This window comes from Hyalella azteca, unplaced genomic scaffold, assembly GCF_000764305.2.
Source record: "Hyalella azteca isolate HAZT.00-mixed unplaced genomic scaffold, Hazt_2.0.2 contig2148, whole genome shotgun sequence".
NCBI lineage: Eukaryota > Metazoa > Arthropoda > Malacostraca > Amphipoda > Hyalellidae > Hyalella > Hyalella azteca.
In genome coordinates this window covers 1-59,177 of record NW_025932433.1, presented here as the reverse complement: position 1 = coordinate 59,177, position 59,177 = coordinate 1, and the positions used below count along the sequence as shown (strand labels likewise).

General features: G+C 39.0%; 1 protein-coding gene across 1 annotated transcript; it reads right to left on the bottom strand.

Moving 5' to 3' along the window:
• Positions 1–15,059: 15,059 nt before the first annotated feature.
• LOC108666505 (homeobox protein homothorax) lies at positions 15,060–58,188 on the bottom strand (the record flags this gene model as incomplete). Its single annotated transcript, XM_047885402.1, is given in 4 exon segments — positions 15,060–17,328; positions 17,791–17,971; positions 21,731–21,789; positions 58,112–58,188. Coding segments are annotated over 3 exon segments (312 nt in total), but the record flags the coding sequence as incomplete, so codon positions are not given.
• Positions 58,189–59,177: the final 989 nt, after the last annotated feature.

Genomic DNA, 59,177 nt, shown 5'->3' with positions numbered 1-59,177 from the left:
CCAAGTCCCACCTTAATGGAAGACGCTGCTTGAGCACATTGTATGAGACATCGTGGGATGTAAGATGGTTTAGTTTATTGTAGTTTATTGATATTGATATTAAAATGTAGGGGGCACTGGGATATTCTGGTTTTGTGTTCTTTTCTTTATGTTTCAACGCCATCACCATTAATGTCTATTATTGCGTTCTTCACGTTCGGTCATTTGGTCTTTGATTCAACAGATTTTGTAGCGGTATGTAGTTCTGATAATCACCTATTTTTTGGCATTACCACTACATTTATCAATTATCTGTCAATATTGTGATTTCACACCGCAGACTTTCCGATTTTGGCAATTGGGCTTTTCGTTTGATTCATGTGCCACACGACGACTGATCATTTTAGCTACATTATTTCTACAAACGTCAATATTAATTAGGTCACTATGATCTGGCACATAACACTAACAGGTACAGCCCCGCGGCGCATTACGCTGCCACTGCCCGCTGCACTTCCAGAATTTGCCTTAGAATTTTGTACGGTCACGACTCAACTTAGTTTCACGACGTTTTTTGCACCATATGATGCTTAGTTCATTTGCATTCTTTAGTTTAACGCACAACACATTTAAATAAGTAGCATTTGCACATTGTATGCAATTCAAATAATGTAAGGAATAATGTCTAGAACCATAAATTCGACCAAAAACCTGACTTCTAAGCTGCTTTTTAAGGCGATATTTGTGACATACTTACACATTTGAGCTTGCATGAAACAAACATTGCGCGAATTCATCGATATCACTTCATTACAAACTTTGACGGGGCAGTGGTAAACAAAGCAATTATACCCACGTGAACTTATCGAGCTGGAGCTGAGAACACAATGACCGCTCTCATGATTCAAACGATCACCTATGATGAACAGGGATACAACATGCGGCTTACTACCTCCATACCCACCTATATGTATATTGATGATATGAAAATTACCTAAGCTCTACACAGAATATCTTGGAGTAGAAGCTCGAACCTTAACGCCGTTGTCTGCAATGTTCAGGGTGACGAAATCGAGTTGCGGCCGGAACGCCAGATTGCACTTCGAAGGCTATTTGTTTCTCCTAGGACATCAGACATAAATTCTGTGCCTCTTCCCAATCTGCTACTCTGATCTCGGCTAAAATTTATTCATGAGAGCCGTGCAGTTCAAGCATTCTGGGTTTTCGCGACTCGCTGCCGTCTTGACTTCTCGTCGAAGTGGAATTCCACTAAAATCATTCCACGTTTGCGATGCTTTCTAGCGCTGGATTTTTTTCAAGTGCCGCTGCAAAATACGTGAATTTCTTGGCCAAAGAGATTACTTTTCTCTCGATGCGACTAGTGTCTTGGGTTGAACTCGTATTGCCGAAGCGAGGCTCGCTAGTGAAACATGCTTCATGTAAAATACGTGATATTCAAAGAACTAACAATTTCTTTGCTTCACGAAGGACTGATCAAGTAACATTACTGATTTGAGAACAGTTTTGTTTTAACAATTCTCTAAGAATTTAAGCAACTTGTCTTTACATTATTGAAGATTACTCATTCTCTAGAATACTTTTATTATTTCCTCAATGCCCACTTTTAACGACCACGGGAGTTGTGTTTTTAAACACACTTCAGAGAAAATCTGTTTGAGATTTTAGAGAGCAACGAAAATATGCATTGACGTGGATATGGTATAGGCTGTTCAATGTTCATGGGCTTGGTAGTAACCTTTACTCGTTGCCAGCGCCACTAAAGGTCTGTGTCACTCTTATGTTGGATTGCACGAAATCGCCAACGCCCCGTGCAGCTCATCGTATTTTCAAAATTAACGTGCACGCGTAACTCCGCGTAATTGTGGCCAAAGTGCTATACTTCCTAAACTTTCAGTAAATACATTCTTTGGCAACATTCGCACAGAAAATTCAAAATAATGCAAAGCATAAGACCTGAAAAATTAGATCAGTCCACGACAAACTTTTTATGGTATCACTAAGTGCTGTAACACCTTTCATTTACGTTCGTGCGAGTGAGTCTGCCTGATTTCATCACTAACATAAATCTAAAATATAGCTCTTCTCGTGTCATCAGTAACCTTGCCTCATATTTGCGATTAATCGTACATGTGAGAGTTTTTCAGGTTTACGCAAATTGCATTGATGTATCCAAGCATCTTTACGCCATCAACAACCTTGAACCGTACTTAAAAGTTGATTTACGCATGGGATTTTGTCGAAAACATGTAATTGTTACACAACTAATAATGCACTTTTAGGCTATCAACAACCTTGAACCGTACTTAAAAGTTGATTTACGCATGGGATTTTGTCGAAAACATGTAATTGTTACACAACTAATAATGCACTTTTAGGCTATCAACAACCTTGAACCTTATGAATGAATCCCTTCATGCGTGAGACTACGTCGGCATTATGAATTGTGACCCAAGTATTATTGCATTATGTCATCACATTATGTATTATTATTTATTTAGTATTATAATAATTTAGTAATATTGCATAATGTCATTACATTGCAATTGTTACGTCATCAATAACCTCACCACGTACATATATAGTCACATCAAATCCTCCCCATCAGAGCCATCGCACACGCCCACCGCTGTCACGGCGCAGTTGAGCACCGACCGCAAATCACACAGTAGGGAAGTTAATGTTTTTTGTGCGGACGCTTTGGAGTTTGGCTTGTGTAGGAACCTGTCATTTGCGTGTCGCTGTGTCGTTCCGAGGCGTGACCCATGTCACTAGTGCCTTCACGTTTAGCGGCCGCAGGCAATTTTTTTACTGCTAATCAAGAGTAAATAAGATTACGATAACTTCTAGATTTGTATTCTTATTTCTTCGTGCTTTGTAACTAATAGTTTGGTCCACGGAACCACCAGTTCTTTTCATCTTGGTAAATTGCGTAAAATGTCGGTATTCAATTCTAAAAGTGTTTATCATCAATAATTATTCCTAAGCATTTTTAAAAATCAGAATTTTGCAAGTTTGGCTATCTAAAATTATTTGTTTTTACCATATTGAGCAACATTTGTGACTAAAATAGAGTTAATATGTAATATCGTTGTATTTGACTTTTTCTATCTAGTTCAGCTTAACGGGTGAATAATTTTTTCCTATTCATAAATTAGAATGAACAAATGTGAATGTGGTCAGTGTGAGTAATTTATAGGTGATCAGGTATCCTTCAGCCTCTCAACCTGATCAATAGAGATGAATTTGTTTCATGCGGGTGTGGTGGTCGAAATCGAGAGTTTCTAACAATGTCAACAGTGATTCTTTCCCTGGGAAAAGGTCCAACTCGGCTTCATTGCTGACAAATACTTTTGATAGAATGTTGTGTGACCCCAACGAAGTTGAGGCTCAACATTTCAAAAGGAATCTTTGTCTTATGGGATATATTTAAGATGTTTTTTCTATTATTATAGTTCGTTCATTGTCATGCAAATACACGAGCGCAGTTCCATGTCTTTTAAATTACTCGGTTGGACAATCCGACGCATGGCCCAAAAACCCGCGAGTCTGGTGCGCCGCAATAGAAAAATTTTGTTATTGTACAAATTTTCGAGTAGCGTCGGCTCCAACTTGAATTAAAAATATAATCTTATGGTTTTATTTTTTACATTTTTGAGATCGTTTCCTAGAAGTGTGATCTAGAATTGGTCTCAATTTTTTTTCTCAATTACATTCATTTTCCATTTGTTTTCCAACTCCTCTTTTCAAAGTAGTTCTGCGCGCTTACTAGTTATTTTATTGCGTATTTACTAGCTCGGATTTGTTGCCTGCTGCAGAGCACGAGTCTTAACACGAAGGACTGGCCGAGATAGTTTGACTACGTAGCTGCGCTCAGCTAATGAGAGGGCGGACGAGTGTGACTGCACGTCTGATGAGCAGACGTGTCATTATACGAGGGTCCGAGTCCAGCTTCGATGAGTGTACGCAGTCTTTACAGTCGGTTGTACATACGACCATCTCATGATCAGCTCGATTACACAAGCAGACTGAGGTGTAACCATGGGGAGTTTGCACGCACAATTTTGGATTTTATGTTTCCGTGTGTTTGATGTGCTGGTGTACGTTTGATATGGCGCGGCTGAGATACCACATAATCCTGCTGGCAATGCTGGTTGTGGAAGAAAAGCAGCATAGAACATACTACATAAGCGAATGATAGAGAAGTAAAGTTAGTTGTTCAGTTTTACTTTTATTACCCCTTCCCAAGATGTATGCGTTTACCAAGGTTCTCCGGCAAATAATATTTTGTTCACCACACTGCCGCTAACTTGCATGGTTGATGTGCATCTCCATGCTGATTTTTTTTGCCCTCACTCACATGAATCGGCGTTACGCTCCCGCACCCTATAGAGCGTCGGCCAGGAAACAAGAATCTTATCTTATTTAGCTGTCACTCAAGTAACGTCTTTGGGCAGACGTACTGGTCCCGGCGGAACATGGTGCGAGCTTGTCTGCAGGATTGCCCAACTGACACCAATGTTTGCCCCTAAAATGATGGTCATATTCTCTTTCTGTCCGCTGTCACTCAAACCTGCGATCCCGCTGCGTCTCAGAGACCGCCATCTCCTTGCCACAAAAAGACGATCATGTGGCTTTTCTTCTTTATTTGGTGGTAATTTAGAACGGTAATTTAGAAGGTCTAGAATAGTGACTTTTATGGATTATTTAATGAGACTTATCTAGTATGATTCTCTAATTGTTTTCAAGCGCAGAGGTTTGTTATTTATCTTATTTCTAGCAATTCGACAACAAATAATAATATTTTATTTCAAAATGACAGGACTGGATTACCTGTCGAACACCAACACTGCCTCAAACCACTGCCAAACTATATAAAATATACATGGTATATATACTATATATAAAAGTAGCTCACCCTGGAAAAACTTGAGCCCTTTCAACATCATCTATTGACGAAGACCAAACAAAGGAGCCAGCAATATCACGAGCCAGTATCGTCCACCACAGCAACTAATATTACACAGACAAAGTGTGTAGGTACTTTCTAGCATCCAATCGCCACGTACACAACCGATCGAGCCGCCAGTATTCATTCTGCAAATATTTTGTGCGAACTTCAATTGTTGTTTATTTTGTATAGTTTATTTCTCATGCGCCGCTGAAATTTAATTATTTGTTCGACTTGTAGTAGGTCTGAGTAATTGACTTCATGGTAAAAATTTCTATGCATATTCATTTGTTCATTAGAACGCGTAAAAACTGCCACAATATTTGAGTGCGCTAAATAGTGCTTTTTATACCATGTTCTAGGCTCAGACATTAGTTTATTATATTCGCATCATATGTTTAGATATTGTAATTTATCTAGTTAATGGTTGTAAATTTTATTCTTTCGTATTAACATTTTATTCTCTAAAAATGAATTATTTTAATTGGAACCGTAGTTCCAATTAAAAAATCTATTGTAGAGTCTATTACAACTCATTAAAAAGCTAAGCGTTTTAAAACATCCTTCGTATCGAATCTGCCTCCGATTGAACTACCAATTGACGTATTAGACAATCGATTGTTGACCCTAATAACTTTATAATCCGAAAGCTCTAAATGCTGTTCGCTAATAAAATTAACATCGGTTTCTGAAGTCGCTTTTTGCTCCACAAAAATTTTCTTAAATTAAGTGGTTTTGTTGCATTTAAAGGACGAGCACGCAGGTCAATTGGCACCTAAGACTTATTCTCGTCCTGGGGGTGCCAGGCTGGTACCTTGCAACTCTTTGCAATTGCTATGGTGGTTGCCTGTAGTTCTTTGTACGCCTATGAAGTTATGCTGCAATGCAGCGTCTTGTGGTGGAACGTCATTACACCCTGGGCTATACGCTACCAGAATTGGTGGTGCAAAGCTCTTTACATTCAAAAGAAAATAATGTCAGGGCCAGTTTCTGGCAGTGGGCTCGATCCGCGGCTGATTGGGTGGCCTTACGGGAAGAATCCGGGCGTTCGATTCTGAGCTGATCGGTGTTCAAAATTTGTGATCCACGGCTGCGCTCCCGCAGGAGTTCGGTGCTGCATTCGATATTCATCGTTAATTGATAATAAATGCTATTCAACTCCATGTGAGCAGAGTTAATAAAGCTGATTTGTTAATAATGCTGAAATTTGTTACAGAATTTCACATCATTTTTTATAAAAAATAAACAATGCTGCAAAGTAATTTTACAGCAAAAAGTATGATTTTAGAGCATTTTTGTCCCTGTAATTATTAAATCAAGTTGAGCGTAACAGTGTATAGGCATGACCATCCCTAGAAGTTTCGAATCTTCCGGTTTCTCCTATTGAATGTTGTTTGCAGAGGTGGCAGATTATTTGGCGCACGATGTCAACTCCAGACAAGTTGGCTACCCGTGAGTCGGTGTACATAGGAATGTCTTGCATAGGAATGGTGGCGGTACATTGTGAGCGCGACAGTTGCTCGTGTTATTGCTAGCCCATGCGGACACTGAGGCCCTTACGTGATGGAAGTCCGGCATTGTTGGCCCCGGACACTTCTTCTTTATGGCCACCCTCGGCATCAGTCTCTTCTCTCCCTCTCGCCTACTCTCACTTTATCTCTCAGCCTGCAATCGTGGAGGAGAAGCAATCTTGATCCTTTACCTTTCTTGACCTGCCTTGTCACCGCGGATAGGATCGAGTGGACGCTATATGGTGGATAACTCTTGGTTTGTGCAAAGGCGGCCGCGTCGCGCCTGACGAACGGCAGCGGTTGAAAATCCGAAGAATGTACAATAGGGGAGGCACCGAGTCGATGTCTGCTCCTCATTTGAACTTGTATTTTCTTCTTTAAATTATGAGCCTTAATTTTCAATTTTTTATTATTGTTTACGGCATGGTACAATTGATATCACAAATTGGAAATTATTATAGCAAGATGGACTTGAAAATCCAATCTTCTCGTCATATTGTATCGGGCTAACTAGCATGTTATGAACAAGATAAATTTCTTTTATTTCACCTCGTTTCGTTTTGATGGTATCAATTCTCCAAATACTGTATATTATCACTGAGAAGCATCAGTGAGAAATATCTGTACTGAGAAGTTTAGATAATTTCCAATCTTAACTTGTTAAACTGATATCCTGTGTTTCGTTTCATTTCTTATTCACATTATATTTACAGTGTTGAATATGAACGTGCATGGCGTTTATCTAAATTCATTCAAGTCCTTGTCAAGCCATAAATTTTTTTCTATTTGTCCTTCATTGTGATTCTTCACAAGGCTTGGCTTGTGCCCTGTAATATACTTATCAAACTTAATCAAAAAGCATGTCACCCGCCACACGCCCACTACATACACAAACTTGGGCCACACATGCATTTCTTTTGCTCACAAATCGATCATGATGGTAGTCAAGGGGTCTAATTGCTGCTTACGGGGCGCTCTTCTATGAATACCTCTTAAAGATCTATCTTGCTGCCTCAATAGCACTCATTAAAAGCGCTTTGTTCTGTTGTTTTTCGTGATACGAGTTATTATGAAGCTCCTTTCTCTTATCTTTCCTTTGTGATGATTGACTTGCGATGAATAAATTGCGAGCACTCTTAGCGAGCTGGCGAAAAATGCACATGTGCCGCATCATCGATCGCCGAAACATAGGACTATGGTGAATGCCCTCAAAGGGGACTGAAAATGCTCAATGAATTCGGCATATATATTTATGCCAAATTTATATTAAAGAAATGCTTCGCCTGTGATTTGTGTAATATATTACCATGTATTAATAAATGCAGGCATTTGCCAAACATAACATAGCAGAACGCAACATAAATTAGTGAGCGTGCAGAACATGACGCAACCCAACAGAGCATAAATTAGTGCGTGTGGAGAACACCACAACAGAAAGTATCATAAATTTGTGCACGTGGTGTACATGAAACAACGCAAAGTAACAAATTAGTGCGCGTGCACTAATTTTTTGAGCGTTGAGGCGACCTCTGACTAATGCGTGCAAGTGCAATTTTGTTGAAGTACGTATGGATGCGACCCCTTTACATTCCAATTATTCATGAACTATAACGCATGATTTTCATTCCCCCTTTCATTGCGTGCGTACTGCTCCTCTGCTTGTATCGAAAATAATTGTGCAACACTCGAGTCTCATTTAATAAATAGATATTTGCTACTATTTACCCTTCATTCGGGTATTCTCCACTAGAATTCCTAAACAACTCCCTCGTGTACGAAAAAATTCCATAAAATCGTAATGTCTCTATGACCAGCATCCGCTGCCTGGTGAAGTAGTTTTCCCACGAGGGAGAGAGTTGATGTTCGCTCAACAGGTGATCCATCAAACTGCTCTTGTTGCCCACTGATGAATTGTAGCAGCACCTCCTAAAACTTTATAGCGGCAGTAAAAGCCGCTCCCCTTCCCTGCGTCAAGACGCCGTTAGGGCTGTCCGCCCTGCTTGCTGTCTGGTTCGCACTCAATGTTTTAACAGCCCTCCCGCTTTCTCCTCACTCTCGATTGTTCAACGGGTTTGTCGTTTGCTCCACACCCAGGATTGTTCAACAGCCCTGCCGCTAGCTCCAAACTTTTCATTGTTCAACAGCCTCGTCGCCCTCTCTTGACTCTCCATGGTTCAACATCCCTGTCGTTTGCTCCACACCCGGCATTTTTTCAACAGCCCTGTCGCTTGCTCCACACCCTGAATTTTTCAACAGCCCTGTCGCTTGCTCCACACTCTTCATTTTTCAACTGCGCTGTCGTTTGCTCCACACTTTTCAATGTTCAATCGTTTCTCCACGCTCGCGATGGTTAGACAATCGTGTCACTTGCTCCTCACTCTCGATTGTTGAACACTTGATTGTTCAACAACAATGTTGCTGTTTCAAAACTGAAACTGGATTGTTTTACAGCGCCGGTTTTCCAACGCTTGATTGTAAAACTTCCCTAATGTTACTTATTAGCTTTGTTGATTGGCCATCAAAGGAGTGAAGTTACTTGTATTTTTTAGGAGTGAAGTTGCTTGATTTCTATTCTATATTACTTCTATTCTACTCTATTTTTAGATAGGTATCAACTTCTTCTTGTACCTTTAACTTGATAATCATGTTCCAACTACTATCAAGAATACTTGTATCTTGCTAAACACCAAATTCATTAATTGGTGAACGGGAATGACTTGTTTACACTACACTATGCCAATACTAACGACACGAAAATTATTAAAAATTGTTTAAACTTGCTAACCTCAATTAGCAATCGGCTGATAATCCTATCCCCCAGTAACTTTGTACGAAATCAAATGCTTCATGAACAGGAAATGCAGGAAATGTTTTCTTTGTGTCATTTCCTGCCACAAAATTTGCTAGGTTTGTTTGGTTTTGTATGACGACGATGATCGTTGTGAAGAACATAGTTTTCACATCCCAAGACGTGCATTGTTCAAAGCGCGAGCTGAGCGACCCTCCACCGGGATGCAAGTTTAATGCACTTCGCGTCGTATTTGTTTTATGCGTAATAGCGAACAAAACAGCTATGCTCACCGAGGGCTCGTATTGTGTGCTCGTATACACATTAACTAGCAAGGGTGTCCCGGTTCAGGGAATAGTTTAGAGAGAGCTCTGCTGTTCTCAAGTTTATTGCTACAATATCCCGCGGCCGTCTGCCTTCAGCTACACTGAAGATTGAGATCGCTTTTGGTTCCAGTTTCCAATGTACGAGTACGACGCAAGTCTTTCTTTAGCCCGGCAGTTCGGAGCATGTGGAGAGAATGTTAGAATGTTTACCTAAGGATTTTAATCTAGTAAATCCATGTAATTTCGTTGAAAAGGACATTCTTTGCTAAGCATCAACCTAATCATGCTGAGACTTTTCGATACACCCTGTCTTCAGAAAACATTCAATTACATTCTTGTTCATTGAGTTCGGAAATCCTCATCATCTCATACTTTGAGCGTGTGCCTAAATGGTGCAGCGTGCTCTGGAACGATGAATTAGAACGCTTCATTCAGAGTATGCATTTGACACGAGGCTTACGATCTATGTGCGATGCAACAGGTAGTGCGCACACTTCTGGCAGTCCCTGACAAAGTCCATTATCACCTCATGAAGAGACCCTCCATATCACTTGCCTTTGCCGACGCTGCCTTGCGACGCACTCCGACATCACAAGGCGCAAGTGCAACATCCCAGTATAATTTTATGTCCGTGCAAGTGTTTGCCGAGGGATAATCTAGCGTGTGCATCCCCTAAAATTCTCCGGGTTTACAGGCAAGACTTTACGAGTCTCGGCGGCACTCTTCTTGGGAAATGGGAAACGTCAGAGGGAAAAAGATGGCAACAGTGAGAGCGCTGCAAACGTGGCTCCGACGCCGAGGACGCACCTTGGCTGCCTCTTTCGGGGGCGATAAAATTTGACGATGAATGACCGGGTGGATCGGGTAGGAGATGGGGGACTACCTTCCTCTTGCCCGGCAAGACGCGTGGTAAGAACACATTCCGGTTCTTCCAGAGACTTTGCGCTCAACTTTCTCGAAGATATTCATGTTGATGGCGTGAACTGAGTTGGACTTCGCCTTCCGTAAGGCATGCAAGCGAGTTTTCCATTTTGAGTCTTGAGTGAAGTCTTGGCTATCCTATGACAGTTTCATCTCCCAAGGTGGCAAATGGGAGATTTAGTTCATGAGTCCCTTTACATCTTGGCCTATTCATATTCGGAGATCGTGTGTTCTGTTCATATTGCATTAATTTTGAAAAACTGGTAATTTCACCAAATTAATTTTAGTCACAGCCCTGTCGTTTGTTTCATTAATGTTTTCGATGATGATCAATGTTCTTTAGCCTGTTACTGTTCTCATAAATTTGGGGTTTTCTGAATGATAAATTCTTCTGATGCTCACATCATAAATTCATTCAATTTGCCGAGCCCGATATTCCATTATTCGCTGCATTTGGAATAATTTCCGTTCGATCTTTTGTGATTGTAACAACTGTTCCACGGAAGGGGAGCCCCACGATGTATGTGCACAGGCGCGCATGCACGAGTGTACCTATATTTTATAAAGCAAACTCTCGGTAACGAACGAGAAATTAATGTAGATGTGTCTCTCGGCTGGAATGCTTTGGCCAGGCTGCTATTGTAGTCAACTGCTGCAATGTCACGAGAAACGCCAGAAAAATGGGTCTCTCGAGTGGTTCCTGACAGTCTACACAATGGCCGCAAGAATTACTGTCTCAGCGAATGTTTAAATGCTAAGCAGCTCTTTGGCTAGAGCTGTACAAGTATTGAACTTGTTGCATGGCTTCTACGCAGATTTTCAGCCAACGATGTGACCTCTCGAGATACGCGGGGTCCTAGGCTGGTGGTTACTCTGGCCTAGTCATTCAATTACACTCAGCGATTTAAGTAAAAAGGTTTGTCGCCTGGAGAGAAATTTTACAGACTCCAATTTTTTTTGCCAGTGGTTGTCTGAAAAGTTCTGTAGGTTTTTGAATTATTTTGTATGATGTGGTATTAGATTAGGTTAGAATGCTTTGAGCATCTGGGATTATGCGAATTTTTTGCAGTTCATAGTTCAGTTTCTCCAGTGAATCTAATTAGCTTAAAAAATGTATATTTTTTTACTGTACTCGAAACATTATTCGATATTTTTCGATTTAATTTAGCTCTGTCATCTCTCTATGTATATTGCTATGACCCTGCTTTTAGAGCTGCATCTATGCACACTAACAACATTGGGGTAATTATTTATGAAATATAATCGGAAATTATATTATTAAATTATTCTAATAAGTGTATTTAATCTTCTTATTCCACGTAATTATGGCATTTGTTAACTATTGTTAACTTTCTTAATAACATCATCAAAAAAAATAAAAAATATCTAATAACATCAAAAAGCGCTCAATAATGAATGCAGGCGCATTTTATTTCGTGAACAAGGAGGAAATGAAACTTAGACTTTGACGCAATATTTTGTCACTTTTTTCTGTTATGGTGAGAAAAACGCCTCGTGCAGCAGTAGCTCTAGGTGAGGTGTAGAAACAGGGCCCCTCGCTGGTGTGGATCTACAAGGAGATCCGTGCAAGTCTGTCGTAATAAGACTGTAATAACAGGCACATGACGGACGACATCTTTATTGCTCATATCGCCTCGTATTCTCCCATGTAGACGCGTATGCTCCGGCTTGGTCTGGACAACAGGTCGCGACCTCGACTCGTACGCTTATATGATGCAAGTATGTACTCTCGAAATATCGTCAGTGGATGTATTGTTAGCGATTGTTAGTTTTAGTCTCATAATTGATGTTTGAGTAATAATAACATTAACATTTTGTGTTCGAGTATACTTGTATTTATTTCTGGATTAAATAGACATATAACATTAATGGTTTTTTTAAATTTAAGACTTGGTCAAAATTTGCGTTTTGACTTTTGCAATTTGAGAACAGAATGTATGAGAATGTATGTATCTCAAAGGCAACTTTTTGAAATGCTCTTTAAATTTGGCATATAGAAAATTCTAGACAATAGCTCTGGAATTATGTTTACTTCTGGAAATTCTGTTATGTTGTATCTAAACTGCTAAGAAAGCTCTACGACATTGTTTTCTATCGTCAATCGTTAATTTCTGACATTATATTTCTACAAGAAGCTTTTCTAAGATGGGGTGTTCGTCATCCTAGGAGCGCATAAGCCTTAGCGCAATATGTTATCGTGGAGATCTAGTCTTTGTTTCCAATCTTGTTGCTGGAGCAGGATTTGTTCCCCTCTTTATATTGTGAGGGGAAGAGAACCGCGTCCCCATACCGCGGAGTGTCACTTGGCTGCTCTTCCGCTCCGTCGCCTCCTCACTTCGCTCGACCATCGTGCACTTCACACATCTTTTATTATGAAATTCTTCTTTTCCTGAAGCTATGCCTTGGCATAGTACTTCTTTTCTATGCATCTGTTCCCTTTCAATTCGCTATGGAATACTCATCTTGCGCAATCATCTTACGATGTTTATTTTAAATTATGAATGATGTATATTAATGCCTATTGGTTTGCATATCGTTCAGCTCAAGTTAACGATGCTTCGCGCTGCTGGAATGCCCCGAGTATATAAGAGAAAATCTCTTCAACTGATTAGTTCTTCTATTAATTTTGTTAGTATCTTAGCATTTAATTACCTAAAACACAGGATTATTGTTCATGAGGTCGTAAGAAACACCAGGCGCATAAACTAGCGAGTCATTCGTGCAATGCTTTAAGTCAGGAACCCAAAGCGAGCTGGCATGCAGGTATACCTGGTAGCAATAAATATTGTATCGCTCCAATTTTCGGAACAAAACAATAATGTAATCCGATAGTGGAGCGATCGATTGGCAGCCATTACGATGAGAACAAAGCCTTTGATTAATGATGAGACTGGCGAGGTGGGGACGAGGGTATCGAGGGGAAAACGAAAACGGGGTAAAACGCGAACTGTGGTGGAGGGGTTACAGTGTCTATAGCGTGGGGTTATAGCGAGTATAGCGTGGGGCTGTGGTAGCAAGTATGGCGTGAGGTTGTGTTTGTGACAACAGCTTGGGGTTATTAGTACGAGTAGGGAGTGTTGTAATTGAGGAAACAGCGTGAAGTCGATGATTGTGGGTACAGCGTAAAGGTTATGATTGTGGGCACAGCGTGAAGGTTATGATTGTGGGCACAGCGTGAAGATTATGATTGTGGGCACAGCGTGAAGTAAGGTTATGATTGTGGGCACAGCGTGAAGGTTATGATTGTGGGACAGCGTGAAGGTTATGATTGTGGGCACAGCGTGAAGGTTATGATTGTGGGACAGCGTGAAGGTTATGATTGTGGGCACAACGTAAAGGTTAGGATTGTGGGCACGGTGTGAAGGTTAGGATTGTGGGCACGGTGTGAAGGTTAGGATTGTGGGAAAAGTGTGAAGGTTATGATTGTGTGAGCACAGTGTGAAGGTTAGGATTGTGGGAAAAGTGTGAAGGTTATGATTGTGTGCACAGCGTGAAGGTTATGATTGTGGGCACAGCGTGAAGATTATGATTGTGGGCACAGCGTGAAGGTTATGATTGTGGGCACAGCGTGAAGGTTATGATTGTGAGCACAGTGTGAAGGTTAGAATTGTGGGAACAGTGTGAAGGTTAGGATTGTGGGTACGGCTCGAATGTGGGTACTGCGTTGAAATCGCATGGATTGAGGGTATGGTGAACGTATAACGCACGAGTGAACGTATAACGGCGTGATGGCTGGGAGGCGAAGTCGTTATGAGTGAGAATGCATCGAAAAGGCTGAACAGGTGCGCGTTCGTTTAGACTTTAGCGTCATGGAAAGAGAAAATCAGTTTGCCTAGGAGAATAACGTGAATAACTTCTTAGTACGGTGGTTAATGGCTATGATTTTAGTTTGAAAGATTATTATCGTTCTTTTAAAAAGCTACGAGTAAGCCTCTCTAGTGACGCAGCCAGTTAAACTCCTATAGTATTCGTTTCTTTTCGATTGTATCTCGAATTTGTGCGCTAATCTCGTTATATCCTCAAGCATTTTGTGCATAAGTGTGAATATATCCAATTAAGAAACCATGAATAACAGAGGGTGTTATAATTATAATTCTAGATAAAAGATGTTTATATTGATAATCATTCTAGTTTGTACATAACGAAGCGTTTTAGATGTATGTCACATTGTGTCAAAATTGAATTTTTCGCACTCAACTGCTTTATCGTGCATGTTCAATAGCTTGGTCTCAACTTAATAGCTTGGTCTCAACTTCGCTTATAGATGTCATTCGCCAGAACTGAACGCACTGTAATTATCAGTGCTATAGTGAGAATCGAAAACCTTGAGTTGTCTCGTGTCTGCGAGAATATCACGCAGAAAGGTCATACTCAGAAAGGAGACCAGTTCTCGTTGTTCTTATATTATATATCATTGGTACATGATAGATGTTTGAAATATTCTTTTTCCACTAAAATCGATGCACTCTCGACAGCTACCGCCATTGCATCATCACAATGATTAATGGTAAATAAGAGATGATAAGGGGAAAAATACCAATATAATTAGTTTGAACACGTTTATTTTGAAAAAATCTAATATACACAATATGTTGCCCACTGCATTGCATCAGCTTTATGTTCAACGAAACATTGAGTAAGTAATTAGTGGAGAGAAATCGAACGCAGCCGATATCTTTCGTGATAACGGCTGAGTTAGTATGAACATGGATGAAATTCCAAATTTCATCTTATAATTTTGATAGGTAAATTTAATGTCTTTACATTCCAGTAATTTCTCGAAAATAGCGTACATTATTTACTGTCTTACAATTGTTACATTATTTGACATCTTATGAGCACCCGCGTGGAGATTTTATTGAAGATTCCTCACCACCAGTAACAAGAACATCACAACAACAGCAGGGTACAAACACATCAGTATACAGTTTTATTGCTCTCATTGTTTATCAATTTTTCGTATACAGTTTTGACGGATTTCTTTCAGCTCAAGATCACAGGAGAAAGTACGAGTGGATCGAGAACGTTCTTATGGTCACCGCCTGCGAGAGGGAAAACGTATACGCAGGCATCTAGGAAGTCTCGAGGAACCGGCAAGTATGTACCAAACTAACAGTTTTCCGCTGGACTAAATTGTATAAATGTTGATTTCTTATGCAATGTAGCTATTATGCCAAATGATAATCTATCCTCCGAAACTGAGATTAAAAAAATTACATGAAAGGAGTCATTCATTCATATTGCAGAATATTGAAGGATGCTCGAAGAACTAACTTCTTGAGTAAGTTTAGCGTTATTTTTTATTTTAATATTAGCATTAGCATTATTACTTAGGAAAAGTATGTTTCAGGATTTAAGTTAGGATACAAATGTACAATGGCGGCCAATACTCGACAAAAAGAATTAAATCCCACCGCCAGGGAGTTGCGATGTATCTCAGGGGAAGGGAAGAGGGAAAGGGTTCAGGTATTTACACGGGCAGTTTACCAATGGGGCACTATAATACTACACTTCTCGCGAAGTTGTAACAACGGCTCACAAACCTGGTTTCAATTTCCTAAGTCTTATTGAGAAAATAGGGGCTTGAGAGAGTGATTAGTATTGCAGTACCATCTCTCGTAAAGTAATGGATCATGCACGAGGGAAAACCTAATCATTGGAGTTTTTGAAATGATTATCATAATAACATGCCAGTGTCAGTAACAAAAATTTATCGAAAACCTTTATGAAAAAAGCACCATTTGAAATCGCTGACGACGTTCTAAGTTGGCATGTCTCGTGAAATAGAATCTTCTTGTAAATCAATTTAAGTCTCCTTAATTTGAATACATGAAGACGAAATACAAACCTAGTTAAAAGCGTTTGGTCTCACATTGGTATTAAAATTTTCTTCAACTTGCTTGATATGAACAACAACAACGACCATACTTTTCTCAATCTAAATTCATCTTTTATAGGTATTAAGACTTGCAGAAATGACCGCGCATGTTTGAAATCATTTACTATGTATTCATCCAAAAAGATCACAGAAAAGCCAGTTCCAGGTAATTATTACTTGCACCTACTGAATACTAAAACTTTGCTCTATTCTCCGTCATTTGAATACGTTTATAAGCAAAGTTCATGAAACACCCCTTCATCATTGTCGTGAGGAAAAGAACAAGAAACGAAGGCAACAATTACAATAGTCATCACTAAAGACAAGTCAACAATAATATAACGTTAAAATGTTCATTTCCTATTGCCCACTTCATTATCGACATTCAGCTCTGAAAATATTAAAATTCAATTGTTCTCTCACATGCAGGTAATCAAAGACTTCATATTCAATAACGATATGGTAAAAAGCATCATTTTATTTAAATCTGGGTAAAAAACTGAAGAGTCTAAATGTCCCCCCATTCGAACAAAACCTAATGCACCTTACATAAACGTAACAAATCTTTCCATCACTGTACAGTTTTTGGGTCACGATGTCCCAGGTTCTACACAGATGAATTATGCAATAGAAATGCAGGATGATGAACACAGGTTTCTCTTGTTCTTATGTACAATAGTTTTCTGTTCGCGTATCTTATGAATTGCAAAAATGTGTCTTTATCACCACCGATTGTTTAAAATTTCACTTCCAGTTCAAGTTCTTCCTAGATCTCTACACTATAAAAATCCCCACAAAAAGATCAGATTTTATGTTCACTTGCACTATAGAAGTTAGCTGTTCACTATGTACACTGATGCGCTCACGAGCGAGGAGGAGCACGCAATTTTCACTCAGCACCGTGATGCTCCAGCTCATCAGGCGCCAGGAAGTTCCTATGGAATAAACATTTTTATCGTGTGATGCACACATCGTAATACTAGGCGCTACTAGAGCGACAAGTCAATATTAAATATTTTTTTAATGTTATTATAATTATGCTGATCATTTTAGAATAAAAAAATTAAGTTGAACAATTAATTGATTATATTATGATTTTTATCTAATGACGATAAGTAAAACTTAATTAATCCACACAAAATTTCTGTATTTTTTATACTATTAATTAATTGAGGACAGTCTTGGTATTTGTATAAATACCCTATCCCCCAAAAGAATAATAACTTTTTTTTTATTTGAACCCGGAGTTTCAAATACATATCACACGCATGCAAACCATTAAAAGACATGTATACTGTATCATTACCTCTGTGCTTAAGTACCAGTGATTTACAGAGGAAATCTTGAGAGAATGTAGGCAACGATTTGAATGTCAACTAGAAGGTTAGTTGGCTCACCTCGCCTATAGATGGTGAGGATAGTTATAAGCAGCGGCAGCCTGGTGACCATAATAGGCGGCAGCGGCAGCATGGTCCGTGTACGGGTCCGCTGCTCGAAACATGTGTTGCTGGCCATCCATGACGTAGCCCATGCTCGCGTCCGGGGAGTACGCGCCCGCAGGACCCGGGAAGTGAGGCACTGATCATATCAAAACAATTATTCAATACAAAATAAGACTTTGACAATTAATAATCAAGACTAATTCGAAAACTTAATGGAATCTATCACCAAGCATTTTGGTCGTTGGCGAGCGTTCATGAAAAAGTTTGTTATGAACTCCGATAGGGAACTTTTTTTTTGTATGCTAGCCATTACGTAACGGCACATAATACGACTGTAAAGAGCTTCAGGCTAACGTAGGTTTAAATTTTTCTTCTCAAAACATATTCGTGCTCTCATAGATTTCGTCAGAAAGTTGACTATACTGAAAAAATAAGGCAGTGTGAGCACATTTTCTATGACTGAGGCAGGCTGCACGGTCCCTCCCTCTTTCATGACAAGATTCCATCGCGAGGCTATTTATTTTATTGGCCTTCTTCTCCATCTTTCATGCTTGTCCGATTTCATGCCACTATTTAGGATGAAACCAGACCAATTTGGAGCACATTTTGCTTTCCCAGAGCACAATGGAAGAACTCGAAAACTGCCGTGCTCACAAGATGAATGAGGTACGTTATTTTACACGAGCATCACCGAAATGTCATACAACAACAAAAAATAAACCCTCTACATGCTCTGTAGAAATTTTTCGCGCTCTTGATGTCAGATTGTAAAATGGTCGAATTGGAAATTTTCGCGTATTATTAATTGATCAGTAAATCAAACTTTATTCAACATATTGGCAGGTCTTGAGATTTTGTGGTTACATTTCTTAACTTTATACCACAATTATTATAATTCATACTATTATTAAGCTTTGAAAAATAGGGTCACAACACATTTTTTTCGTAGTTAAAGATAAAACATCGCACACGCACATGTCATTTAGTGGGAAACGTACACGTCTTACGTGTAAAAACTGACAATCTAACGCAGGCTCAAGTTACTCAGTCCCTAAATCGGCTTTTGCAGGGACATCGACAGTTCGGTAATTGGCAGGGGAGAAACGCATCACTCCATGGCATCTACACGTTTTCTTTCCACAATAAACGATTAGTTTTGTTCAACTACTTGCAACACCGTTCAAAGTATTCAGCCCAGCAAGCTTCGAATCTAAATCAAACTCGCAAAATAGCTCAATTTGCCTAACGTAAATAACGGATTGGGGAACATAGTCCAAGGACAACTATATTTTTCGGAGATATCCAAGAAAATACCATGTCATTTCAACAGGCCTGCTTTTCCAACGCAGGACATGTGCGACGAAGGCAGTCCCCGCTGGCTAATCTTTAGTGTCAGGTTACCAGCACAAATACAACAAAATGTTCTGGTCGTCTTTACCTAGCCATGCCGTGTATTAGTAATATGCGTCAGTACGCTGGAATTTATTTCTTAGATAACATTGACAGTTGCAAACGGATCGAGAGAGTAAATTTAAATTTTTAAAAATATTCAAGTTATTCAAGAACCTGTATTTCAATTACAAATAACAAACCATACTGGTACATTTATTCCTGATTTTTTCAATCTATCAATACATCAAATACAGATTGAAACTCGACAAAAGGCAAACTGCCATTTCTTCTTCGGTTCACACTTACTGCTAATTAAAAGCTCACGCCATGCACCACCACGTCCAAATCCGTTGGAAAACAAGAATGAATATGAGTAACTAGAACCATATAGAAAAGGAAATTACCCATAGCATGCGTGAGTATAATTAAGAGAGCAAGCTGTGGCAAGTTATTTACTTGCAAGGTTAACTCTGTACAGCGACAGAAAATAAAATTTTACTGTACTCACCTTTTGACGAATTTGTTTTAGTTTTTGCAATACTCCAAGTCCACATATTTTGTATTACAGATCCAGCATAATGTACATGAAAAATAATTTTAAAAACGCAAACAAAGCATCAACTTATCTGTAATTAATAATCTTTATTCAGTTCGTATCTGGTTACAACTTCGACTTCCTTGATTTATCAGAAATTAACATACTCCTCTGTCCGATAACCATGGGAGAGATCACTAGAAGAAATTTCCTTGTCAGTCGCCAGTTCGACGATAGTGCTGTAACTTGGCGTCGTAGCATCTTTCCCTCTCGGAACCCCTCGCTTTATCATCAAGTTATCTGAACGATGCGCAGTCGTGGCATTATCTTGGTTAGGCCATCCAATATAAGAACAGTAATCAAGGGTTCTGATGGTAGCTATCAAGGTTCTGTCTTGCAAAACTATTCAATTTGTATAGAAGAACAACATGCAGGGAAAAATACCGCTCAATTTTTTTGGGGGGATTCTAAATCGAACATAACGCTTTGGTGTCAACCAGATAATGTATCAAGAAATTTCGTTTATTTCACAAATGAACACTTTGGAAAAGACATGGTGTAACTTTTCCCACCATAAATTTTAACATTTTGTTCGTATCAACCAGCGAATAAGTTTCTTTTTTCTAGTTCCGACTGCTCTTCTTGAAAGCTTCAGGAGAAAAGTTAGCCCTGGCAAGCAGCCAAAGTTACGGTGGCCGTTCGTCCAATTGCTCTTGCCAAAGCCGTGCAAGCCTAAGACGCGTCTGCGATACAGCCATACGAACGTATTCTCTCCAAATCACCGAAGACTTTACAGGAACTCGTTATTGCATTTGAGGAAGAGAAAATAAACCGAGACTGTCTGTAGGAGGCATGCTAAAATATGTTAAAAATGCATAACTCGGGATTGTAAAAAGTAAGATTATAGCACTGTAAGTTATGTTTTTTTCAAAGGAATAAAGAGCATCAATATCGAGACAAAAGTAAGTAGTCACTTCGTAACTGGCATCGCTAACTATCTACGAAACCGACTATTTATTGGAGGAGCACTGTGAGGAAAGGGGGTCCTTTCCCCTTTACTCCCTCGAGGGCCCCACAGTGTCTATGCATAAAACTCAGCCGATTATGTTATATTACAACCGAACTAATCTGAAAACGACTTGACAACAACAAAAAACTAGCATTAGAAGAGATTGATATCTTATAGTAATGGAAATGGATCGAGCAACAATCTATCACATGCCACTTTTTCATTAATTTGTAAATTGTTCGTAAGTTATTCATCTGCTCATACAGGCGAATTTGATTCGGTGTCGACGTTTCATGAGATGTAATTTTAGCTCGATCAATTAGAAAACTTGGCATAGCTGCTTGGACTTCGTGGTTGAATTATGCGACGTTTAAAAGTAATGGGCGCAATATTTTACTAGAAGTTCTATAATATAAGTAAATATTCATCACTCACTTGCTCTTCCAGAGGCGGGAAAGACTTATACTAGTACCTGCCACCCAGATTGCCCAGTGAACGACTGCTCTCCACTTGTATAGTTTTCAAGATTTTAGGGCATGCTGCATTTCCATGCAAGTACACAGAAGGTGGAAAGTATTTTTTCGCTAATTACATGCATTCTCGTTGATGTAGCAGTGAGAGAGTTAATTCTATTCGCAATGAATGGGTTAGACCATCAAACTTTGTGAGTAATCTTGATCCACAGATATGCTATAGGATGAAAACAAAGAAATTCCGATATCTGTGCCAAAAACACATGATTAATATTGGAAATAAGTGATTATTTTAAAAATTTGAATCCGAACAATGATGACGGATGCATAAAATATTTACAAGTCAGAGATACTTCAGAAAAGGTGAAGCATCACTTTATTGCAAGGATCTAAAGTTGTCCTAGGGGACACCAAGAGCGAAGATCAAAGCAAGGGAGAGCAGCCACAGCTCAAAGAGCTCAATCTCGGATGCATTTTCCGACTTACCGGCACGATTACTCTGATCGATCATTGGCTGAACTATGCGCCGCCTTGCATTGATGAACCTTCAGAGAGAGAAAAAAATAAGGCGGTTAGGGAGTGCAGCAAAGCGTGACAGGTGATACCTTACAATCTAAAGAGAAGGTTAGCGTCGTAGATTTTCAGTAAATAAGATACCAAAGTAGCAGTAGCAGCAGCAGCAGCAGCAGCAGCAGGGCTTCGATGTACATAAGCGAATGGATAAAATGAGGGTAAAGATCGGCATTACAGAACATTCGACAAAAGTTGGACAATTTCGCGAGGCTGCTATAAAGCGTTATAAAGAAATAAAAAATAAGGATACATCGCCAAGGGTTTTTAAAAAGCGTATCTAAGGCGCATTGAAATATAAAATATTCAAGGAGAATGAAAGCTCAAGAAACGAAAATGAATTCAAGGAGACGAGTAGAAAGTCAAACCGGATTTGGACAAAGTAGCGTTCTCATTCCACGTCTTCACAGTTCTTCCCTTCGCATTTATAAAAATCGCAATTTCACGAAGCCAAATTAGTGAATAATTAATCAAAGGTCATTACAAAGTTTGGAAATGTTGATTCAAACAATTTTCTTTTGAGATCAGGATCATTTGTTGAATTCCAAGGGGGAAGAGCTTGTGGCGAGGGTATGGTGGCGTGAGCAATAGGTCGGAACGACTTACCACTCGCCCCCGCTCGATTGGATTGATCTATGAGAGGCTGAACAATGCGTCGCCGAGCATTGATAAACCTGAAGTACAAGGACTTAGTCAATGAAATGCATACATAATTCTAGGTAAAAATTATACGATAAAGAAAAATTCCATTGTCAGGTTCCAATCTGTAAGAAAGAGAAGGGACGGTCAGGATTAGTTACATTTTCTCTTCTAATAAAAAAAGTTAGCCGATTCATAGATTTTCACAATTACAAAAATACACGAACTTACCAAATTAAATGATTTTATTAATATACAAGGTATCTCCAAAATTACCTTCAGCAATCTGTAACCAGCAAATTACCTTCAGCAATCTGTACAAAAGAAATTGACACGAAAACGCAATGGAACAGATTTCCGAAAACTTGAAACTAATACGCGTCTAAAACTTTTGCACTCGTATACTCGAAATTGATTAACACAATGTGCTTCACGTCATAATTTGAAGGAAAAAATTCAAGGTAATTTTTCGTGTAAAAATAAGCCTAGACTCAAAATATTGAAGATGTACAATACGTTCCACGAATTGAAGATTGAATTAGCGCGTTATTCATCGAAACACATTCAACTTCAGGTTTTATATTACTGGAAGTTTAATATGGACGTTTTGAAACGAGGATTGACATCTCTGTATTGCGGCGGTTAATGCGAATTAATATTTGAAGATTCGTAGAAATAATTGTTCTAGAACAGAAGTACCAATCTCTTAGTATGTGAATATTACACGTGCTTGTGAAAAAAAACTTCGAAATCTTACTGAATCTTCCACATTGGTTTAACGTCGCATTAAATTGATTACGGTTCTACAATGTGATTTATAAACCTTCAACAACATTTCATTCAAATATGCGGAGTACCTGGATTCTATATAGCAACTAAAAATATACTAAGAAAAGTAATCCTACGCTGAAAGAGCTGCCAGTTCGCTTATTTTCCGAAGTGCCGAGGCTGCTGTGCTTCAGTTCACTAAAGCGCGACGCGGGGCTCAAGAAACTGACCACCGACCCAAAGATTACGAAAATGGAAATAAGAAGGGAACCAACACAAAATTGGTTCAAAACAGTCGAAGAAATAGAACAGTGCTTCCAAGAACATTCAAATTTCCAAAACAGTGCTTTTAGTGACAGGATATATACAATTCGCTGCGAGAGTCATGCTTTCAAGGGTAAAGCTGCGTGAAAAAATAATCCAAAGAGTAATTAGCTCCAATTTCTGTCGCACGATTTTGCTGCGACCTCCGAAGTTGATGTTGGTCACGTATGTAATGGTGACCTAGAGACTAATAGACGCCGCTAACAGCCACTACACGGGCCTAATAGAAATGATTGGGGGAGGATGTCAACGAGAGGCATGTGACCGGACTGCAAGCAGCCCATCAAGTCCTTCCAAACACACGGTCAATTCTTCGTTCCATAAGTACATACTGAGTTATTTAGTGTTATATATCGAACGAAGCAACAATGGATTTGCATACAGAAAACATGATCAAATTGTTGTATAAGCAATGAATGAATTGCATAAAAATTGCATATTTATGGAATTATCTAGCATGAACGGTGTTTGAAGATCACGCCCAGTTGTTAAGTCATAGCAAAACTTTAATCTCAATCCAAAATAATGGGGAGCGCCAAAGACAGTCATAAAGACGTCATCTTGATCTCTATGTCATTGGCAAACTTGAGTCATACTGAGGGGTGACCTCTCACGGCCCGGATGTGGGAATGCTGTAGCCGACGATACAGATCACTGCAGGAGTAGTGTTCGCCGCAGGGGACTGGAGAGACCCTATACATACACTGCGATGCTGCGTCATCAGTCGCTTTCGAAAAAAGGACATTGGGAGTTGTTAGTATTAGATGGTTTTGCCAGAAACATGACCATTTATCGGGATTATGCACGGAATAATATTAATTTGTTAGGACCAATATCGATAGGTATGACTATATATTAGAAACAATTGTTTTTAGAAAACAGTTTTTCAAGAATAATTGACTATTTTGCTCGGAAGTTTTAATTTGAAAGTTTGCGAACTGAATCTAATGCAGTCAGAGCGACGTCAGAACTGGTCACAGCTTAACGTCGTTGACGTTTATTTGTTGAGTTTACATTGCGACCAATCCTTCGAGGGATTTTTCTCTTCCCTCCCCAGCGATCACTGCGCAACAATCTATCGACAGGCAGTCGAGGGTGCGTTTTTCACTAGTTACCAGTGAACTTTTGCACCCAGCGTCGAGCTAGCACGCGCCCGTTCAGTGTTCATTGCGGGAGGTCACGGCAGGCGGTACACAGCCTTATTCTCCCAGACTTGTCAATCGTTGGTCAGTGGCTCTAATTAACGTCTGAAAACTTGCCCTCCGAATTGGCTGCTGACTGAGGAATGCACTAGTTAGTTGGGTCTTATATAGTTACGAACGAAACAGAAAACCAATTCAGCAATCAAGGATCATTTGCGTTTAGATTCAACCACGCTTTGAATTTAAAATTTTCCAGTTATTTTTATGCGGTATAATAATCCCCAAACTATTTGAGCTGTTCACAAAGCTGTTCTATTAGTAAAAACTCAAGGTACAAACTCCAGGTAAATAAATAAACATGGTACTGTAAATGTGAATGCAAGTAAACACGGTATCTTGCAAATAAACAGGAAACCAAGCAAAAATGTTTGAACGTATAAAAATATGTGCTTCCTACCAAATTTAAGGTTTGAGAAGCTACTGGACAATATATTTGACGATTTAGATGCCATTCTTCTAGGCACAGAAATCCTTTCATTATATCCGAGAGAGTCGAGTTAACTACTCGCATTATGCAGGCTAAATAAGTGATCCAACTTAATACCACACAGCACGAAAAGACGTGGATAAAGCGCCAGCTAAGATCTCAGTTCTCATAGTGGTAATTATACGAGGTAATTCTTTGAGGTGATGGCTAATCCAGATGAGCATTAATTTACGAGACCAGTGAACCTCGGATATCACACTTCACTATCCTCAAACTAATATGGGTCAAAGTTTAATAAAAGATCAGTAACTAATGAGAAATGCCTTGAGTTGAGCCATTGAGCCGAAGGCAATATTTTTTCCAGGTTTAGAGAAAGAAGCCCTCCCAATACCTTGTATCCGAATTATAAACATTTTAACTTAATTTCATGATTGGTATTAACAATAAACAAGGAGTTATCTAAATTCATTAATACCCTTGAAATAATTATAAATGAAATAGGAAAAATAAGTTAATTTTGTCTTTGGAGATGATAATTCCAAGAAAATACTTATTTAAAGAAATTTTATTAGTGATTTTGCTATTTCTCGAGAAAGGGAGATAAAACTTCAGACATACGTCTCATCTTACGTGGAGCCCAAGCCCCAAGAAGCTACTTTTCGCATGACTACAGGTAGACATGTAGGGTCTTCATGCAAAAAGACTAAGCATCCATAAATAGACGTTAAAAAACGCATAAATATTCTTCGGTAAGCACTCAAAACAATCTCATTACTATCAAGAATACCAGATGAAAATTAAAAGTTTCACTTCCAATCACTTGTTTGGTGTGTCATGCTAATTAGTATGAAAATAAGCAGTTTTTTCTCGTCGTGGTCTCTTTGATACGAATAATTATCCAAATTGCAAGTAAATCTGCGATGAGATCATTGCCTGCCGTCCAGCTTAGACTATTTTTATTCAGAAACTTTTTCGTGCCTGAGGAAAGGTTAGCAAGCACAAAAGGAAGCGTACTATGAAAAAAAGTCAAAAGGTTTTCCATCTTAATTCCCGAGTGAAAACAATAGAACATCTGCGTAAAACAAGAGGGCTGCCGCTTGCCGACATGAAAATCCGGGAGCATTGGAAAAATTACCAACTCTCATTAAATCTGATACTCTTGTTTACAAGACACTCTTAACTAATGATCTCGAGTGTAGAGTAATAAACACTGCAAATGAACTTGGAATATTCACAAGTATAGATTATAACCAATAAGAGACAGCTAGAGATCTAGCTAAGAATATACCAGAGTACAAAAAATTGAAACTGCATATTGGCTGCGGAAATTGAAAATAAACTAAGGAGCAATATGTCTTACTCTCAACAAATTCGCGAAAATTTGTAGATCGTCAATACCATACATCATGATGTATCAGGTTCTGAACAGCTGAAATACATCCATCTCATCGCAAGGAATTTCTTCGACTCCAATACTAAAATTATATTATATTATAAAATTATATATGGCAAACGGCAGGCACCAACTGACTGACGTCTGGAACAGATTTTAAATTTATCCGACTTCACAATTTCTACTAAATTCCTACGAAACAATTTTCGAATACAGAGTAAAATCTCTGAAGGCTTGAGTGAGATTGCTAATTTCTTGTTTAGTGTTCATGGACAAATTAAAACAAGCTAGACGGCGGCCTGTCAAAAATATCAAAGTTAGCACAGGCAAAGTTCTTCGAAACACATATTAATTCTTAATGCTTCCTAATATAGCTGTAACAGTCGTAGCCTAGTTTAGCTGATAGATTATTAGTCGTAAAGCCAGTAATCGATATAATTGGGTTACCTATAGGAAAATAATTCCCAATAAATATGATTTTTAATTTTAGCATACAAACTTGATTACCAGTCAAGTCTGCTGTTGAGTTCATTCAGTTAGACAAATAAACCCCCAGGGCGGTCGTATATAATGTTATTCAATGGTATTGCTAGGCAGAGCGATTCATGAAGTTAGTGCATAATTTGCTCGGTTGAATATTAGCAAACAGGAAACTTAGGAAATTCGCTGGGTCGCAAAGCGAGGAGGGGCGAGCCTCCCTCGACCACGCTCATCCGCGCTGTCTACTAAATTGTGGCGGCGCTGCGCACTCGCGCCGACGGCAAGACGCGCTCAGAATTCTTCTTGATCCCTCGGATATAAGAGAGTAAACACCACGTATTAATACTCGACCGTAACGCCGTATTAAAACTGACCAAAAACTGTGGAATAAAAATGTAAAAATGTTGCGAATCCACTGTACCGCAGAAATGTATTGTTAAATGTTTTATTATAAGAAGCAGCATTCAACTTTTAAAATACATGAATGCCAACTAAAATGCATCCACAAAGTGTCCAGTTAAATTATGAAACTAATGAAACTAATAAAGAACATGCATGCGTTAAATGAGTAAAGTAGCAAATATTGATTTGCTAATTAATAAATAGTAAACTCTAAGTGATTTTTCCACGTTTTGTCATAGTATTACACTCGTAATCTGAAAAAATTAAGAAATTCTCCAAGGGGAAAATCTTTGCCCCAACTAATAGTATTTTCCAACACTTATGATCGCCAAATTGTTTATTCTCTTACCTCAAGTTGATATTAAGGAATCGAACGGCTTAGCGAAGCTGTTTTATAAGGTAGCAGGTATAAAAAGAATGGAGGTAGCGACGTTCGCTTTTTAATCCTAAAAATACTTGTTTACATTGAAATAAGGAACAACTAATATAAGACTTTGCTTGTGAGTAAAACTCTAAGTAAATTAATCGCACGAGAAGCACTGATTAAGAATATAGGCTTCATGCATATATTAATATAGGCTTCATATCATGCTTTTCACGTCTCCAGACGTACATGAATGCTAATACTGAAGAACTTTTTCAAAGCGTGATTCAACAAAAAACGAAATACAGTGTGAAGTGCACGCTCGACGACCGAGGGGAGGGGACCTACAGTCATACAAGAGGAGTCGGGCGGCGAGAAGAGGCAGAGCGCCGCGGACCATCATCAATCTCCCGGCATCATTAAAGCTGCGACAGTCTAGGAGGGGAGGCTAGGTTCGCCTAAATTTTAGCATTATCAGAACTTGCACACGCGACGCGTAAAGGCACCCTGCGAAGAGGGACCGCAGATGCCTGCAAGGAGTGCCTATATCAGAGACTTTGATAGAGCTAATGATGTACCACTAAAACATGCATGCTTAAAAGTTCATAATCCACTAATTTTGAGCTAATCGCCGATGAAACTTGAGTAGGCATAAATTAATCATCAATTCCATGATACGTCATGACGGGATGAAACGCATTATGAATTCAAAGTTCTGTCGGTTATTAGCAATTTAAGACATTTCACTATAAAAATTCAGCATTGGCAATTATTCTCGATTTACAAATTGTGACACGTCATGAGAAGACAACAGCTAAGGGTCATAAGGAAGATGGATTTTCGGACGAAAATTATGATAGAAGAAGGCGCAGAGCGTATTAAATATGTACGAGATGCACTTAACGCGATCAAGGAGAACGGCGGTCTGGCCCACAAATGGAGAGGGCTCGAGAAAATGTGTGGTCGCTGCTGCAGTGAAATTTTCGGTACAAAATAGAATGAAAAGTGGCTTCAAATTTGAAAAACAGCTAAACAAAGTCAACAGGATAACTTTAGATATCTAAAACTCTTGCAAAGCATCGGCAAAATTCAAAAGAATTTGTAACTGAATTTTTTGGGAGCAAAAAGTAAGGCTTAATTGACCAAGTATAGGTTATGTTTACAAGTAATATTAACCTGTTAGGGGCCGAGGTGAGAGGAGTAACAAGTAATAACACGATAAAGGTATAACGTCACCCGCAATGCATCATTAAGACCCAATGAGCGAAAGGAGGGAGGGGTAGCACCTGCATCTAACAACCTCCTCACTGCAGCTCACAGCTGTCAAACGCACCCGAACACATCGAGTGTCAGTAATGGTTTGCAAATGATCATCTGCAACTCCTTTGAAAGAATTAAAACTCTTAAAAGTACGAGAAATTAACTGCAATTCAGAGAAATCATAACTAAGTTACAGTGATCAAAGAAGTTTATCGTATCTACTATAACCCGTATAAAATACATATACACTTTGAATGAGAACATGAAAAAACTTTCAAATTGATTCATTCGCATGCACTGAATGCATGTCGTGAAGAAGCTTGACTCGCGGTAGGCCATATTCTTCTCAATTTTTTTCAAGATTATCGACAGAAAATTTTTCAATGCGTCCCTCGTGTTTTCTCCCTACATCGCACGTGAACTTCGCGCTCGTTAGCCCTTTTTTCTCCCTTATCATCCACTGTCGCTTATATTGATCATGGGATCTAGGGAAGGAATAAGAAGATCAAGCAGCAGTCAAGGTATAGAGCGGCAATACACAGATCAATGAGAACAAAAGTAATCTTCAACGAACTGTTTTATAAGCGCACGTTTGAATTTAAAGTTATCTATATTTCCAAGAATGCTACACAAGCCTCCTAGCCCCATCCGTACTTTGTATCGCGTTGGAATGAGTTCCTGTAGCCTATCAAGTGCCATGAACATTTTGTACTGAATATATTGGATGATTACGATAATTCAACCTACGTTATTATTTCTTAAGAGATATTCCTTATCCATGGTAATATCTTTAGGATATCGACAGATGCGGGCTTTAGTGTTCAAGACCAAAGCAATTTCAAAGCGAAAGTGGAGACAGAATTTGTTGGAGGCTGCCGTAGCTGCTGCACATTAGTTACGATTTCCCGAAGCAAAGCGACATCTTCAATTTCAGAGCCCGAGACAAATGGAGACTGAGTCTCATTCAGTTCTCGAGAGCGTGGGGCTTAGCGAGGCCGATCCTATAGGAAGGAAACCCGTAAAAAGTTGGCAATTTATAAGATTTCTCTGCAAGCATCCTAACACTATCACTGCCCAGCACACGCTACTCAGAAATCAATGCTATGTAGCTCGCACGAGAGGTGAAGAAAGCGTATAAGTGCCGCTGGAACCGCTTAATTACGCTTCTTCTACGCGATTCTAGAAACGATGATGTTACTAGGCTAAACCGAATTACATAGAAAATTTGGTAGTGAGTAGAATAACGTCTCAGCGATTGGAAAACATAACTAACCACTCGGTAAATAAACTGAAGAGAGAAATCTGCCGAGACCACAGTAAAGATTAAACAGAGAAAGTTGAAAAATCTACCTTTCAAAAAGAAAAAAAAAAAGAAAAAAACTGTGCATGCGTGGGGGCAAGTTCGGTTCGCATTTACTAAATGAGGTAATGCCAAAAGCAAATTTCTATTATTAGTCAACAACGAAGTAATATGCAAAGATACAATAAGACATTAGTCTTCTACTATTTTCATTGTTGAGATACTATTCATTTAAAGTGATTTGCAGGAAGTGGTGCAAGACGGGGAGGCCAGAGAGAAGGAAAGCACGCAAGTTGGAGGGGAGTCAAGTGGTGTATGTGCTGGGTGGAGTTGGGGGAAGTACAAGCAGGAGGCAGTGGTTATCAGATGAAAGGCTAGCTTCTCTGAGCAATAAATTAGACTAGTTTATCTCGACTCGTGAGCAAAAAATCGTACATCAACAAATAGTTCTAACCAATAAAAATATCATCTCGTGGCTAAAATCTTCATCTTCTGCTCGATGTTTGAACTAGAACATGCAAACAAAGGTTAAAATATTCGCACCAAAACTCTTGTCTCTTGCATTTGTTAGCTCCTAAATACTTTCGTGAATGACGTCGTTTACAAGGTTTTTCATTTTCTAGATCAATCATACAGAATGGAGGCTGAAAATTTAACACCAACAATCTAATAGACCACAACGAATAAGTCCAGCTCGTGAAACTCCTGTCTGGCTGGTCGCTGTTGAATACAAGAGTAAGAGTCATAAATTGTAATAAAAATTCAAACACTAAAGACTGCTTTAATGGAAGTATTTGCCTTAATTAATACTTTGTTTTCCTTACTTTCGGTTCGAGCACATGATACCTTAAGACCTTTACGTGAACTTATTACTAGACAAAACCAAATGAACCAAATTGGTTTTACAACCAGACAGAATGAACCAAATTGGTTTTCTAATGATCGAACTGGGAAGGTAAAAGCATCTTGCTAAATAAATGCTGAGGTTGACTTCAAACGTCAAAAAAGATTATACTGAGGGGTAGGTAAAGATTTTCTATGAATGAAACTCTAGAGCAAATTTGACATAAATTTTGTGAAAATCATCAAAAGAAATACCTATCAACTGGCCATATTGAGAGGAAATCATTAATTACCAGCAGTACAGAAAATTGGCAGAACTTCGATTTGTATAATTAAGAAATTTAAGCAAATCGTCAGAATAATAACTTTTATTCAATAGGTGCACGAATGATTGACTTAGCTTGAAGCTACCAACAGAGAAAATTTAAATCCCAATCACTTATTTTCTATAGCCATGAATGGGCTCTGCAGGAGCGACAGAGGCTGACGAGAAAGCATTTGCGGCCTTTAGCAATGTTTGCCAAGATGCCAGAGTGTGGGTGGCGTTGACAGTCATCTGTTTGTTCTGTCTCGAGATTTTTGTCCATAAACACATGATCGGGACAGTCGAGTAGTGACATCTTTCCCCTTTTGTTTGAGATCCCTCGACCAGACTCGATCATTCGCATCTTGTCTGTCTGAGTTTATCATTTTTAAATTCTAATTATTCTCTTCAAGCATGATCAGTTTATTGTTGTTTCACGAACGACGCGCACTTGTAATGATGCATTTATTCACCGTAGTAAAATAGTATATAAAATGAGAAACACGTAGCTTTCAACGCTCATTAACTCTAAACAAATATAAAAAGATATACAGCCAATTTTATTTACATTGTGGGTCGATGTTTATTAGGAAAAAATGTTCAAATTTATATTAAAATATGAAAATGTAAGATTACTATCAGCCCGATACCATTTTTTCAAGAAGTATATTTCATTAAAATGGATAGAAAGTGATGATATCAGAACTTAGTTGCTCTATGAGAATGACAGGACGATCGGAACGTCCGGGTTTAATGTGGCTAATGCTATAATTACGAGGGTCAGGGTGTGCATCCGCGATACGGATTACTCCACATTAGCTCGGCGCTGACTTGTGTACTGATAACTCGACCCTCGCGGATCATTGTATTGTCACAGAGGGAGCAGAAGTAACTTAATGAAATGTATATACGCAGCTTTAGGTGTATATATACCTACTATGTAAGCATCTACAATACAATAAAACTAACAAAGCAAACATTTCTTCTGTTCCCATGGAAATATTGAGTAAAATTATGGTGCATTGCTTCAAGGAACTCTACGGTCATTGTACAACGCATTCAAATGTAACTTTAGAGGGAAAAACGTGTATTTCTAAAAATTATAAAATTAAAATTGATGAAGATTATCACACAAGTTGTCTTTAGAGTATTATTAAATGAATTTAAACGCATTTTGCAACCACAAACATGTTTATCTAATGGAAAATAAACCCATTGTTACCAGCAAAAAACCAATTCGTAATATTAAGATAGATTTACGAGCTTTGGCAAATGATATATAGCAGCTGGAAACTACAGTGATCATCATCTAAATTGAAAGCACTCGAAAAATAATGAAGGTGAAATGCTTTGACGACCCATTAATTCCCAAATGTCTTTTGCGCAACATTATTAGCGATGCAGGTGATATGCTTGACCACTTATGCCCAACGAAGACCAAATATGGCATTTTCTGGAGATGGTTCAGGAATTAAGAGGGTCGTAAATAAACGAACGAAAAAGATGCGACTCAAGACACGGAAGCAGGACTAAAATTTGGTTCAGCTTGCGCAAGTAAATCTGCTAGTACAGGGCTCATAAATCAATTAGTGGAGGAGGGAGCGCTAGAAGAGCTGCGTCCAGGGCCCTCTTATGCGGTTACTCGCGGTCATTGGAGACCTGGCCTCTGATGGGCGCGTGTCTTCTCTATATTCTGATATACGCAAGTCACTCCTGTGCGAAGGAAGACTGTATGGCAGTGCAAATAAAAAAAAATCATTGATCTCGCATTCGAATAGATGACAAAAGTCGAATTTAAGCCCAAACTCCAGAATTTAATATGGGTAGCTGTATGCATGGCATCACATTTGACAATAAAGTGTGAAGAACTAGAATTTTCAGTTGGTCTTTGGTCACAGACAGTAAATCAGTCGATAACTGAATGATGAAATGCAAATTGCTTTGTAAATACAGAGTTAAATTCTGAAAGCGATTAAAACGTATACTAACCAGAGTATATAATAGCCTTTTTTGTTTCCTTTGATTTGAACAATGCGTTTACATATGTTGATTTCAACTTGGGTTATCGCGCTTGCAATTATATAGCACTGGTTAAATTAGGGTTAACGACTTGCAATTACATTGCACTGGTTAAATTACATAATATAATGTGATATACATGCGGAATAAAAATCAACCATCGCAAAATCATTCCCATACGATGACAATTTTTACTACTTTCAAGATCATTTGATAGCTTAAATCTATTATGTATCAATTATGCCAAAGCAAGGAAAATGACAATAAATTCGTCGCATTGATATTAAAAACGACATGGACACAAGCTCCTTCATTAGTTTCTAAACATCAATAATACTAATAAAATAATACGAAAAACTAAATCTAAAGGGAAAATTTTAAAACCTAAATTGCTTAGTAGAAGGGCGAAGTAACGTCAAACATTACAGACTACCAATTTCAAGCGTAAAGAAATGAGCACTATTTCAGATAATAGTTTTTTAATGAAAAATATGCAAGGACTCCAAGATGCGCAGTTCTAAAGCAACGGAGATGGAGGCTAAAAATTGACCCCCTAGCTGAAGCGATTTTAAAATATAAACTTTCATCTAAGATGTTTTGTTACGAAAACCTTTTCCAAACTACGCTTATAGTTTATGCCGCTGATAGTTGTTAATTGATAGATTTTTACGTTACTCTTCGCTTTTAAATTATACTGAAAGAATTCAGCTTCAAATCTCTACCGTGTTAGATTTCAAGTTTTTGAGCAGACAATGGAGCTGATTTCCGAAAGGTTTTCAATGAAAAATTGTGCATTTTCTGGACATTTCTGGATTACATTTGCTCATTTTGCTGATACACAATTCGTAACTGCAAGAGAATGATTGACATTCTTATGAGAGACTGCAGCAGAAAATCCAACATTACCAAGATGTCCTAGATTAAACAAGGCTTGACCAGTCTATCACTTGAAAAGCGACCAAGAATTTCAGTATATTAGTAACACTAATACTAAATTACGTAGAAGCTATTTAGGCGCTAAACAAGCAGCAAACGGAGCAGTCAGACGCGAGCAGCAGCTGCAGCCACTGCGGCAGACAGATCTAGAGAAGCCCGGACTTGGTCCAGATTAATGGAAGGGCTCAGCTTATGGCAGGGGCTGATCGACGCGCAGCTGAGCCTCTGCAGTTATGGAACGTACCTTATTTTACCCTTAACTTCACATAAAACACCATGTTTATATAAAAAAAAGTGTGACCGACTGAGATTTACTTCTAGTTAAATTAATTGTCCAGCTTTATTGAAATTTGGTGACTACGAAAAATATTTTGCAAGAGTCTAGACGAAAACTTTTTAAAAATTTCGATATTAAATCGGCTTGTAAAGAAGCACTTTTCTTCTGCGGTGATTTATGCCGGACGAGGCGGCGTACGAATATTCGCGCATTAACGGACGAAAAATTCATTGAATACGCGCAATCGAGAGCCATGAAAGTTGTACATTGGCATGAGGACAAGATAGAGAGGTGGCGAAGCGGATCAGGCAGAACTTTTTCTCGCTCAAAGAGTTTATCCTCGGGATTGGAGGCTATTTGAGGACACACCTGCTCTCTGGCAGGTGGCGAGTACATAGCACAATACGGTTGTATTAAATCCAATTATTGTATGTATTACAAACAAGCAATGTAACAGTCCATCCAGGCGCCAGACCACGCACAATCAAAGTACTCGCATATCTATCATTAAGAACTGCTCAAACAAATGTTTAGTTTGTGCTCAATAATGTGATCGCATTAATGTTAAAATAGAGGCTCTTTCCGCTTGACGACAAACAACAAAGAACAGCTAAAGACGATCTCGATACGTGAGAAAAAAAACCAAGTGAAAATATATATCTGGAGTCAGAGTGTTGCACTGACAAAAAAAACGGCGTCCATTCGAAGAAAAAAATCCTTCATGTTAATGGACGCGCCAAAACTAAGAAGTAATCTTCTTATGATGATCGTATCTTGCCGCTTTTCGTCAGATTTACATGTTTATACTATCAACTGGATAAACTATAATTGGCACCATGTAAACCACTAACGTTGCCTCAACCGACATTTCTACTGGTGCATTAAGAAAAAAACATAGTTCTTGCATTACAACACGCAATTAATATATAAAAATTTTCTTGTTTAGCATTGCCATTTGCAATGCAGAATTATTTTTATAGATGTTGGAACTCTAACCGTACACGCGATGCAAGTGAATAAACAAGTTGAAACCTCGGGCCGAATGGGCAGTCGTTGTTACTGTTAAAACTAGAGAAATCAGTCTGGACTCCCCGCTGCATTCACCGTCCGTCTGACATCACACGTCCGTTGAGTCGGAAATGCCAATTCTTGATTCCCTGGATGCCATTTCCGCGGCACTCTCCGGAACGAGAATGAGCATCCCTAACTGATAGTATAATAGGGGCCATAAGTAATGGACACATGTGGTAGCTCGAGCAGCGTTTCCATGCAAACGTCACTGAATGAGAGGTGATGTGGAGCAACTCGTTCTTCTGAATAGTTATTCTCGAAGCGTGAAATATTGCAAGATATTTTCTACCTAGACAAATTTAGGCGTGTTTCTGGTTATAAATTACTCATTTGGCTGTCGCTCAAGCGGGAAAAGCCACGACGAATTTCGTTCTTTGACCTTAACACGACGAAAGGAATACTGTATTCATTGATATCAAGTAGAAGTCTTGGGACCAACTACCGTACAAACTTTTATACTACGAATCAAACCAAAAAACGAAAGTAATTAAAAGTAACAAAGCAAAGGTTTAGTGAAAAGAAACCTAGCAATGAGCATGGAACTTCAGGACTGGAATAACTAACATACCAAAATCCTTACAGATCTGAAACCAAGTCGGAACCCTTGCTGAAAATGTTCAAAATAACTGAAATTTTAAACAGAGAAGCTCTTGAAGGTGCTAACTACTCGATTTTAAAAGCAATAATAAAATTTAAGGCTAAATGAAAGAATTAGACTGCAGTGATTCTCAGTCATATAGATATCGTAGATTTTTGCGAAGTGCATGAGTTGTGTTCACAGAGCAAAAATAAACTTCAAAACATAGGGGCCATCTACCAAATGAAGCACGGAGAGACTTTTCGGTCATCGATCAGTAGCGCCGTCGGTCGCGCAGCGGCGTCTGAATACGGCTGTCCTACACATTACTGCACGCTGCGTCACAGTCACATGCATATAAGAAACACAACATCACCATGGCTGCTCAATAATTGAAAATATTTCGAACATTGTCATTTGTACGTGTGAATGTGTCTGGATAATGAACTTTCATCAACAAATTAGATACGATTTCAACTTGAAATAACTTTTAGCAAAAATATCAGAGATAAAGATCAAAAGCCATCTAAATTCAAATTGCAAATCAAAAAACAAATCGTAAAGGTGCATTGCAAATTTTAGAAAATTTCTGAATCAAAAATGATCTTTGCTCCGAAATTTAATAAAAATAATCTTTTCAAAAATTCGTTAATTACTTCTAATTGTAGTTTAGTTCACAGAAATTCTAGTTTCTCAACTATTATTTCAACGACGATTAAGATCCTCTAAAAAAATCTTGAACGAAGCTAACAAAATTGTCTCGAAATAATGGCTGTACATCACTGCAATGTTCAATTTGGTCACGATTATTTCGTTTTCTCATTAAAAGGATGGCAGAAGGCGTAATGAATCGGACGATTAGCTGTAACTCGGGTACCTACTTCACTGTACCGCGGAAATAAATCTAAAAGAGGTGAGACTATTAGGCTCAGTATGACGGGGCGCATACAACTCATTTCTGAGCTCTGTTATTATGGTGGCGACCGTCAGAGTACAAGGGAGGCCATTGAAGACTTACTATACTCGGCATGCTTGCCTCACAAACTATACTGAAAACGTAGGTGGTATAAATTCAATATCTCTTTGTACAGTGTAAATTAGGTACGCTGTATGGGAGAAGCAAACTATGCGACATTTTGAGGCAAATTTAAATCAGTTTATTTAATCCAAGTACGGTAGTCACATTTCGTTCAATCACGTATTTTATACTTACAATTAACCACAAAAAAATTCTAGATGACGAAGGCATAAGGTAGCCAACTTTTGTTTCAGGATGATAGGAACAATATCAGGTATCTATCAGTGCATTATGCTGATAAATAAGGTGCTAAAATGAGAACATAATTTACCAGAGTGAAATAAAACAATGCCAAGCGAGCGTCGAGTGGCGGATGATGGAGTGAGTAATTAATTTTCGTTATTATTTTGAAGAGATAGTGAACCGCTTAGACGAAAAAAATTTTTTTTTGAGCTTGCAAGCAGGAATTTTGCCGTATAGGATGTAACCAAGGTACATGTTAATGAAATTACGCCTCTTTGGTAGTTTCGACTACTATTCACTTAGTAAAACATAAGCTCTAGCATCACAAACATTATGCAAGGGAAATATAACTCAAATGAAACAGTTGTAGTTAGTTACACAGGTTTTACGGTTAAAATGACTGAAGTTCAGTTCAACGGAACTAATAGGATCAGAGAGGACTCTTCTAGGATCAGTCTCTGGTTCAATAACAATGCTTTAGGTTGGAGCCGCCGATTGGTTAAGGACAATAATTCACTGTATTTCACACTTGTGAGCGGCGCCAAGGCAACTCCAGGGTTGTGCGTACGAGGTTGCCATTCCCAAAGGGTTCGTCTGGACGTGTCGGGAAAAAAATGCTGTAGCGAATTGAAATGGAGGTCGTCATCGACTGTGAACAGGGGAGTTCGACACTCGCTGAAAGATGCCAAGGGTGAGAAAAGTAATTTAGTGAACTATAAGCTCGCTGTTCTACTCACAAGTTCAATTTTCCCGGATATACCTTAGTGAAACGAAGGCCTGAATTTATGGCGATAAAACCTCGGCGTTTCTACTAATTTTCATAGTGTTTAAACTCGGAACGTAGCTAGAACAACAATATCATATTTTTTCAACGTATGTTGAAATGCATCAATTTGGAAGTGGTTCGAACAAGAATGAGCAAAATATATTATGTAGAATAAATTTTCAGAAGTATAATAGATTTATCCTTTTTAACAATAACGATGATCACATTTTGACAACCAGTGAGCCTTGGAATTCAAAGTTCCATCCAGCAAACCTTAAAAAGGCAATGTTGGAGTCCAACCCCAACAAATAGGAATAAAAAAATACCGGGTCCTCTAGGAAATGTAACAAAAAATATCTCCTAAAAGTAACAAGGAACATGAGGCTCCATTCAAATAAGAAAAATTCATGGGAAAAAGAGAAATGCAACTGTAAACGGCCGAGTTCGAATTCTATTAATATAATTCCTAGCAGTGCGACTGGTACGGAAGTTTCAAAGGTAAAAATCCAACAAATATTTTTTTAAGGGACCACGTGTTGTTAGGGAACTACACAACAGTAAATGCTAGGAATAAGCTTTGGGTGCACGAAGCAGCTAAAGTCACGATTTTATTAGTTCTTTAGCCAACACCGGACAAGTTTTAGGTCGCATTTGGCTAAGTTAAGAGCTAGTAAAGTACTGTATTAGAGGTGGTCTTATAAGCCGTAGTGCATTTGAGAGTTGCGAGCCTGACCCAGGAAGGTATATTCCTGCAGGTATAAGGCAAAGGCAAGGCAGCGTGTTAGGCGGACAAGAATGCTCCGCGACAGCGGCAAGGCGCACGGGGGAGCTCAGAAATAGTGGCATTAGTGTCACTAGCGAGCCAGCAAGACATCGTGACTGTCACTCAAAGACGAGCTAGTGTATCCTTTGTGTCAGAGAAAACCTGGTCATGATTCTTTGGTGGCACACGTTGAGCTTTCACTAATTTACATAAAATATCGAACCGAGCAAGGACAGCTTGCACAATAATTACAATTTTCCATACAAATATAATTATGACGGACGTCCATGAATATCCTAGGGCGGCAGTAAGAAACGAACACTACGAAGTCCTTCAGTATATGTAAAACTAGAAGAACAAAGTTTAAATGCATCGATGCCATAAACCGGAATTCCATGAAGACGCAAAATATTAATTTGTTCCGTATTAAAAACAAGCATAGGCAATGCACAGAGCACATTCAATGAGCTAAAAGCATTGCCAATAGCGATTGCCAGTATTGGATAAATGTTCACTCCAATCTGATCTTTCGCTCTCAGTTGTTCAGAGGACGGGATTAATGTATACAATGTCAATAGAAGCTGGGACCTTCAAATACAATCGTCTCATTTGTAGTCACTGCAACGCCTCGGCTAAATATTTGCGCATTGAAACGACCATCATGTAGGCAAAGGAAGCTATTGGTATGTCCAATAAATGCCACCGTGTTTTATACAGCAGAAGTTCGGGCTCAAATCTTGACCATCGCCTAGCTGAACAAGATACTCAGGTCTAGAATGTAGGATCCTGAAAATAAAACTTGCTTTGTAATCGGCGAATTCGATGAATGTGGTGCTTGCGAACTACTCATAATGAGATCAGATTCTTGACTGGGCGATGTAAGAGTTGGAACGAGTAAGAGCGCAAGATGGCATCTCGATTCGTTACAACAACAAGGTTATCCTTGACAGCCTCAAGGGTTTACGAGATGGAGTGTTCCATTCGAGTCGAGGAGAGTACAATACCAGAACGGAATTCGAGCCAAAATGAAAGGTACCGCAAGAAGCCATCAAGAATATTGAAGTGCCTGAGGTCTTCTCAAGCGATGCAGTCGAGAGCTCTTCTTCAGAAAAGTGTGTCTGAGAGGCAATGCTGTAAGGGATGCCCCACGAGTTTAGAACATTCCCACGTTTACTTTCGCGTGCCACACTGAGTAAACATCCGCTAAAAAATCCATGCCAACAATAAAAAGCAGTTGCTGACTATACTTTAATTAAAGTCATTACGAGTTTGATGAGCTTCGAAGTAGACCATGAAATAAATCAAACGCGATTTATGGCGTTCACTTGCAGCACTACCTTAACAACGCAGTTCAAGTAAATGACAGACGACTCCATGGCTTTTTAGTCATGGAAACGTGGCTGAATAAGCGTTTTGATGATAAGAAAAGCCATCAGAATGACAACAAATCTGACATTAAATGCTTTCTCCATCGAAACTACAAATTGCCCATGACGTCAATATCTTTTCTAAAATTCTGCCGTTTATTCGAACTGAAACGATTTGTTTTTAACATTGCCGTATAACAGGTAAAGGCAATAAGAAATAGTCACCTTATTTCCATAAAATACTCAAATGGCTTATGCAGACACGTATATCGGAATAAAAAATATCGAGTAGTTGTATCCAGCAGCATGACAAATTCATGGATAAATTCCAAGTCACAAAACAAATTTCGAGAGAGGAAAATCAGCGGGCGAGAAAGAAAAGCATCTTTCAAATGAGCTAACTCGCTAGCGTGGTGTACTCTCATTTCTGCGGTGTCCCATCCATCAGTCGAGTCTGGACTGGAATTCTAGGAGTAGTCCTGGTCAGGGCTTATCGCAAATCACTTCACTAATTAACTCCTTAATCTTCGTGCCAAAGAAGCAATGGCCGGTCAGAGCTCCGGGCTCAACGGCGCCAGAGTGCAACTATCGTTCATTAGTAAACAAACGACAGAACCGATCTCTGTCATAAAGGTTCACCTTAAGAAGAGGTATAATTTTTTCTTCGTTGTGAGGAAGTGTGCAAAAAAATTGTGTCAAATGGAGAAGGGGTAAGCGTAAAAGGCAGATTTCTAAGCTTGTCGAAACTATTAATTAGCATTGAACACGAAATACACATGATTGAAACAACGATGCGCGATCTAACGACAAAAACGAGCAAACTATATGGGAACCATTTAATTATGTTACAGACAAGCACCATGGAAAGCGGTTTTGAATGAGTTTAAGAGAACGCACTCGTGATGGGGCAGTGAGGTGTGCAATTAGCTATGTTCAGGGTACTGCCAGATGTCATAAGCGTCATACGTTAGTGGTCTGGGCTATTATGCTTCAAACTCGCCACTCTGCAATTACTGGACAATAGATGCGAGCCTCGCCAAGACGCTCTCACACTGATCTTACAGCTATAGATTCCAATATAACCATCGCTCAGCACAAATTTTAGTTATGCCCAACCACATCCAAGCAGCTAAACGATGCGCTCCTGGCTACAAAGCTGATGTATCTGAATTTCTATCTCCCCAATGAAGAATTTATCCGTACACATTCAAATGTAGAATGAAGAACAAGATACGTTTGTATCCGACAGTGCTGGTTCACCTCTCTTTCTCATAGTAGCCGAGGGGGAGATATAAACAAGAATATAAATTGCTTTATGCAAAAACAAAATGAAAGTCAAAATTTGTATATATTTTAGAAGAAGAATACATCAAAGCAAAATAAACTGACAATAAAATCAGAATCTAATATAAACGATTAAAATTGCGAAGAAGCTCCTTATTTGGCCAGCTATCATTAGCTTGCACGATATTAATTAGTTCAGAAATTTGCCTTTTCATATTGACTAGATTTTTTTATTAGTGTCAGATAACTGGTTTAGCTCAATGGGAAGAGACTTTTTAGCATAATTACCAATTTAACTGTTCGCAATCATATTATCAATCACATCTGACAATATTTATTCAATTGGAACAAATTCTATCATGAAATTGATTTTAGATATTCACACTTTCATTCGTTGTTTTAGCTTAAAGTGCAAGAACTATTGGAGCTTGCAGGAGAGACTACTTTTATAGGAGTTATGCTTTATCCAAAAATAGCTCCTTTACTTTAGTGAAGTATATATACAAATCATTTAAGGAACCAAAAAACATTAGAGAAAAGTTTCATCGCTTAACTTAGGTTTATTGTAAACCTTGTAAGCATGTCCAACTCACTTGAGATACAAAACCACAACTAAAGAGACTTAAAATTGATTTCTAGCCTTAATGAAAATTAACCGCATGCAAAAATTGAATTAAAGATTCATAGAGATCGAATTGTGAATAGATTTTATATTAATTAGACTTCATTGTTATCTCAATTAAATTACAGGAATTAAAGTATACTAATCGACAGTAAACCGCTATACCTGAATATAAGGCCATATATCCTTCCCTATTGGAAATAAAGGAATAAGCAATATGTAGCTGTATAAAATGAACATTTTTTTTCATGATTCAGAATAGGAGAATTCTTCATTTTTGCGCTCCATGTACATTAAGCAACGAGTGGTCAACTCATACAACCATCCTGCTGGTCGACGGACTATGGCTGATGTATGTTAATGTATGCAGCTCAATTATATCGCTCCTCCAATACAACCGCCGCTTCTTAACAGCGCCAGAATAGAACGAAGAAATTAAAAATACTTCCTACACGAAGAGGATTTCTAACATAATTCGCCGGTATGCGAGTCAATGGTAGAGTACTGTGAAGCTCATCAAAAGACGAGAGGATTTGAATAAAATATACGATACGGTATAGAAAGAAGCTCAGAAAAAGTCGTTCACGAAAAATAGCGAGGTTCTACCGCTCGCAACTTATCAAATGAGAAGATAATCTCGCATCATGCGAATTAGTTTCTACTTTTGATTCAAGTATGACAATAGACGCTCGATCCGGCAATTAAAAATCCAAATTCTCGAAGAAAACGAATTCAACACAATGATGTTTCAATGGGAGCATTAACAAATTTATTGTTTGTTCACAGAGTAGCAATGTACGATCAACCCTAACAAGACAAAATGAGAAACACCGTCATAATCGAGTGTCTAAACTTATACCAACTGTAAAAAATTCACAGTATTTGAAGAAAAAACATGCGGCGAATAGTTACAAAAGGGCGAAATTGTTGTAGAAAGTTTAAGGGACGACAGCTACGTACGCGTCTGTTCGGTCGATCACGGTCGGCCGGTCGGTGTAGGGCGCGTGATGGGAGCCGAGGAACGACGCTGGCGACAGAAGCCACGTGAGCAGGCAAATGCTCTTGTTCGAGAAGAGACACATTGATTTGCGGTTTGTTTGGTCCAGTGTTAGCGTTAGGAAGACTTTTGTTTGCACCTCATGGTGTCACAAGATGAGTCTTGTGTAAGCAACTCACATTATACCGGACTATTCAGCCAAATAGTTTAAGGACATGGTCGCTGAAAAATAACGAGGTAAAACAGCAATGAGGAATTTCATTGAAAGTGTGGGATGCCGCAGAAGCGAATAAATTAGAATGGGCCAATTGAATCGTTTTCAGTATTGAAGTTCATTCGACTTGATCCACTTGACGCCTGACACAAGATTTGAACGAGTACAACGATAGGCAGTCACTGATGAATCCATGTAACAGCATTTAAACAATCGCTGCACAAAGAAAATACACTAAACATAATTACGAAAAACGTTTGAGTTGGTTAAGTTCGGCTGCACACAAAGAAAGTTGCGAGGTAAGAAAGCTTATATGAAGTAGACTCTGTGCAAGCGCGCAGCAGGGTCTCGACGGAGAAGCTATCCATCACCTCTCAACTTTGTCTATTTGCTAAACATTTGGGCCATAAATAAGAGCATAAGGTAACAGTGGCGACTTGCAGCAACACTCGATATGGGCCTCTCCGTGCACTATCGTGGTGTACAGATTAGAGCACTGAGAAAAACTGCATCAGTTAGCTTCACTAACTCTCAAACTTTGAGGGACCATAATTAAGAACGTAGAAAACAAGTTTTCCATTTAATTAGTAAGTGTAACGAGTGAATTGAAATTTATTATGCAATTTTATTAGGGAGGACAAAATAGGTTCGATTCCATGGGTTATGAACTATATAATATCAAAATTCAATAAGTAATTCAGTGAAGAGAAACAACGAAAGAGGGATTCTTCAGGATCTAGTAAATTCACCAGCAAAATAGTACAGCAGTCGTGAATATTTTAATAAAATCAACTATACTGAGAAACTGTCTCATTTGACCATGGAAACCAAACACATCAGATAATAGCTTAAAAGTTGAAAATTTATACCAGAAAAAAATCCGAAAATCTCATTAAAAGTTCAAAACTAATAACATGCATGACGTCAAAATTAATGTCGGAGACCAATGACATAAATACGCCTCTTCATACGTTCATTTTTGCTTTGCCTTCTTTGCTCGCTGTGAGATTGTAATAAGTAACGCCGACATGTAAAATTGAGGTAACCGTAATCAAGCGGAAAAATATATACAACACAATTTGATGCATTTACCAGGAAACAACATCGTACGTACGTAGTATGCCCGCAACCGATGCGAGTAATGCACGCAATTTCCCTGTTCAGCAATGTGAAAACTTTCTTCAACTTGCGATGGTTAATAGGATATTTTTGAACTTAGTGTAGGACGCAATTTCGAAATTGTATCCTTTCTGATTCACGTGTTGGTATGTTGAAAGATGTGAAGAATTTACGACGCAGGGGATTTTATTGGGAAGAACTAGAGGAGTTCCAGTGTTTAGAGGCCAGGACAGGGATGGGGGATGTGGGGGAGTGGGGAGAGGGCAAGAGACCCCCATGCGAGGCCATAACATACGTCAGTGTCAAAGGAACGCTCGTCCAACGCTCCCTTTCCCTTCCCGCTCAGGCTTTTCTGCAAGTTTCTTTTCGGCTCGGCTTCAGAAATTCGCCGCTTTTTGGAAATTCTCCAAGGTCTGAAAGGGGCCCAAAGTTGCAGATATTGGCAGAAGTGGAAAATAAATTACACCAGACATTTGAGACCAGGCCACGACGTCCAAAGGAAATGCTGATGAATTGCGAGCATAGCACTCAATTGCTAAAGTCAACGGATCATTCGAGACAAGTTTCAGGACAAGGCTAAATTTCAAACCTATAAACCATGAAAGAATTTTCAAGAGCTAATGATTTGATTTTATGACTTGAACACATAGATATATTTTTCACCATATAAGTTCAGAATTTTCTGAATCGATTCCGAAGAGCGGTGCAATCATCGCAGCATATTTGACAACGTAATTAATAAGTATTGTGAACGTTATTTTTTAAATAAGATGAACATAAGTTAACTCAGCATCTATGGAGTACGAAAGTGGAGAACGCTTAAATTTATCTTGGAAATGAACGAAAAAAATACAAATAAAAAATCAACGCATTAGCTACTGAAATATATTTTACGATTATTTAAAATTGCAAAAGTGTAGAAAGCTAACAGCAACAACTGATACAATATTTCTGAGAAGAAAAATTTTCAGAAAAAAAAAACAAAAAAAAAACGGAGATTACAATTTAAGTAAATAATTCTGCACAGAATAAAATGTATAAGGAGCATCATCAAATGCCAGCAAAGATCTATGAAACTTTAATAAAATTCCATTAGAACTATGACATATCATTCGGCTTGGCATATATGATCTACGCCGCGCGATGGAGCGAGGTAAGCGAGGCGAGCATTTAAGGCAAAAGGTGTGGTTTGCGTCATGTAGTGAACATGGAGCACAAATGTAAAGCTAATCTCGGACATTGCGTGGCGAGCTCCAGCAGAGGGAGTCGACGGCTCAGCGGGTGTCGGGTAGGCCAGCGCCCCCCAGTGAGGCACCGACGACCCCTGCCGACAGTCTTGGCCTGCTCGCGGGGGGCCCTGCAAACACGGGCCCCAAAAACCAAACTCAGCTTAAAAATATAGCTTGCGTCTTTATGGAAAACGCAACGGTGTTCAGCCTGCAACTTATACTTTACAAAATGAACCAATAGATGCTTCAAGTTATGGACATTTTTGGCTGCGAGCAACACTATTGCATCAATGAGGTCTCAGGAGCACTTTCGATCTCACATAGATTGTAAATGATGCAATAATTTGTTCAGCAAACAAACTTATTCGCATGTACGTATATGCCACTCAGAACACAGAAGAATGCAAAGCAAGCGCTTATATTTTTAGTGATACTCCTAAAAATCTTGTAAATGGCATGAAATGCGACGTCAGCGTTAAATTATTAAATCTTTAGTCGAATACATATAGAACAATGACATTTTTTTAGAGCGTCTTCACGATTTTGTACTGATATGATTTGCGAAATTCCAATAAACAACATTCATACATTTTATACAAATCCAAATTAATATGAAAACGATCAATTATGGCGATTGCATAATTTTGGCAGGCCACTTATTTATTACACATAAACAAGAGTTACGTATACAAGGTTTACAAAATTTTTTACTTTATAGCAGTCGCCGGTGACCGCTAAAACTGAGTAAAATACAAGCAATATTCCGCAAATATCGCACAACTATATAAGCTGAGAATGGCTCCTCAAATCGAATAGTTACAATTGGCACCTAACAGTACACCTAATAATAACCATTCTAAAATTTTAAAATAATATTAATTATAATATGAACAATGAGGATCCTGATATTTGCTTCAAAGCTATTAATGTTCAAGATCAATTCGTGCTTGAGAGCGGTAAAATAAATTAGATCAGCAACAGTGCAAGATCGACAGCCATAAGCAAGTAAGGAAGCCTACGTCACCGCAAAATAATTAGTGAGCGAAATTAATTAATACGCAGCGCTACAAACCGGCGGCTAGGGTTAATGCATGGCGATGGAATCACGGAGTGAGAGCTCCATTCCTCTGAACATGAGAGATCATTGGCACGATAGAGACGTTTTGTCAGACATTTGAGCGCTGAAGTATATGGAGCTCGGAGAGAGGAGTGCTCGCTGGCTGCTCATGCAGTGACAGTAGTGAGCGCTTGCAGAGAACAGCTAGCGGCGCTGCAGTGAGAGGTGGAGTTACTCTCACTCACTTGAGTGCGGGAGGAGCGAGGGAGAGCCTCAGACTCTCACAAGCTCCTCCTTGTGAGGCGATCCGCCCTTTGTGATGCCGACAGTTGCCCCCTCCCATGAGTCGGTCCCTCTCACTCCTCTCTCACCTACAGCACTCCCAGCGACGCCATAAATTCCTACAGCCGTCGCAAAAACTCCTTGCATTTTGCGATCCCGTATTTCGGAGCGGCTGAAGCGAGCGCGACTCTCGGATGTTGCAAGAATTTATGCTCCGATTACGCTAGGCCTCTTTACGAGCCCAGCGCTACCACCGCTGCTTTTCTCACATTTTGCGCGCGTTGCTTGCAACTTCTGGGCATCCGACAGCAGCGCCACTGCTATATATCGATGATTGCTCACACAAAACCAAACAAAACCATTTTATTGGCGTCATTACGGCCGACTCAGGTGAAAAATGGTCGTTGTAAGTCATTGACAAAAATAAACCTCACTTCTCAATAATAAATATGAAGCAATAAAGTCCACGTAAACTATCCAATTATTTTGTACGAACCATACGGAAGTATACGAACCATACGAGGTTATGAATAGAGTATGCGTTGATTGAGGACACGCAATTGATGATTGAGTAGTCAGACAAAACGCACGCACTTCGAGTGGAATTAACTATAACCCATTTATTTAGCGAGAACACAAGAACAAGAAAAGCGGCTGCAAACTGTTGCAAAGTTTGAAAACAGTTTTGGCCGTAATTGAAATAGCTAGGAATGTATAGCTAGGGAGGAAGGGCCGGGAGCGCACCAAATGAATACTGGAACACAATTGAAGATGCAAGAATTTTGCATTGTAATTTAGACCGTGGCATAGAGGCCATCCATTGCTCGCTCGACAGCGATATTGGAAGGCGCCGAGGCAGTGCTGGCTGGCCGCCGCCGCTGCAGTCTCTTCTAGGCTGCACGACTGCGTCCAAACCCGCCGCAATAGATTTTTCTATCTAACTGAGATTTTTCTGTCTAAACATAGTTAGTTCATTCGAGTATTCCAAAATTTGTTCGTAAATACGTTTATTGCTACATGATAATTCAATACTAATTAAGAAAAAAATTCAAACAATGTGACAAATGTAGAATAATTCATCACTCGATTGCAAACTCTGCATGAAAACTGGCCTTATACCAAACGTTTAATTGCGTAATACAAGGGTTAACGAAACAAAAACAGTGATAAATGATAAACATCTTTTAGAGAGAAAATCTTATCTTTTTCCAAAAACAATTTTACATTATTTGAGGTACCAACCGCTATAAGAACGGAAAAGTTCAAGTTTTACCGTTGAATTCATAATGCGAACAAATATTTCCACTATAACTTATGCTGTTCAGAAAAAACCGCAGTTCTCGGTGAACGAAGGAACGAACATACTGACATCGAGTTTGTCAAACTAACGCATAAAAGTATATAATTGACTATGGATGTCCTCGAGGGTTTTCCCATTCGTTGCAAACATATAGGAGATAAGCAAATTATGAAATTTTCACCATATTTCAAATGACTTCTCGTTAATTTCCCCTGGATACTGAAAATAATTTAAAGGGTTAAGCCTGTTTTCTACAAACAGCAAGCCAATTTACAGGCCTTTCGACAAACATAACATTAACGACGTTGACATATTCGTAAATAAGGGTTAAAAATGGTATTGAGTATTAAATTATTACAATTGTTTCAGAATACATTCAACTGTTCATTGAATATCACGCAAAACGCATAATTTAACTCGCATGCTACTGACGAGGTCGATACGGAACTTGTATACATTTGCCGGTGCAGAGCAGCAGCTATTGCGCGAGCGGCGTCTCGGTCGCAACCCCCAAGGAAATCATTACAGGCCAACAATGCCAGAATTTATCTGTAATTACGGCAGCACCAATGAGTGAAGGGGTTCCAGCAAGCGTTTCCGACGCCACACACACCACTAAATGCTCACACAAAACTCAAACCAAAGAAAGAAATTCAGCAACCGGAATCTGACACAGATATGAATAGAAAATAAGAGCGGATGGAGTCAAATTAGTCAGATTTCGTTGAACTGAGAGGAAAAAACATTAAAACAAATGGAATTCCCTTTTAAGTAAGAGTCGATTAAATTAGTTTAGTAGTTATTATTAGTTAGTTTATTATTTTAGTATTATGCGGGCTTTTTATTGAGAATCAGAAAATTGTTGTAAAATTAAAGCTCGTCCTGCATGTATAATAAGCGAATTATTGGCACGTTTTTCCTGTTTAACAGAAAAGTTCGTAATACAAAAATTTTTGAAGATTGCTATCAGTACAGTGAAAGTGAGTAATAACCTAAGTTAATGAGTTAGAACCTCCTTATTTGGTTCTGTGGCGTCTCGTTATTGGACCTGTCTGTCTATAATAGCGAAAAGCGTGTCCAAATTTTTGTGAACCGCACACTAAGATTTTTGTTATCATTCCATTTGTAGAACGCAAATGGTTGGAAGAAAAGGATTATTTAAAGTCTAGATGGAGGATCACAAAGGGGAGCAGCAAGTCCAGCGCATTGTGATGGTATCATAAATGACATTAAGACGGCGTTCCCAAGGGATCCATTACGCCTTTAAAGCCAAACACGGTGAGCGTAAAACAGGTCACATTAAAAGCTTCGCCTTTTGAAAAATACCTCCCTCAAAGCGCTGCGGCGCCTGAAAGACCTCGCGTGCACCGTGATCAAGGTGCACCTATATACATGTGTGCTCAATAATTAACTTTGTCGTGAATTATTCTTGACGCTGAAGCCATAACCTGAAAATGCTACATCAGCCGAGTCTTGTATTGAAGGTTATTTAAAGTGAATTAGATAATGTCACAGACTTATATTTGCACAAGGGAAGTACAAATTATACGAAAGATTTTCATATTCGCTAGTTGAAATCTAGTAAGAATGTCCCTTTCAGGAAAGCATTAATTTCTCAAATCGCTTTCAAAAACTTAGAATTGTATACAATCAGTAAAAAAGCAGCAGATCCTGAATATTAATACAACTGAGCTATATAACGCAACTAGCGGCGGATGAGCGAAACAAACATTGTTTGCTCAGAAACGTAGCGAGGGTGGGGTCAACTTCCTGAATTTCGTCATTGGATTTGCTCCCACTAGTCAATTAATCGAGAGTTAATCACGATTATTTTTCAGATGGACATAAACTATTTAAACGAAATTATTTAGTGTGCATAGGCATTTATCCTAGAGGGCTATTTACCAGTATGACACAGAAATGACTGCACGACGATAGAAAATCCCTTACAATAATGCAAAAGAGCATCTGGGGTTTTTGAACTCTTAAAAGGCTTAAACTGGAAAGTTGACTCTTCCAGGCGGGGACGAGGGAACGACAAGGCATGAATATTGGCTTCCATCCGCAAGGGTGCGATAAGAGGGACATTAGTCATTGTTCGTTCAAAAGTTCAATTTGGTGGCACGAGGGTGCAACGTATCGAGTAGAGTAAGTTAGTATGCAAATGACCTGATGTGAGAGAAGAGTGACGAGAGCTGTTCCTATAATAAAAAACATCCTGAAAATAGATATTCGCATGCAGCAGTTGGATTTGCGATTAGTAACAGTTTGCAACTCATTTAAAATTTTGTCTGATCACGTTAAAAAAGTAGGCATTCTCGATATTTATTTTGGATAACTTATGCCGTTGTATTTATTTCTCATACGACACTCTCTTGATAGTTCCCTCTTTTTACAAAGGCAAAGTTTTTTTCGCATCTTTTCAGGCTGAGGTTTACTTCCCCTCGGACAAGCCGAGCAGCCTCCCTATATAGCCGTCACCAGCGCTCCACGCTGCATAATACATTAATTAGCTGGGCTTTTTTAATGGTCTCTAGTTGGGGGGAACTCTTACGTGCATCTCGCATTCATCACTCCTAAATGCGCAAAATAACGACTTCAAGTGACACTCCAAGTGACAAGTTTTGAGTGGAACCGACACATGCAAATCTCATGTGAATCTAATTACGCTCCGGGGCTAAAATTCGAAGAGCGGCTATAAGGATCAGATCGACGTCCAACAAATGATCAGATCCATTTTTGGTAGTTACAGAACACGCCATTTGCCGCCAAAATGCGCAACATGACAAGGGTGACTTACGTTCTTCAGGAGCTGAACAGTGCATGAAGCCGACGTCACCCGATGGAATAATAACTGCAATGGGTTAAAACAGCTAGTGCGTTTGTTTCTGAGCTAAAATTTTGTTTGAACTCCATGACATTGAAGAATATTTTCTCTAAAACTCATTCACGCACACAAAACGAGTTGAATTAAAAAAATAACAAGTTATCAGAATGCAGGCATTAGGTTCGTCTAGAATTCTGTTGATTAGAAGAACTCGACAACGGAAAATACAGAAAAAATCAAGTAGGTATATATTTTAAGGAAAGTTCTTACATAACTCTTGAAAACAAGCCAGTATCCATGAAAATGCAGTCGAAGAGAGTCGGTATCTATCTATACAGCTAAGACTATACATTAAGAGAAGGCGTCGGTGGTGTCGACTATTCTCATATAGGCCGTTAGCGGCGGTACAGAAACAAAAACTCCACGACAAGTCTGCATAAAACAACAGCGGGTGACAAACAACGCGAGAGTTTGGAAGCAATTGAGCAAAAGTTAGGAACGATAAGATGGGGAGAGCAGTGCCGTCTGAGGGAAGGTTCACCTCATCTGAGGTCGCAAAACTAACTTCTCCAATAGAAGACATTCCCTGAATTTGTCCCCATCCGTAGGGGAACAAACAATACACAGAAGCGTTTCACAAAGTTCCTAGCAATATTTATAATAGGATAGCGAGGAATTTTTATCTGAATAAGACTGTATTAATATAGAACTTTTAAGTCAGTTTCTTCTAAAATACTAGTGGTTTGAATAGTTGAATTCAAAGATTGATTAAAATAAGAGTTTCTGGCCACTTACCGATAAATCAGTAAACCTTAAAAGAAATATTCGTAAACACTGACTGCGTTGCAGACTCACGAATTTCAAAAAAATGTTCACGTTGTCGTTGATTACGCCACTATTCCCTAAACCATATATACCGCATTTTTTAACCAGATATATGCCATCTTTCAAGAAAAAAATTTAAGAGGTCAAATTGAAATCTAGACTCTACTCAAAAAAAACTTACCATCTAGAAACACAGAATATTAGTTACGGACAAAACTTGGCTTAAAACGCAACGAAGGAACCGTCGAAAATAGCAAAGTGAGAAGCACATTCGAGTTAACAGAAAGTAAATACGCCTCCAATAGGCAAGGGTTGTGAGCGTGAGTTGGGCGGATGATCGAGGGACCAACTGATCGCTCAGTAGCGGCGCCAGAAGAAGTAATGTTATGATCCTAGCACACGCAAATGCCGACATGAACGCACTTATTCGGCTGCTAGCTCATTCGTGTTACATGCTATAATGTGAAAATTTATATCCATACTTTCTGACAAGTGAAAAAGATGCAATAATTTCAGCCAAATGGATTTGCAGCATCAGCCAAAATTTGTTCTCAGTCAACTATGGAAGTCAAATTTTTCACTAAAGCAACTATAACTTCGATGTTGCTATGAACGACTATATACCGCCTACAATAAATGCACAACATGATCTCGATATCGACCAACAATGCATGCGCGCATACATTACATGATAATCTTCATATAGCCTTCAATACACACGGAATTTCAGAAATGAATGAATACCTAAACCAGCACTGGCCTCAAATCTCACGTGTGTAAGATCACAGGCCGTGCACGTTATGATCGCAATAGCCACGAGGACTGCGGAGAAGAACAAGCGAGCTGTACCTAGGCCCAGAGGCCTCCATAGCAATCTCTCAGAGTGGCACCGCCTATTTGCATAATTCTCGTTCCCGGTTGCTTTTTAGCGTGAGCTTTGCGTGGTACAGACACACCACACGAAGCAAGCCTCGGGCGCAACATGTAATACTGAACATTAGTTTTGATCAATATACACAACTTTCTATGATATTACGTAACTTTTATTGGATTTATAAGGAAAAATTGCTCAGTACAAATTATGTGAACAGTTAGCTAAAAATGTTATCCATTAAAGAAAAAAAGTTTATAGGATACTCAAATTTCGAACATGATACTAAATTTCGATACTAAAATATCATATCAATCATTAATGGTAATATATCGATGCTGAATACGGATATGATTTCTTCACACTCTTCGAGCACTGAACAGATATTATATCTGAACCTAAACACAGTTTGGCGAGATGGCGTTGGAATCACTAGTACACTCAGGAACTAGTACTCCATGAATGGCTAGAGCAATTTCACAAGATGTCAGACAGCAAGATGTTACTTTCACAGATGTCAGGTTATTGCTGGAAATGCAGATTTTTTTTTTTGCTTCGAAGGCGTCCGTTGAACACCTCTATAGGGAACATTTCATCAGCAAGTATAACAGATATTTTCTACCCAAAAGATATCTAGATGACTGTATATTAGGCAACCAAATAAGAACATAATGCCATCATATACAAGTGTACCTATATATTATACGCACAGGTGGCATTATACACACAAACACAATTTCTTCACAAATGCGAAATTGAAGTTCAATTGGAAAATGTTGTTATAAATTTGTTATAAGCGACAGAAGTGGTTGAGAACCGAAAAATTCACGAACAAAGATCAAATTTTAGTGAGCCAGCATGAAATACGTAAAAATAGCGCAATATATTATACAAGGAAAAACATGCAGTACGGCACATGTAAAATGATCGAATGATGTTCCAAGGCACTCAAATAAAACTCTTAGTTTTCAGTTGAGGTTTGGAGGCGCGAAAAGCAATGTTTTGAAGCGAACAGCTCTAATCTTCCAATCCATTACCTCGGCGTCCCTCGAGCTGTTCAGTAAGAGCCATAACGCAGCGCAACAAGCGTGGGCCACGTAGGCCTATAGGCCGTACCAAGGGGATCGTGCAATTTGATTATAGCCGCGATATCCCGCCGCTCGCTGCAAGTTTTTGCTGGTAAGCACAAAGTGACATCGCAGTAATGAGCAACGCACGCGTCACACTCTGACACGCCACATGATCGCAATGAATCCTTGTCGTATGATCTGCTTCTGAGCCACTCACTTCGACCGTATATAACACAAACAATAAACAGATTGTGACCGCTACGTCGAGCTTAAGATAGTGGAATATGCTTATGGCTTATACGCATTCCGGTGCTGTGCCCTGAATATGGGACGATACGAGCCCCGCTCGGTGCAATCCAAAAGTCTCGATTTACTTAAACATAATAAGGAAAAAAAGTGTGCTGCATCTTTGGTAAAAATAACCAGACAAATCCAGACAAATTGATAAGAATAAAGACGGAACAAATCTCATAGCTGTAAACAAGCTCGGCTAAGTCAGATAAACTGAAAACAGGCAGGAAAAGGCAATTGCGGCGAACTCAGCTCAGAGGGCAAGTCCAGACCCTGGCAGTCTGGAATGTTTGGCTCCCCCTTAGAATAGCTTTTAGGCGAATGAAAACCGCCAATTGCGCTGTGGTCGGAAATGAGCAGGATTGGCGACACCGATGGGCCAAGGGATGCGCGGGCGCCTGCGAGATATCGAGGGAACCGCGCGTATTTCAAACACTTACTACATGAGTGCCTTGACGCAACAAAGGATTCTCACTACATCAAGTACGTGCATTCAAACTTAACTCAATTAAATAGCTCTCATTTGTGAAATATCTGTACAAAGTAGCAATGGCACAATGCCATCTGTCTACGCTTACCTCATATAGAAGGCAAATAATAAAAGGCTATGTAATGAAGCAAAAAAATTTTCGGAGATTAAACACAAAAGCTCCAGTGAAACTCATATTTTATAACTAAGTTTTTCTCATAATCGGTTGGCTGTAGATATATTTTACTGTTTAAAAAATGAATCGCTAAACTCGATGAAAATGTCTCAACTATAAGAATTAGGCTTGTCGCTTAAAAAGTGGTAGCACTTTCCGCGTCAAAGATGGGATAAACATCAAGAAAAGGAAGGGAAGATGATCAATGGCCGGCCCGTATAGCAGTTTCCGCATCATTAGCTCATGCTTTGCTCTTCGCCGCTGCGTACGGCTTCCAATCTGCGAATTTTTCAGCGCGCAGAGCACGTGCTTGTGATCACTATGACCAAGCTACACGTCCTCTGCAATGGATAGTATTCTCAAAGACAGCAAATAGTCTGCTCACGACACTATTCCAGAGCTCGAGAAGAATTTATCATGGAATTTTGTAATTAAATGTTAAATCTATAGATAATTTTCAACGTTTCATTAATTAAATTATCATGAGGATCGTACAATCAAAATGTTATAAGTAAAGAATTAAGTTTATAAGTTCTATACCAGTTATTTAAATCGTAATCTTATCGATGAAATTTGCATTGCATACAATAAACAACTATAGATGAATAAAAAAATGACATTTTCCTCACCAAAGTAGGGCTATTATCGTCCAGGACGTTTATCTGTATGTCCAGATTTCCGAGGAAGTTTTTTTTTGCGCACAGCGAGAACGAGGGGAGCGAGCGAGAGCGAGAACGGGTAATTCTCCGTGACCTGACGGCATGCGAGTTCGCTCGCTTTGACGCATTAGCGCCAGTCCAATAGTATTGACGAGCCCAAGCAAAGGATCAAATACGTCCGCTCTAACATTACCTGATAGTTTCGATGAGGCTGGGAGAGAATTATGTCACGTGCTCCATAAATAATCAAAATTCCATCGTTTTAAAATCAATCTGACATTAGAATAAGTTGAATAAGGAACATTATTTCTAATGCAAGGTTTCCAGTCGAAAACCCATTATTTAAAGCATATTTCGACGTATTTGAAAGGATTTGGAACTGCCTGATACACATTTCATGCTCAGAGAGTAAGAAAGATTGCTGGATAGCTGGGTTTAGAATATTTTGGCTCACAATGTTTTGTAATCATTGCGTTGAACCCGCTATTATACGCCACACAGACACAAAGGGTATTACACACACAAAACGAACACGACGTGCACGTACACAGACACGAAGCGAATAGACATAAAACACGAATTTAAAACTGGCAATTTCTTTAGTCCTGAAGTCGATATGATGAACAGTTGTCAGGCGGGAGTCTACAAGATATAACCAACAATGTCTTGGTTGACATGGCAAAAGTCACGCGTGACTCCATCATTACAGAGCGATCAAGGCCAATCAATGGACAAACTGTTTGATAATGAGGGAGTTATGAAATTATTGCATCACCAAGGCAATTTAGGCGTCATGTGTTCAGTGATAGGCGAGTCGTGACGCACATTAACTTAGCAAGCTAAAGAAACCATTTTTTAATAACGCCACGCGAAGTATATCAAGAGCGCTCGTGCGAAAAGACGTGAACGTGCGAAAAGACTAGAATTTGCTTTTTTTTAATTACTCAACTACCAAACAATCCGCTATAAAAGAAAACTACAACAACAAGTTCAACACAAAAAACGCCCTAGTGACCAAGACCGTCGTACAAAAACGCTTAGAATCAAATTTTCGTAATGGACAGAATGCTGAATTCAAATTGTCATTAATAAAATAATAAACATTCAAACTACTTTGCATTTGATCAATAAAAACTCTGATACTATCAACGTCAAGGAACCTAGTTATAAAATGGATTAATAAGCGTAAAAATGAACGACAATATTGCCGCAGGAAGTCGCTAATTACGGAACAACTGGCCAAGTTGACATGACAGAGCAGCGCCACAAAACCAACATGCACGTGTGAATGCGCATAATCTCCACTGATCACGCAGTGGCTTTCTTTCTCCAGTACATGGCCGACAACTGGTGGTCGCGTTAGAGGAGGGTGTGTATAGGGTGATTTTCCGTAAAGTCTTGAGTCCAATAATAACAGCAATAGAAGGCAAGTTAAGGCAAAAAAGCATGAAAGCGCCCCTTCTAATTACATGAGCCTGTCACTCACGCCGCTGCGTCGGCAGCTGCGGCGGCAATCACCAGCACGGGTTCTCCAGCCGCTTTGGCTCATGACAAACCTTTATTTTCGTTCTTTCAAACTGCGAAATGAATATTAATTTCGATTCCAGTCGGGTTTCCTACATTTCTTTTATAATGGTACATTATTTAGTAAATTCCGCGAATCGTAGCTCACTCGGAGATCGTCATTTACGAATAGAATTGGGATTGCGCCACAACGGAAATAAATGCTATCTAACAGAAAAGTTAGTTATACATCAGTTAACATTCATTGCCGAAGATAAACCCATGAGAGTTGTTTGTCGTACACTAATACGGTTGCATTGCACACCCGGCAATGAAATACTGTCTAAAAAACGAGTGATAGAACATCACAAGGTACGGCTTGATAAAGGTGCAAAATTACACAAAAAAATTACAATGGAATATGCTGAACGTAACTGTTCCAGGTAGCTATTACTAGTAGGTCGAATTCTACCCAGTAAATGCGAGATATTAGTTTTGATTGCTCTCATGTGGATTTTCGTAAAAGAATCTTAAGGTTGACCTAGGTAGGATGCATAAACTTTTAAATAGAATATGTAATGATCTATTTATAAATCGTTTGAATTTTTTCGAATGAAAAAATCAAGTTGATAATACTGGACTAGTGCACAATGATTTATAAAATTCAAGCGGCTAACAAAGTGAAGTGAGAATGAAATGCGCATACCAATTAGGGGTGTTTCCCCCCAAAAAAACAAAACATAACAGCTGAGGTACTCACCAGTTATTCACTTGCAGAATGGTTAATCCCGTGTCTTGGGCCAACTGTTTCTTCTGATCCTCGGACGGGTATGGATGCTGGAAGATAAAAAATTTATTAGTTGGTGCATAATATGAAAAAAATGATAGTTAAGATCATGAATGCGTCAAAATGTACGTTCAGCACATATTATTACAACACCTTTGCTCTCTCTTACGTATCATTGTAAATAAACCACATCATGATGATAAAGAAGTAAGTCGTTATAGGTCCTTCTAAAAAAAGACTTGCAAGGATATGCGTGATTAAAATTACATTTCTACTGATAGTTGTACGTCGAAGACGACTTTCTCTTTATAACAAAAATAAAAGAGTTGCCAACGTAAAAAAATATCCTTATTTCGGAAGAGTTTAGTTTGGCCCCATCAACTTGGCCTCATGCAGCTCCAATCGTGGCTGGTTAAATCCATCATAAACGCTATCAGTAATTAGCTAGCAAAAACCGCAAAAAAGAGAGCGATTAGAGAAGATCAATAAGGAAATGTGGCTATTGAAAAGTCTTGCGTGATGACCGGCGCACGATGCAATCAAACCTCAGCTCTTGCTGTCCCTGCGTGATGCATAAACCCAACGCAGCGCATTAAACATGGGGTATATTCTCAAAACTTATACCAGCCTGTCACTTAAAAACAAGCGATGTAAGCAACACCTGTCAGTTGCTTATTTTCATGTGAAGGAGTTAAAACTGTATTGGGGTCATACAGCGTCAATCGTCGTTTAATGTTCCACGTGTTGTGTGTAAGAAAAGCTTGCGTGAGTTTTATTCGTTTCAATAACACAGCGGATAACACAGTTTTCAATAACACAGTTTTAACAGCGTTTCAATAACAGTTCACTCGATGGTGAACAAAATCTCTGAAGACACGAACATGAACTAGGATTAATAAGAAAACAGGACATCGTGGAGACCAAGATTCATCAAGGTATGACAGTTAATTGAGTTACAGCTGAACGTAGATTTCTAGGCGAGAAATGAAAGAAGCGAGAGCAGGGTGAAGCGGATCACGCAATTTGGGCTTTAGAGGGC